We start from the raw sequence: 70843 nt of genomic DNA, 5'->3' as shown, positions 1-70843 counted from the left end.
CGATCCACACAGCAAGTTCTAGATCAGCCAGGGCTAAAATGGAATCCTCTTTAAGAAATTGTAATAATAATTAGGTGGGAAGCAATCCTCCCTGGAGGCTTCCTTACAACGACTCCATTCTGTTACCAGCTATCCCGATACTGTTTTAGGTACCGGGAACACAGCAGTCAATAAAACAGAGAGCCCTGACTTCCTGAAGAAAACTGGCAATTAGTGCAACAAATGAGTAAATTAGACACCGCGTCAGGTTCAGATTAGCGAGCAAGAGACAAACAAAACCTTGGAAGGAACACAGGGTCATACTGGTACAATTTTAAATAAAGTATCCAGAAGAGTCCAACCCTTGGGAGATGCCTGAGCGGTGACCCAAAGTAAACCATTCAGAAGTCTTCAGTGTGTGTGGGGGGAGGGGAGAATGGGTGGAGGGCTTGCAGCAAATGCAAAGGCCCTGGGGTGAGGCCCTGGGTTCAGAAATAACTAGGAAAGGTGAGAAGGAGGGGGATGCTCATGAGCGCTGAGAGAGGAGGGAGGCTGTGGCTAAGCTGGGTTTTTTGAGCCGAGGGTTATTTTTTTTTTCCCTGAGTATGAGTTAGCTGAGGCTGAGGCTTATCTCCAGAGGATGTCAGTAGGCTCTCTTAGCCTGCTGAGTCCCAGGAGAGGCTTGTCCCTTGGAGCAGTCCCTTCTCATGGTACTTGGGCTCAGCCTGTCTGCCTCGCCTCCCACACCCACCCCGTTCTCTCCCTCTCCTAGCTGTTGTCTCACTAGGCCCAGAAAAAGCTCCTGGGCTTACAGACCAAAGTGGGATTCAGCTCTAAAATGAAAGGAGATTTCATAAAGGCCACACGATAGAGTGTGCTCAGGGTCCATGCTGCCTGCTGAAACCCGCTTTTTCCGTGGGCAAAGCCTGTGATCAGTGCTTTCCACAACAGCAATCCCTAAGGACCAGTTCAGCACAGCCAGGCATAAACTGAAATTGTTCAAAAGCCTCCTGCTACCCTTTCTGACGACGGAGACGGGAGCTGAGGGGCATTGGAGAGGCCAGAGGGCAGCCTGCACGGTGGAGCTATGTGCTGACACAGCTCTGAATTCCTCATCTGCCTTAGCTCACTGCACTCATTTTGTGCCTAAGCCCTGGTATGGCCAAAGGCCCAGGAGGAAGCCCGGGACAATGGCACTCAGTTGGTCTCTGACCTCATGGCCCTACCCAGCCTGCCAGATCTCACCATCACCTCACCCCACAAGCTGCCTGGAGGCCCCTATTCAGACCCTGAGGCTATCCCTGAGAGACAGCCTCTGCTATTGGCACCGTCTTGTAAAGTATCACTCATTAGCTTCCAAGGCTCTGAGTTTCTGTGCCCACAGGGAGACTGTGTGAGACCCTGCCTCAACATAAAAACGATTTTATTTTATTTTTTAAATTAAAAGGCCCGGGGTGCAGCTTAGTGGTAGAGCCCTTGCTTAGCACATGCCAGACCTTGGGTTTCATTCCCACACAGCAGCAACGATAATGACCATAGAATCTGTCTGAATTCTGGGCACAAGCTTATTTCTTGCTCCCCAGACAGTAGAGCACGGGAGCGATGTTCACAGCTTTCACGCTGTATTCTATTGTGTCCCTGTTGATGACAAAGTCAGAGACGGATGAGCACAGATTTTGTGCAAATTCTGCCCTCAGTTCTCTCAGGCAGCTGACACCTGAGGGTCTGGGAGTCCTTGAACAGATCACCAGTGGGCGTAGGGCATTAAGCAGCAGAGGGGTTTCTGGGCATCTACTTTGGAATTAGTGATTCCGTGACTATATGACTTTGGACTTGATGTCTCTGGGCCTTAGTGTCTACATTTCTGCTGTGTTAGGAATGGTCTGGTGTCCTGGAGGAAATCAGCATGATGGCAGCAGGGGTGTTCAGAACTCCTTGGGCTTTGGGGTCACATAAAGAAGAATGAGGGGCTAGGTTCAGTCCAGGTACTGGTTCTGATGTGAGTGGCAACTGGCTCTTCCAGATGAACCTTGGTCTCATTCCAGAGCCCCTTCCTTCCCTGTGGGTGACCCTGCTCAGGAACCTGATGGGAAGGACCTTGTTAACCTCACTCTTCCCTCTGCTCCTTCTTAGTCCTATGAGCACCCATTGTGAATACATGAGGGGGTTTGGAGGGGACTCCGGAGTGGCCAGAGACATAAGAACCCTGGCCAGGAGGCTGGGGTAGGTGGACCCTGTGGGCAAACTAGACACTGACATTCTGGGTTTAAGGGTCTGAAACTCCCCTGAGGCACAAATTAGGCAGAAGCTACCTGGTCATAGTATGCCTGCCTGGTCCCAGGGTTTAGATACACCCCTCACCTGAGTTTTGCCCATGGCTATAGAGATTTGAGGTGCTTATGTAGGTAGACCCGAAGGATGCCTAAGATGATGGAATGCCTTGGGTCTTGAAGCACATAGTGACAAGGTCAGGACCAGAGTGCTGTAGTCTGGGTTAAGGGCATCGTGTGGTCAGTGGGTCCAGCACCCTGATGCCATTGCTGGAGGCATTCCGGCCTTCGTGTGTACTGTTGACCCTTCCTCAGAGTGCTAACTTATCAAGCAGTACTGAAGACTCTCCAGGAAGCCAGGTGTCCATAGGGCTGTAGCTGGGATGGTGAAATGGTAGCACTGACCTATGATCCCAGCTGTCCCAGAGGCTAAGACAGAGGATCTGAAGGTCCAGGCAGGCTTAGGGAACTTTGTGAGTCTCTGTCTCAAAATAACAAGTAGTGTAATGGTGAGCACTTGCCTAACATGTGGGAGGCTCTGGACTCGCACACACACGCATACACACATGCATGCACACCCTCATACGTGTAAGAAGGAGAGAAAGGAAGGGGAGAGGATAGCAAGTATCTGTCACACAGGGAATGGTACCTTCATCTAGATGTGCTTGAAGTCTGGCCACCAAGAACTGGAAATGAATGCGAAGGACATCTGGAATCTGCCAGCCACGCGTGGGTCATGACATAAGTAGGTGGCAATACCAGGTCCTGCTGACCCCTGGGGCTTGCCACTTTGGCTCGTCGCTGGACTTCCACCGAAGGTTAGTAGAAATAATGTTGTGCCCCCATTCTAATGCAAGCACCTGCATTCTGCCCTGCAACCCTCTCTAGAGCTTTCTGAGGGAAATGGCCAGCAGTACCAGCAATCCTGTGTGTAGCCAATGACAGTGGCAGTATAACAATCCTAGAATCCATGGAGCTTGCTCTGTGCCAGCTCCTGGGCCACCTGCTTCTCCCTCATGTGGCTTTGCCTCACTATAGCACCGTGAGGCAGGCACTAGTGCAGTGGAGTCTGTCCCACAGAGGAAGATACTGGGTCAGAGGGAGGCTTAGTACAGTCTTACTCATACAGCTTGTGAGTGATGAGGCTTGGATTTGAACCCTAGTCTCCCTGATCCCAGAGCCTAGACTATGCCTTCCTAGTGGGGGTGGATGGCCCTGTGATGTCATAGACCCATCTAATTCTAACACTTGGCAGATGGAGGCACAAGTATCATGGATGTGTCTACTACACTCCAAATTTAAGGCTAACCTGGGCTCTATGAGGCCATCTCAAAAAGCATACAGAAAAAGAAAAAGGGAAAAAGAAGACATATTTGACCCACTTACAGGGTCCCTGCTGAATCTGTCATGGTCCATGAGGGATATCTCATCTGTAGGTCCCATGGCTCTATACTCATATCTTTCCCTCTAGTCAGAATAACGGGTTTCAGGTTTTCCCACTCTGTGTCTGGGCCAGCTTGAAGGAGGGCTTTTTCCATTTCAGGGAGCCTAGATGGTCTTGTAGGGGTTGGGGAGAGGTCAAGATGCTAATAGAAAGAACACTTACAGTCTGGAGAAAAGGGAGGTGGGACTTTGAGTATCCCCAAGGTTGCAAGCCTTCTGGTCCAAGGGTGTGTGACAAGGGCATCCTTGAGAGGAGACTAGGGCTCCCTGGAGTTTCTGTAAGATCCAGGCCATTGTTGTATTTATTAATCACCACAGACAGGATGGGGCCGCACAGCTAGCTGCTCCAGGACTTGGGGAGTGGGAAACAACCAGTTTACAAGGCTGGAACTTAGGTGAGGAAAAGTGTTGCCTGGAGAGACTTGGCTAGGCAGGGAGGACAGAGGAGACCAGTAGAAGCATTGAGGGATGTTACCCAGAGCTCTGTGGTGGTGGGTGCCTGCGGAGGGACAGGGTGTGACCAGGGGAGGGCATGAGGGGTCACTAGATGCCAGGTGAGGTTCTTCACCAAGCCCTGCTGCTGTGCACTGCTCACTGGGCTGGGGTCGTCTGGGTGATGTTTCCTGGGCTCTTTGTCTACAAATCACTTACTGAGTGAGTGGTCAGAGCGCTGACTATTTGCTGGACCACTAGGCAGCATCAAAGTACTGGAGTGATGCAGGGATCCCCGGAGGGCGCTGAATATGTTTTATGGCTGAGGAAACTGATGTTTTGAAGAAGAAGAGGAAGAAGGGACAGGTTTGGGCCCTGAAATCCCATCTACCTTCCTTCCAAATCTGCTCCTTAGCCCAGGACAAGGATGCTCCTATAAATAGGACCCTCGGTTGCTCCTGGGACCAGGTCTCTCTAGCATCCAATTGGCACCCAAGGGATGAGGGCCTGTAAAATCAGCATGTACCCAGTGACTTTACAGCCTATGCCTTCTGAGCTCAAGAGAGCTCAGTTGATTCCCATCCCCTAGGACCATCACAGAGCAGTGGTCCCTCAGAAGGACAGCCCCCACTGAGGGTCAGAACACAGAGGCTCTGAGCTTGCCGTAGTCCCTGGAGTCCTAGTTTGTCTCCCACACAGAGCCTCAGTGATGGTCCCTACAGTAGTGGGCCTAGCCTTTAATTAAAGCAGGGGTTAAACTGATGGCCAAGTAGCCTGCTTTCCCCTGCCCCTCAAGACTGCTAAGGTCAGAGAAGCCTAGACAGCCACCCCAACATGCCCAACTAGACAGTACTCTGAACACCTAGTCCAGATCTATTGCCGTGTGATGTTCCCTGGAGAGACATGAACAAAGAGGTCTATTCACAATGGCAAGGACTCCTACACAGAAGGAAGAAGAACGATCCACCAAGTTCATCTCAGTGAATCAGTTTATTGGGGTCACCTTCAGGAATACGGATGATTCCAGGATGTCTGTATCATTAAATGCATCCCCTCCACGGATGCAATGCTAGATGTGTGAAAGATACATCCGTTTGCAGGCAGCTTCACTTAAAGAAATCTCTGTTTTCTAGCAGTTCTCCCCACTTATACAGGCATTGGAAGGGATCCCGAGAAGGGCCTTACTAAATGTGTAGCTTCCTAGGAACCCCATAGTCTTAAGAGCCTGTCTCCTCAGTCCCAGAGGGAGTGTTTCAATATGGAGCTAATAGCAACATAATGCTGATCCTGCAGCAGGTAGGAGAATAAGGCCATAGGGCAAGGACACAAGGCTGGCTTCTGGTCTTTCTGTCACCACCGGAAGGATTTATATCTCCTCCATCACTGTACCATTGGCCTTTATTCCACTAGTAAGAGTCACTTGAATGATAAAAATTGCTGAAGGAATCAATGCTTTCAATTTCAAATTCAAACCAAACGGCTCCAGAGGTACAGGATGTGACATGTGTCTTATGTCCCTAACTGAATAGAGTCCATGGACGGAGACCTCATCTGATAATCCTACCAGCACAGTAGGTTCCTATCAGGAGGCTTAAGTCCAGAGCCCTTGGGAAGCATATCAAAACAGAGAAGTGAATGGAGTCAAGGTCCCCTCCCAGGACATAATCGCCAACACTTGGGTCTATGAATTCCTAGATTTTCAGTTCACTAATGCAGACATGCTTATAGCTTTTCTTACCATAAACAGGACCCACAGCAACCGCAAATTAGCCTCCGGTCTCTTTTCTCAAGGAGGCAGAGTCATGTCAGGATGAACACAGAGCTCTCTGTTGGTCAGGCCCATGTAGACGTCCATCCTCCTTGAATCCCCGCTGAGGAAGGAGGGCCAGGGTCCAGCTGCAGGGTGGGGTGTGGGGAGTGCTAGGGGCACGTTGGGGCTGAGGCCTATGTCCTTGGAATGATGGCCCCATGTGGGGACCACCTGGAGGATAGCTAGGAGGAGGCAGGGCCCACGGGGTGGAGAGGGGCTGGATAATTGGCCAGATTAACCCGCAGGAGGCCTCCTCGGGAAGCTATTTTTAACTCTGAGAGACTGAAGCCACTTTCCTCCCTCCCTCCCCTTATTGCCCTTTATTTCTGTCCTCCTGGGGCCTGAAGGCCTGGAAGCTTGTCCCTTTAGAGGAAGAGAGAGAGAGGGGAGAGAGGAGTCTCTAGACTGCACCTGTGTGACTTCGCTGGGTCTGCAGGCTGACCTCTCATCACTTATCCTGGGGAATAGAGGAGGGGAAGGGGGAGCGAGCGGGAGGGGCCCGTTGGAAGCCTCTTTGCTCTTTTCTAACCCATGGCTTCCACAGTCTCTTGAGAATATGGAAACATTTCCTAAATTAAAGCAGGGGTTTGGCTCACAGTCAAAAGTCCTAGGGTAGATCAGTGAGGCTCAAAAGACCTGTCTGGAGTCCAGTTCCTCTCAGTATCTCAACTCCTCTTTCCTCAAGGTGTACTTCAGGTGGTGCAAGGTCCACCGCAGCGCTCTGCTACCAGTGAGCAACCCCAGGAAATACACACATGCACATGCTAACACATGCATGCACGCAGACACACACACACACACACACACACACACACACACACACACACGCATGTACACGCATGCACATGAACCTTCTCTACCTATTTAGCAAAAGTACTGGGGTAGGTTCTCGTTCTCTTTGATCTCTGTGATTGCGTTAATCACCAGCCTATAGTGCTCAGTGCTGGCCTGGATCACTTCTTATCAGTTGTCCCTGAGTGGCTGAGCCCCACAGGAAGCAGGTAGGGGTATGAGATAGGACCTGATGGGAAGATGAAGGATCTCAGAGAAGGGTCCTAAATCCAGGCTGTACTTAGATGGTGATGTGTCTTAGCAGATTCACAGTCTGAACAGGAAACCCCTGCCTCTTGTTGCCTATGAGTTTGACCAGAGCATGGCAGAAAGCCCCGGCCTTCAGCCTGGTCCCTAACTGCTGTGTCCTGGATATTAGCAGCTGCTCCTCACCGTCACAGCTCTAGAGGAGCAGGAGTAGGGCCTAGCTCTGCACAGGGAAGCAGTCAGCTAGCTGCTGGCTCTGCTGGCTGATCGATGTCTGCTTCCGGACAGGTGGGAGGGACTGTGAATTTGCTGTCCTATTCTCTGCGTGGTAATGGTTCCTGGAGTTTGTGCCTCAAATCAATGCTTTTGGCTCAATCAGAAGTCCCTGGTTACCTGGGCAGGGGAAGGGCATGTGTGTATGTGATGACATGTAAGATTTCCCTATGGCTGTCCTGGAGACAAGGTCCCTATTCTTGCTTGGCTTCTACCTGTCTAACTGGGGTGGGATTTACCTGCCTCTCACCTCCAGTGAAGGTTGGTGGGCATTTAACTCTACCGTGTGATGCCTGGCAGATACACAGCTGGCACAGGCCATTATAACCATCCCCATTATACTTGTCAGCAGTGTATATCTTGGGACAAATGGTGCTGAAGAGAGAGGCCAGTTTAAGGGCACAGCTCTTGGGCCTGGGCTCTACTCTGTGGCTCACAGCCTGAGTGACAGGTCTCTTTCCACTTGACTGATTGCCTAGACTGTGGACAGGGCTCAGGCAGAATGCCCCCTTGTGTCTCTTGACTTCCCGCCATGGTTCCTACCACAAATGCTTATCCTGATGCCCATGGGCACAGTTCTTTCTGACTCCTTAGATGGGGTATTGATCAGAGGCAGGGTGAGCACTGGAGTAGGAGGCTAGGCTTGTTTCCCAGATGGTCTCACACACACACACACACACACACACACACACACACACACACACACACACACACATACACACACACACAGAGTCCCATGACCATGCAGATTTAAATGTGTCCATGAGCACTGAGTTGAACAGAAGAACTGTTCCTGGGAGGAATTCTCCACCGTCTTCATCACACTTGTTCTGGAGACAAACCCTCATGCCTATGGTGCCTTCCCTGGTCTGCACACAGGACCTGTCTGGTCTCATGGAATTGGTGTGACAATCAGGGAGGTGACCAAGATACCAGACTCCTGGGGGGGGGAAAGGCAAAGCAAGAAAGGGGAGGTAGGGATGGCCTAGGGGTGGTCTTTCCCTGGGGAATCTTGAGATGTCCTGAAGGAAAAGCAGTGGGGGAAGCAACACTCCTGCCTGGACAGGATTAGGCTGGTGGCAGCCAGTATGCCTGGAAGGGAGAATGGAGCAGGTGGAGGGCAGAGGCTAGGCCAACATCTAGGCAAGGCAGAAGAAATCCTATCCTTGGAGAAGGTGTTCTTAAGGAGCATCAGGTGCTGCCAGGCCAACAAAGACACTGAGGAAGGACCTCTTGGTTTCCATAGGAGTTGGTTGTCAGAAAGTCGGCCAGCTGCTGGGCAGAGAGGCCGTCGCTTCAGACTGCTTCTCAGGAGACAGCATCCCGAAGCCTTCAGGCATTTCTCTGGATGGCTTTGCTGTTCTTGCTGTCCTTATGTCAAGGAAGGGTTTCCAAATAAGCTGATGGCTTCCTCTGGCTGCTCCAGCCTGAGGCTCTAAGGGCACACAGGCGTTCGGCTGAGAGAATGGACAGGGTCCCAGTTATAGCCTTGTCCAGGAGGATTCTCTCAGACTGAGGGACAGCCACACAGGCCCCTGGGAATGTATGCATGCATGCACAAGACAACTTATCTCTGTGCTGTGCAAGGCAGGAATCGTTTTTCCTGTCCTTGTAGCCACCCATGCTTTACAGAGAAGGACGTGGGACTTCAGTGAGAAGTGTGTCCTTGGGTCCTGTGCTGGGAGCAGTTGTGTTGAGGCTGGGCACATTCTAGAAAATTCCCTCCCTCAGCTCTGGAGGGAGGCAGGATGTCTTTTCCTGAGATAGGGATGATATGACTCACCCTGTCCACACCTAGAGCCTTGCTTAGAGAGAGTCTCCTGTATGGTTGTCCTCTGACCTCTGTCACTGTATCTTGAGCATGGGTTTGCTCTCCATAGAGAGGTTATGACCATGAGCCTGGTAGAAGACTCCCGATGTCCCAGAAGGAGATGAGATTTTGGTTAAGAAATGAAGTTGGTCCCTGCTTGTAAGCTGGAGGGTGGGATGGGAAGTCTAGAGTGCAGAGCTCTTGAGTGCTTGTGGGAACTGGGGCGGTTTCTCTGGTGGGTCTTTTTTGTTAGGTGACCTTGGACAAGACACTGGTTCTATCTGTGAAATGTGGCTGATGAAAGGGTAGGGGGGAAAACCCCACCCTGGCTTTACGCAGGCCTCTGAGATCCTTGCTCAGAAAAGCAGCCGAGTGTGGCTGTATATGCGGATGTATGCTCCACCCTTGAACTCATTATAGGATCAGCCTAAGATCCTAGACCCAGTGGAGCCCTGTAATGTTTTGTCCATTTTCATGTCTACCAGCATGCTGTGAGCTCTTTAGGATGTCTGGTGGAGGTCCCCGGGTGCAACCTGAATTTGCTCTCCCAGAGAGGGTAGAGAAGACTGTAGGTGCGGGGGTTGGGGTTGGGGGTGGGGGATGGGATTTTTCCTTACTCCTGCCTTTGGCTTCTGTGTTCTGGACACCAGGGCTGGGTAGAGTGGACCAGGGACATCTGAGCCATTTTTCTCCTTGTTCACTCAGGAGAAGGTAGACATCAGGACATCATGTGCCTGTCCAAGGCAGGCCTGGGGCCCTGGGGACCTGGGAATAGAGTCCCTGGGGATGCCCTATTGTAGCCCCTAACAGTGTCTAGACAGGAAGGCATGGCCATCTGAAGGACACACTTGGTTCTGAGACACCTCTCCCTACCACTGTGAAACTAGATAAGCAACTATTCCTGATGAGCCTCAATGTCTTTATCTGTAAAGTGGGTCCATGGATCATATGGCCTCCCAGAGGATCATAATGGCAGCAGAGTAACTCTAGCTAAGTCCTTGGCACAGAGGCCAGGACAGATTGCTTGAACACCCAAGACCCACCAGCCGTTTGACTCAGCCCCCTCCTCAGCTAAGAACTGTACATATGCTCATCTCATTTAACCCTCACCCCAGTGCTATAACTCAGGGAACCTCACAATGTCCATGTGACCACAGGGAATCCAGAGACCCAGTGCTGTTGTACCTGGCACTCAGGGTTGCTCAGTTGAGGTAGGGTAAGCATAACCCGAAGTGGGAGAGTTTTCTGGGGACTCTGGGGTCTGGATGAGGAGTCAGCTCCTGGAGGTGGGCTGGTGGGTTTTGCAGAGCGCTGAAGAAGCTTCCAGAGCCTGGGCATCTGGGTGGCCAGAAAGCCGCGCTTCTTGGCTAGGATCCTGCATCGAGTGTCTCTGCTATTCAAATGCATAATTATATTTCACATTACAGAGAGGCTGGAGACCAGGGGGCTGGGAAGTTTTGTGAAGCTTGTGTTCTGCCTGCAGACCAGCCTTCTTGACCTGGTTCTTCAGTGTTAGGGTTGAGCTGGGGGTCAGCCCTATGATAAAATGGGATTTCCCTGAGGCCAGCTAGGCTGATCTGTCTGCTAGGCTGAAAGGTCCAGGCTCTGCAGGAGGCGAGGCCCAGACAATAGGCTCCAGGAGACTGGGAGAGGAGAGTACCAGGGGTGCCTTCCAGACAAGAGTGGGCAAGGGGAGGGGAGTCACATGGAATCAAATCAGCAGAGAGGCCAGAAGGAGGAGCACAGTAAAAGCAAGAGATGAAAGCTAAATACAACACATGATGGGAAGAAGCGATATGGTGTTTAAAGAGGGTGGGGTGTGCCTGTGACCCTGTGCTTGGTGTGTAAGGGGAAAGAACGCGTGAGCTCAGAAGCGAGCCTGTGTGGATGTGTTGACTGATCCCACCCCGTGCATATGTGACTATGAATGCACCTGTGCACCTTAGCCACCGCGCTCCTCATCACATGCATCTCGTGCAGGTGTCGCCTGAGCTTGCTATCCTGCTGTGTGCAGCCCGTCCAGATTCCCTTGCCTGCCTGTAGTCTGAGTATTTAATATATGCTCGCCATGCACCTGTGTGTGCGCGTGTCCCCAGGAAGATGTGTGTGTATGGGTGTGTGTGTGTGTGTGTGTGTGTGTGCCACGCGCGTGCGCGCGTATGTGTTCGCGCGCGCGCGCTCCAGTGCGCAAGTGGCTGGTGCGTGTGGGGGGCAGCTGGGGCCAAGAGGGGCCACCGGGCCAGGCCAGGGCGGTGGTGGGCGGGATCAGCGGCGCCGCGGCGCAGGGCGGGCGTGCTTTTGGCGGAGAGTTGGAGGAGTTACCGAGAAGGGCTACTGTGGCAGCGGGGCGCGGAGCTGGGTGCGCGCAGAGCTTCTGCCTCCCGCCGCCTCCTCGCCCTCCATTCCTCGTTCCCCGTCTTCCCCCGGCCACGCCGCGACTGCGCTGCCACCGCCTCCCTGAGAACGGTCGCCGGGGGAGGGTGCCCTGTACGATCGAAGCCCGCTGGGAGGTGCAGGACACCCACACCCGGCTCAGGGGAGCGCGCCCGGCCCTGCCCGGGATCAGATAACTGCGGCGGGGGAGGGGGTGGGTCGGCGCTTCTTGTCGCGGGACTGAGCGACAGAAGCCAGCGGCGAGCCCGGAGCGAGCGCCGAGTGGCTGGGGGCGCCGTCTGGGCGTGCGCCCCCGACCTATGGCTGGCTGGTGGCACCCAGCGCCCGGGAGCGACGCGCCCCTCGGCGTGGAGCGCTCCCAGGGGCTGCGCTGAGGCGGCGGCGGCAACGGTGGCAATGCAGCCAGCGCAGCGGCGGCCGGGACCGGGAACGGCCGCGCGGAGCTTGGAGGACGCGGGACGCGCCGCGCCCCGGCCACTGACCGAGGTAAGAGCGCGGCCGCGGGCGCACGGCCCACCCGCTCGGCCCCAGTTCCCCGCAGACAGCTTCCCGCCCCGGGTGAGCGAGGGGTGGTGCAGCAACAGGGAAGGTGAGGCAGAAGAGCTCCCTCCGTTCCTTTTTCTCCTTTCCCGTGGTGAACCACCAGATGAAATGCTGACAGAGAGCTTTTCTTCCCCTGCCATGTTTCGGGCTACAGCCACCCAGGGAACTTTGCTCCGGGCTAACGTCTTTCCCGGGGTGTATATGTGTGTTTCGGGGGCGGGAGGGGCGGCTCTCGGAAACTTTGAGGAGCGCTTGATTACCCTCGGCCGGCTGGATTGAGGGGGCTCGTAAGGCAGCGGGCGGAGCCACTTTTGCGCGCGGCATCGGTCCTAGGCGTGACCTTACCCGAGAGACCTGTGATCAAGATGGGGTACAGAGTGAGTGCACAGGTTCGGCTAGCGACCTGAGAATGCTCCCTGCTAAGACCTGGGATCTTTGGAGACATTTCTTTCCCATCGCCTGTGCTGTAATGGAGTCAAAATATTCTGGAGGTGGTTCTTAACCATCCATCTAGCCTGCAAGTCCAGGGCACCTTTTGCTTCTTAAATTTGGTCTTGAGAAACCCCAAAAGGGGCTCAGTGCAAAGAGTCTCTCCTAGACGCACAAGTCTATTCTGGTGTTCTGTGGGGGAACTGCACCCTTTGGAAGAGGCAGCTGGGATGGCGAGCCTAGGAAGAGCTTTGTGGGGAGAGCGGGAGAGCTGAGGCCCTACACACCCAACACCGGGTCACCTGTCCCTGTCTTAATTTGTGCACATGTCCTATGACTACCTTAGAGCTCACAAAAAAGTGTCGTTTGGTGAAGGCCTCCAGTTCTAGGAGGTTCTGCCGCCCTACTGCATAGACCTGGTGGGATTGGGGCTGCCCCTCTGGCCATTCCCAGAGTGTGATACTGTCATTGGCCCTTTCTAGTTTCTTCCTTACTACCTGTACCCAAGCCTGAAGCTGGCAGTAATGATCTAGGGACCTCCTGGCCTTGGCATCCACCTCCTGAGCACTGGCTTCAGCTCCCTGGATTGCCTAGGTGCCCACATGCTCACAGAAATCAGCTGCCGCCTCCTCCAAGGTGGAAACCCACAAGGCTTAGGCTCCCAGCCTTTACACACTCTTTGAGAGATAAGCAAAAGCCCGCCCTGGCTGCTGTCCCACCTGTCTAGACTCACTCCAGCCTGGCACTGCACCAGGTGCCTGATTTGGGACCCCTTCACTAAAATCTGCTCATGAACAGGAGAGAGCCAGGGAGGGGAGGCAGATCTGAGTACCAGGCTTCTCCTTGAATATTCCTTCCTTCCTCTGTATCCCTTTAGGGCCTGTAGGGGAACCCCAAAGAGACTTCTCAGTTCTTCTGAAATCATCAGTTGTGTTTAAGGGGTCCCTCCAATTGGTCAGGAGACACAGGGTCTTTGTCATAGCAGGTGACCCTGGATAGGCTGAGCCACTTGTGAAAATAAATGCATGGCTGTGGGCATATGGCCCACCAGACCAGCCTCAGCATTGTGGGAACAGGGGTGGGGGGAAGGTTCAGACATCCTTAGGGACAAGGTAGGTAGAGCTGGTGTTGCTGGACCATCTTCTCCATTGAGATACTGCTATATGCATACAGAAAGTGCCTTGTAAATACAGTGTTCACACAGGACTGACATTTGTGTACTTCAAGCCCTAATTGTTCCCATCTGTCTTGGGTTGGGTGGGCACAATGGCGTGATGGATTTGTCCTCTATCACTGAGCTCTCTAGGCAAGGTCCCCTGTAGATGTGTGTCTAGTGGAGGGAGGTTTAGGAGGCTGTGCTGTGTTGGGAGAGGTATCTGCGGCAGGTGCTTCCAGAGCCATGCAACATGTTAGGTCAAAACAGAAGGCTTGCCTCATTTTCCTCAAATCAGAAGGCTTTTATGCAGACTCCTGTGTTTCTCTCTGCTCTGCCCTAGGCAGGACTGGGCAGTACTAAGTGGCCCTCTAACAGTGAACTAACATGGCTGCAATAACAGTAACAACACTGGCCACAGTGGCACCTCTAGGTTCTGCGACACTGGGGCCAGTACAGCCGGCAGACAGTTTCCTCTGGCTCAGTCAGGCCTCTGGTGCCTGGGGCCATAGTTGGTATGACCAGTCATGGCACCCAAAGGCTTTGGCACAAAGCTATTGTGGAAGTGACTGCGTCATCAGTCTCAGCCATCTCTGTGGTCCTTGCCAGCCCCTGGGCAGGGTCTGCTAATATACTGTGAGCTTTGCTCAATAGTCGCTCTCAATTCCCTAATCCTAACTCCTGCTCTGGGCAAGACCCTTCCTGCAACAGATGCAGCTGGGCCTGGTGGCTGGGCTGTGTCCAGGGCTGTGCTGTGAGTGAAACATGGGCACAGTTACCCCTCCCCTGTGGACTGTCATTGGAGTCCTGCCAGGGACTGACACTGATGAGAGGCAGACAAGGGGGCAGCTCATGGGCAGCAGGAGGGGGAAGCTAAGCCTACATCTCGGGAGGGTTGCCGGGGAGCAGAGGGTAAGGGGGCAGACAGCAGGGAAAAACGGTAGATAAAGCAAGAACGAAGGGAGCTGTCTGGGACTGGGTTCAAGCATGGCTGCTGATGCTTCAGAGGGGCTGTGGTGACAAAGGGGCTTTTCCAGAGGAACTGGCCCCAGGAAGGAGTTGAGGGCCCAGAGCTGGGCCAGCTAATTTAATTTGTTAATGGCCTGCCAGTGCAGAGGCTTGTATTCTCTCCACTATATGGATGGGAACAGAGGCCAGGAGGTGTTGGAGCTTCTGTGGTAGCCTGTGTGCTTCTGACCCAGAGCTTAGGGCCCTCCCAGGGACAGGCTGCACCTTTCCGTTGCTCACAGATACATTTACTGAGGGCAGTATCTACCCTCGGGGAAGTTTCCACTAAGCCCTAGGGCCTGCCTGCCTCCCTATCTCCCAGGAAGTTACTTCTTTGGGACCTGATGAAGCCTGGCATGAGGTTAGTGTTCCATAAATGTTCCCTGCGGCTTCAGTGGCAGCCGTCTTGTGATGAGGCCAGAGCTGTAGTGGGTGTGAGCTCTGGAGTGTCCCGCATACAGAAACAGTAAGGAACCGTTCCATAAGTCAGTTTCACTGTGTAGGGAAGATTTGGTTTGAGTTGCAAATGTGGGGTGTTTGAGAGGTTGGTGGGGCAAGAAACACATAGGTGCTCCTTCAGTTGCTGGGACTGAAGCCTGGAAGCCCTGGGACACCCAGGATGGAGAAGGGGAAGAGAGCCTTTAAACATGCCTATAAGGGTATTGTAGGCTTGGCAAGACTGGGAGTCTCCAGAGGGGACCCCATGATGGAGAAGTCCATGTGGACTTCTGGTGCCCAAGCCTTGGGGATCACAGTGTAGCCCAGTCACCCTTTAGCTGCAAGGCAAACTGGTTAGGGAGAGGTGGCCTTCCGTGGAGGTGGCCTCGGATGCTGGCCTCCTACTCTGAGCTGTTCCCTGTGCCCATTCTCACCCAGAGATGTCCTAAAGCTCACGTGTTCCTGCTTGACTGCTGAGGTGACAACAACAGAGGCAGTGTGAGGCTGTGGGGACCTCAGAGATCCTGGCCCCGCACCCTCATTAGCCTTCGGGCCTATCGTACCAAACAGGGCTTCGTGGGCCTGGCCAGCAGGCATAGGGATGGGTGCCTTTCTCAGCTGCCCCAGGAGCAACTTTGCTCTTGCTGGGTATCAGCTGTTTCTTGAGGGTGGGTGTGGCCTTGTGGGTCTGGCTTGGAAGCCCCCTAATGTCCCCTACAAGCTTTGGGCAGCTGAAGGGTCTCCTCTATTCCTCACCTGTGGCCCCGTCTCTTGGAAGAACTCAGACTTGGAGATGGTTAGAGGATAAACAGTAAAAGGTATGGAGTGGCAGACCATTGTGGCTCAGGTACCTACTGTGTGCTTGACTGGCTCTGGGTGGCAGCATTTCAGTGGCCTCACTCACTGTGTGCACTTGCTTCTGCTTCTTTCCCGGCCCTCTTTGCCATGATTTGAACATGGCAGGCCTGGGCTCCATCAGGGCCTATGCCTGCACCATTCCCTCATCTGGACCACTCCTTCCCAGGTCTGCACATGATCCTTTCCTTTCCACACTCAATGTGCTGCCCAATGCCACTTCTTTCCTGTAGCCCGTCCCCACAATTCCTCATGGCAGCAAAGCTATGCCTCTTCCCCTCTGTACCACTGTTTTCTCACCGTAGAACCCAGTGCCATCTGCCCCTAGTGTTTTCATTTTCTATTTTCTTCATTGTCTTGGGCTATAAGCCCACAGCTGTGCCCATCGGGCCAATGGCAATAGGCAGCGGACAGCAGGTGCTCAGTACATACAGTGGGTGGGTGTGCGGTCTCAGCTGTCTACTGCCTTCCAGGCTGCGCTCATCTTGTCGTGGTGGCAACTGTGCGCATCTGCAGGTGAGGCTACAGAGTCTCTGGAGGTGCCAGTGTAGTTCCTGTGTTGGCCTGGGGGCCAGGGGTGTGCTTTGAACCCTTGACCTGACAGCCTGCAGCTGAGCAGGAAGAGTAGAGTCTGGACCAGTCTGGATCAGTCTGAACCAGTCTGGACCAGTCTGGAGCAGTCTGGAGCAGTCTGGCTGGAGCTTTTCTGTTCACACTGTCTCCTGTTTGAGCCTGGCTGCCCCCAGCTCAGGATAGCCCCACCCCAGCTGCACGGGAGTAGTGAGTCTTATTGTAAGTGTGAGCACACGGAGGCCGGCCTAGGTGACTTTTGGGTCCTCGCCATTCTCCTAGGCAGTGGGTTTTGCTACCTGCTTTCCTAATTCTGCCTGGCCTTGAGAGGTGGCATGGGGCACCCTGACTCTCACTGGCCACTGGAGTTTGGGCTGTGCTTCTTACTCTCCCATTCCAGTCCCTTGAACATGACCTCCATGTTTTATACATGTTCTAGTTCTTCAGATTTGCAGTCAACAACTTAGGCTTGTCCCCTGTGGTGAAGAAAAACATGACATTTTCTTGTGGTCAGTGCGTGGCCTTCCTCTTCTTTCCTGGATATCTCCATGGCTTCTGGTGACTGGGTAGAAGGGGCTTGGGGTCCTGTCTTCTGAGGCTCACCTGGAGACAAAGGAGGGACCAAGTCAAGGTTGAACCGGAGCCTTGGGCAATTCTCCTTTCTGGTGGGGGTGACATGACCTTGTGGGAGTGGGTCCCCTGAGGCCAGAGAAGGGTCTCATAGTCCTTTAGAAGTGAGTTTGGTATCTCTGTCCTCTGCCCTCTTTTGAGCTGTGTGGAGACTTGGTGATGGGGTGGGGGTGGGGTGAATGGAAGCTGGGGTGTTGGGCTATGTGTGCCAGCGAGTCTGAGAGGGCAGTAGAGAGGCCTAGAGAAGCCATGGGACCCAGGCCAGAGGCATGCCCTCACCCCTGCCTACCTCCCCCTCTTTCCAGCTGCAGCTCAGGCCCCCCTAAGCTGGCTGCTCCAGCCCTGCAATTCTTCAGCACTTAAAGCAAAAATAAATCACTGCCAGCAGCTGGCGTTCTGGGTGGCAGCCGCTGCACCACCCCCCTGCCCCGACCTCTGCCTCTGGGCTTCTGGTTCCAGGCCAAGGCCAGCCTTCCACTCAGGCTTATGAGAGGATGTGGAAGCCTGCGGGGGCTTGGCCTGGCCTGGTGAGGTCACATGGAAGGCAGAGAAGCATTGTTGGCCCCTGAGGCTCTAGAGTCTCCAGCAGGAGGGGGAGGTTCCATTTCAACTTGGTAGAAATTGACCTGGGAGGGCTGGAGCAAGCTCAGGGTGACCTGGTCACCTGGAGGTGACTCCTCCTTTGTACTAGTGTCTGGCCCAGCTCTGGGCATTTCTTTTTCTTCTCTTCCATCCTTTCCCTTCTCTGAGAATCCTAGAGGTCTTGACTTGTCAAGTGCTATGACGCAGGCCCCGAGGATGTCAAATTTTAGCATCATTTATACTTTCAACAAATAGCTTTGGGCGCACGCACGTGCTATGCCCTGTGCTGAGAGGCTGGGGCCATGGATGCACACAAGCCCTCCCTTGTGGAGGGCCCCATGGGGCTGATATCTCTCAGGGTTGGGGAAGATAAAATAGACAAGCAAGAGAAGGAGTCATGGACTTGGTCATATTCCTTTGTTAATTATTACAGTCTTTAATTATGGGAGTGTTGCATGGTACAATTAAATAGTAAGAGTAGAAAATGAGTCCCTACTCAGTTCTGCACTCCCCCTCCCCCCATGCTCCTTGTTCTCTGGGTGACTGTCTTTCTCAGTGCTTTGTAAATGTAGCTGTTCTCTCCATTCCTCTCCCCTTCCCCCACCCATGCATCCCTTGGTTCCCTGCTTCAGGATCCTGGCCATGTGGTGCCCAGTGCCCACTGAGCCCAGGGCTCCATTCCTGTCTCCGAGATGAGGGCTGAGTCACCGAGTCTGCGGATCCCAGTCGTGGAGCCTTTGAACTTGCAGAGCCATTGAGTTCACACATCATGGGTTCTTTGTGAAGTTTTACCAGTCTGAGGCAGGGAACCTGGAATTGCAAAATTGGAACAGCTTAACCCCAAGAGAGGTTCTAGATCCTTCCTGAGACCCCAGGGAGTTTAGACCCTGCCATTCCCAGAATTCGGGTTCAAAGAGTGTAGGGGTACCTGGGGGCTGTGTGTTTTAATCTCCTCCAAGAGCTCAGCTCCCTCCCAAATCTGTCAGTGCTGTGGAACGTAGGGCTAGCTAACTCCCTCAGGACAGAGAAAGTCTTGCTTGGATCTGAAGGGGGAAGTGCCCACCTCTTTTTCTTAAAGTGGGGAAGTCCCTGCTTCACTGACTGCCTTTTCTTGACCTTCTAGAGGAAGGGCCACTGGGTCCTTCTTCAGACATGGTTAGTCCCCTGCCTGGGGGAAGGCTGCCGCTACTATCAACCCTGCCTCTGTGTGGCCCCTCACTTGCTTAGTCCCCTGACATTCCCGAATCCTAGTTTGATGTGAAAGAAGATGCTGTTTAGATATTGTGTGATGCCCTGATTCCAGGGGGAGGTGATAATGATCACGAATGTTCTTATGTGCCAAGCCTCAGTATTCCCTCTTGTGAAATGGGTACCAATGCTTCCCTTTTCTCAAGACATCATCATTTCCTGCCCTTTGTACTTGGCTCTGTGGTCAGGGCAGGATAGGGCGGCTTCCTCTCCTCTGACACCCCCTCCATTTTGCAGCCGGAGGTTTGGCCATGCCAACACCTCACCTGCTGGGTCTCAAGCTGTCGGCAACACCTGTTTGGTCAAAGCAGCCAGGACTTTCCCTGGGCCCTAGGAAACCTGAGGACCACTGGGTGTGTCCCCAGGAGCCCTTGTGGTGGTCCCACAGTGGCCCAGGCCCCCAGCTCACATGACAGAACATACCCACCATCCCCTCTCTTTGCTTTACTGACTGTGAGCTGGACTGGGCCTAGGCAGCTCAGCTGTAACCAGTTGGGGTCCTGAGCTTAACCTTGTAGCAAATGCTTGGACCCACACTACCAGGTTCTGTCCTCTCCTGACCCATTTGCCTCCTACTGGTCTTCGGCCTAGCTGCAGCTGGGCCAAAACACCCTAAGTAGGTAGAGGTTGTTAGGGAATAGATTTAGGAAACAGGGGGATGGTGGTGATCGGGAATACTGGGAACCTTTGCATGAACCTGTGCCCCAGAGTCTGCCTCTACAAAATGGAAACCCTAGAGCAAGGAAGGCAACCACGTCCACATACCTTCTCTTCTGTCTGGGTCAGGGGTGAGGCCCAGGAGAAGGTAGAAGTGAACAGTAGGCAGCACAAGCCCCAAATGGGTCCTGGTGCTGCCGTGTTGGGGGTTGATATGGTGTGACCTGAAAGCTGGGCTTCAACCTGCATTGAATTTCAGAAGTGTCTTTCAGGTTTTTAGAATATGTGTGATAAGATGTCTTGGGAAGGGAACCCAAGCCTGCATATGAAATCCACGTGTTTTTTTTCCAACTCTAACTTATATACAGAGTCTGAACATGAATAGATTATTTTTAATAATTTTGTGCAAGCTAAGTTTTTATGATATGGAATTTTCTGTTATTAGAATTTCTCTCTCTCTCTCTCTCTCTCTCTCTCCTTAGTTAGGGATGGACTCTAGGGTCTCATGCATGGTACATAAGTCCTCTTGCCGTTGATCTATACCTCCAACACCAGAAAAATACAATCTTAAAACACACACACAAAAAAAACAGGTTAATAAGATGGACCAGCTCAAAAGGCACTTACCATGTAAGCCTCAACCCCCAGAACCCATTTAAAGATGGAAGAACAAAGTGGTGACTGAAACTTGTCCTTTGTCCTCTACAAGTGTGCCCTGGTACACACGTGCATGTGCACACCACAGCTGTCACCACCACCATTTACAAGGAAAGAAAAGATGTACTTTGGGGCAGTATCCTTTGGAAACACATGGCATTAGGGTTCTGTTTTGGTTTTTGCTATTTCCCATGTATGAGTCTTTGGCAGATGGCTCTGACGCTCTGTCCAGTCTCCTTTTGGGAGCACAGAGACAGGAGTGGTCCTCTCTTTCTGGAGTGGTTTTGAGCAATCTGAATTCGTACATAGCCTGGGCACATGGAAGGGTGGGCCCCGTGTACAATTTTTTTTAATTTTTAATTTTATGTGCACTGGTATTTTGCCTGCATGTATGTCTGTGTGAGAGTGTCAGATTCTCTGAATTTGGAGCCACAGACAGCTGTAAGCTTCCATGTGGGTGCTGGGAATTGAATCTGAGTCCTTTGGAATAGCAGCCAGTGCTCCTAACTGCTGAGCCATCTCTCCAGCCCTGAAATCTTACTTTCTGTGGCAAGATGGTTTTGAGATTTGCCTGGTATTTCAGGCAAGAGACTGAATTTATACTTAGTTAACTTCCTCATTCTGATGTATATGATGTATTAACTTTCTAGGTCTCCATCCAGCCCTGGCTGTCACTGTGCCCTCTAAATAGCAGGTTCTGGTAATGATTCAGTTAGGTCGAAGGGAATAATTCTTTGCGATTTTGAGAGCCCACCTGGTGTCACACTATTGAGGGACCACCTCAGCAGAGCTTGTGCATGCCACAGCCACTTGATGCTTTATTTGACAACACAACTTTTGACAGCAAGGGCTTTCATTTCCCTTGGTTTAGACATCATCCAGGCTGGCATCTTCCTGTGGCTTACAACTGTCTGTAACTTCAGTTCCGAGGGATCTGATGCCCTCTTCTAACCTCCAAGGGTACCAGCTCTATACGTGTGGTACATAGAGACACATGCAGGCAAAACACTCATACATGTGAAATAAAAAAAAACCATATATATATATATATATATATATATATATATATATATATTACTGCCGCCAGACATGGTAGTGCACACCTTTAATCCCTATACTCAAGAGACAGAAACAGATGGATGTCTGTGATTTGAAGGCTAACCTGGTCTATTAGGAGTTCTAGGCCAGGGCTGCACAGTGAGACCCTGCTTTAAATTAAAACATCAAATCTTATTTTTTAAAAAGTTGAAATGAATCTTGGCTTGAGATCAGAGCAGAATTTTCAATCATTCCTGAAATGACCCTAAATATACTTGTGCCATTTTGTACCCTGTATTTATGCATGAAGGCATTCTCACCACTGACATTTATAAAATCAAAATATCTATCAACTCTGAAAAATGTTGTAGATACTCCATGACCTAGAGTCTCCAACATTCAGCTAGGATTTAATTATTTATGTAAAATCAAGTATGTCCATCTCATTAGTATGCAAATTTGCTTTAATCTTTATTAAATGATGAAACTGCACATATTCAAAAGAGTTGCTTAAAATAAATTTCTTCATGATTTACAACTAATAAGTGCTTAGCCCATCTGGTATACCTCTATACCAGGATCACATGGAAATGTCTTGGGTAAAAGTAACCCCAGGTGGGAAAGGTTGAAGAAGCCCTGCCCACAAGCAGTGAGTCTCAGCCCATGGCATTCCAGGGCATCATAAATCTGTAAACAAATTCTTGAAAAGCCTGCTGTGCCCATCTTCCATAACTAGAGTCTAGGAGCACAGCTGTTAAGGCCAATTGGCTCCCAGAATGTGGAGCATTTGAAGAAGTCAGTGACAGCCCTGTGAAAGTAGTTATCGGAGGTACTCTGAGAAACTCGGAAATGCCTTGACCTCAACCATGGCCCTGCCCCAGGATCCCAGACCAAAAGGGCCCAAGAAATGATCTTTCTGACCTCCAACCTGATCCAGAGCAAGGACGAAGCTGACTGGACCGGCCCACATTCAGAAGTTGGAACCACAGGGGGATGAAAAGCCTCCGATCACACAGGCTGAGTATGATGCCTGGCAGTGTCTCCTCTCTCTGAAGCCTCAGTTTCTCTGCCTATGAAAAGGTCCCCTACCCTCTAGAATTTTAAAACAGCTCTAAGGTGTGGTCAAGCACTCCTCTGGAACTATCAGTGTGACAGGGAGATTTTGCCCTATTTTTCAGAGTACAGAATTGAGGCTTAGAGAGATGCCGCTGCTAGCTTCGAGTCACACAGAAAGGGGGCAGCCCCCACTTAAATCTGGTCCAGTGCAGCTTATGGTGCTCGTGGCCAGTTCTACTACTCCCAGCCAAACGGGATGTCTAACGTCCTGGGAGAAGACCTCGGGCCAGGCACCTCCCACCAGCCCACAGCTTTCTTCAGGCTTCTCTTCAGACACGGAGACCTCTCTTCATGGCTTTTGGATGTTGACTGACATCTGGACTGACCATCTGCCTCCCCAGCCTCATCCCTAGCCTGTCTAGGACACTGAGCTTAATGCGATAATCAAATGAGATAACATCTGGAAGCAGTGAACGCACAGGGCCCGGCACCAGCAGATCTAGTAACAGTCATTTCATGGTTCTATTTAGATGCCAACTCTCAGGGAGATGTCATACCACTTCTCAAGAAACACTGGCACCATGTGCATGCCAAAGTCTCCCCAAATATCCTGATAATAGCCTGGAAGGACCAAGACACTGACATCATCAATTCAGCACATCCCTCCCCCACCCCGCCCCCCCCGCCCCGGGACATGCCTGGTGGCAGGCAAGCAAATGTTTGGGCCACAAGTCCAGTGACAATGGGCTTTGGAGAAAACCAGGTGCTATGAGTATCAATCTTGGGCACTGGGCACACAGAATGAAGGAGGCAGGTTGGTCACCGCACAGCCTCACTGCACTTTGGTTTTGGAATCTGCAAAGGAGTATCAGCTCCCTGTCCTTTGAGTCAGCTGTGATGACCCAGAAGGACAAGAAGAGAGACATGGTGGCAGGAACTAACCATCTGACTTATTGACCAACCAGTGGGATAGGATGAAGATCCAAGAACGCCCTCCCCAGAGAGCTAACTCTCAGCATGAGCCACAGGAAGATGCCAGCCTGGATGATGTCTAAACCAAGGGAAATGAAAGCCCTTGCTGTCAAAAGTTGTGTTGTCAAATAAAGCATCAAGTGGCTGTGGCATGCACAAGCTCTGCTGAGGTGGTCCCTCAATAGTGTGACACCAGGTGGGCTCTCAAAATCGCAAAGAATTATTCCCTTCGACCTAACTGAATCATTACCAGAACCTGCTATTTAGAGGGCACAGTGACAGCCAGGGCTGGATGGAGACCTAGAAAGTTAATACATCAGAATGAGGAAGTTAACTAAGTATAAATTCAGTCTCTTGCCTGAAATACCAGGCAAATCTCAAAACCATCTTGCCACAGAAAGTAAGATTTCTTCTGAAGGCAGCTGCAGTGTACTCCTATACATAAAAATAAAGAATTCTTAAAAAAAAAAAAAAGCCAGGCGGTAGTGGAGCATGCCTTTAATCCCAGCACTTGGGAGGCAGAGGCAGGTCAGTCTCTAAATTCGAGGCCAGCCTGGTCTACAGAGTGAGTTCCAGGACAGCCAGGGCGATACAGAGAAACCCTGTCTCGAAAAACAAACAAACAAAAAAACCCACCACCACCACCAACAACAACCCCTCCCCCCCAAAAAAAAATTCTGTGACTGAAAGTAGATTAAGGAAGAGCTTGTTTTAGTTTCCATTTGTAGAGGGCGAGAGTCCACAACAGTGGGAAGGGCACAATGTGGCCATACAGCAGGAAGCTGTGTGAGAGAGAACCAGAAGTAGGGTGAAATTGTAAACCCTGCAAGCCCGCTCCAGTATGTTCTTCAGCAAGGCTCCACCTACTAAAAGCTCCATAACCTTTCCAAACAGTGCCACCAACTGGGAGCCTCGTGTTCAAACGTGAACCGATGGAGCCATTTCTCACTCAAACCACCATACATCAAAGATATGATAATTATATGCTGAGACATATCATAAGAAAATACCTAAAGTCTTTGTTCTCTACTGTGTTTCTGTAAGAGGACACTGTGTGTGCATTAGAAGCGCTGAAGCTCAGAACATACATCTGAGGCAAGGTGCTTCGAGCAGTGTTTTGTTGGTGCTGTGTGGCTTGGGGCCAAGGCGGCATGGGATGTTCAGAACCAAGGCTGCAGTGATTGTGCAATGGATCATGGGAGTGCACTGCATGAATACCTACGATTCATGACATGCTGACTTTGAATTGAGTTTCGATCATTGCATGTTCAAAATACTTACTATTGCCATTTTTTGGGACCCTACATTGAGTTACCATATAAGGTCACAATGTACAGTTTAAGAATCTAGTAGTTAGGAGACAACTGAGTTGTTGGTCATCCATCCATCCATCCATCCACCCATCTATCTTTCCATCCATCCACCCATCTACCCACCCCCACTCCTTAATCATATACATACATGCATACATGCACAAACATACACACACATATATATATACCTGACTTCCATTCATCTACCCATTCATCTATCTACTCCCACTCCTTACCCCCACATACATACATACATACATACATACATACAAACGAACAAACTTACACATCTGACCCCCATCCACCCATCCATCTACCCACCCCCACTCCTTACGTACATACATTCATAATGCACATACACGTATACACCTGACCCCCATCTATCCACCCATTCATCTACTCTCACTCTTTAACCATATACATACATACATACGTACACACCCAACCCTCATCCATCCATCCATCCATCCATCCATCCATCCATCCATCCATCCATCTACCTGTCCGTCCATCCATCCATCCATCCATGCACCCACAGATCTATCCATTCCTCCATCTGGCTTTAAGAATCCCAGGTCCTGTGGAGAAGCGGCTATTTCCACAGATTCCTGTGACCCAGTGAAAGCCTCCCAGATGTTGGTACTGACCACAAGAGGCTCGTAGGTGAGCATCTTGGGTCCTAGCTTCACAAGGGCTGTGGGAGCATCTGTGTTCCCAGGGGAGGGTCTAGCCTAGGAGGGCCCTTAGAGTACCCTTGAAAGCCAAAGAGATTATTAGTTGACTGCTACCCAAGTCCCCTGGGACTTCAGGAGAACAAGAGCCAAAGGATACAAAGCCCCTGTACACAATTTCAGTCTGCTGTGGGGCTGCTGCCAGCCACACAAAGACTTCTGCACCTGCCAGGATGCATCCTGAACTCTCACTCCCCAACCCATTACTGAATCTGTCAATCATTTCTAATTTAGCCCCTGGTGCTTGTCCCCACCCTCTAGATCCTGGGCCCAAGCCTTCCCAGTAAAGCCTTAGATTTTGTGGATGGTTTGATTTTCCAAGAATATCAAAAGAGAACTCACTGGCCTATGCCACAGCCGCTCATTTGATCTTCTCAGCCCTTTCCTATAGATGGATTCTCACTCTCTTGTCCACGGGTCCTCGTCCGCTCCGGCTATCTGAATCTATTGCTATATCCAGGGCTCTCTTTTGCCACTGGACTCTCTCTAGACTTTTTAGGAATGAGTCTTTCCAGGGGTGACCATTCACCTAACACCTAGGACACTGGGTGACAAACAGTCCTGCTCCACAGAACTTGTGTGTCAAGGGGAGAATGACCATGTGAGCAGAGACCATTAAATCAGGGAAATGAGCTGAAGGATGTCAGAGTGAAGAGGGTGCGGCAGAGTGATTGATGTTGCCAGTAAAGAGAAAGCAGGCACAAAGTAGGAGGGCCATTCTCTGTTGGGTTACAGACTGGGTCATCATCCTTGCATGTGTGCCAGCATGTGTGCACTGGGTAGTGCCAGCTCCACTGGCCTGGGCTCCGCAGGGAAGGCTGGTTTGGCTGCTGTAATGGGAAGCCAAGGAAATGACAGACGGACCAATGCCCCACAGGGCTTTTCTCTCTGGGCTCCACCTTCAGCTGCAGCTGTTTTGAGGGAGTACAGCTTAGCCAGTCCCTACCCTCTTTCAGTTTGTTAGGCGTGAGGACTGACAGAAGCCTCCTCCCGCAGGACACCGCAATAGCCTGGCTCTGGAGGGACTCCAAGCCACCTGTCTCTCATCAGCTTTGGGGTGCTGATGTGTGGGGTGGGAGGATGGTCACAGAGCCATGCCTTCCTCACAACCCAAGTAGCCTCAAACAGGGGATGCTAGATCAGCGAGCTCAGAAGGTGGGGCCTTAGCTAGGCAGTGAAGACAGGGCGGGCTCCTTACGTGGCAGACACTATGCAGCGCGCACCGATGTAGATGAACCCAGGCGGAGGGCCTGAGGGCCGGGTGGTGTAGGGTAGGGTCAGTGCTATGACCACACATCAGTGTATCTGAACTTAGGCTGGGAGGGAGGGGTCCTGTATGCACAGATAGCTACAGGAGGAGAAGACAGTATGGACAGTGCCTAGGAATCCAAGGCACAAGGGTCCCAGTGGAATGCCACCCTCTGGGCTCTTTGATCCGATGTAAGTTCTGCCCCACCAGGGTAGCACACTACTTGGACAGAACTGTTCCCCGGGCCTATAACACCAAGTCCACGTGTCTCTGGCGTCTCTTGTGTCTTCTTTGTAAGTCTGCACCTCTTGTTCTCCATGTCCAGGCTTTCCAGCCACCTCTACCCCAGCCATATCCTGGTCTTCTGGGCTCAGAAGCCTACAGAGTGGGAGCTTGAACTGTCTAGAACATCAGTTCTTAACCTATGGATTGCGACCCCTTTGTGGGGGTAGGTCAGAGACCCTTTCACAAGAGGCCTAAGATCATAGAAAGTCTGAGCTGGGTGGTGGTGCATACCTTTAATCTTAGCACTTGGGAGGCAGAGGCAGAGGCAGAGGCAGGCAGATCTCTGTGACTTTCAGGCTAGACTGATTTACAGAGTGAGTTCCAGGACAGCCAAGGCTACACAGACAAACCCTGTCTTGAAAAACAAAACAAACAAAACAAAAAAAGAAAGAAAATAAACAAACAAGACTGTTGGGGAATAGAATTTACATTATGATTTTTAAAAGTAGCCAAATTATAGTTATGAAGTAGCAACCAAAATAATTTTATGAGGGTTGTGGTGGGGCCACACCACGAGGAACTGCATTAAGGGGTTGCAGCCTTAGGAAGGCTGAGAACCATGGCTCTAGAAGTTCATGTGTGCTGACATACTGCATCTCCATCACAACCCTGCAAGACACTAGTCCTTCAGTTCTCTAGTCCTTTGCGTATGAGGCCACAGGCTCACAGAGGCTTGAAGGACTCTCTGAGGCCTCTGGTACTCTCTTGAGCCACGATTGAAGGGTCCAGCCCTCAGAGCCCACGTTCAGGGCTCACAAAGTGTTCCTATGGTTGGCTACACCCCAGGACTAGCCTTGCATAACTCTCTCCATTCTTGGCATCTCCCTGAATATGACCTGTTTCATATACTCTCTCCTGGAACTCAGGCTCTTCCCGGATGTCACCTTGTTTTTCATGGGCCCTTCCCACTCCCTTAACCTCGGTGGCTTCTCCTTTGGTCAAGTTCTTCTCTTTGCTCCCATGTTCTTGCTATGGGCCCAGCACTGTCTGCTGGTCATTAATCCAGCTCAAGGACTGTAGTGCCCTGTGGGGTGTGATGGGATCTGGTGGGCACAGGCTGGGAGGAGCTCTACCTTGTCATTTCACAGCTGACTGCTGGGTATTGTTCTGTTCAGGGCATTGGGCCCAAATCCCCGAGTCCTTCAGTTCTCACTTCACAGATGAGGCCACAGTGGTCAGGGGTGTACAGGGCTTTACTTTCTGGGTCTCTCTCTACTCTTTTTGACTCTCAGAGATGGTTCACTGAAACCTATGACCCCTGCAATGTGGTTTCTCTAAGCTCAGAGCCATCGTCAGTGTGGGCACTGCTAGTGGCTAGTAACAGCCATTGCTGTCCTGCTTACTGCATTGGGGTAGAGAAGGGGCTGAGGTCCAGGCCATTAGTCTATTCCAGACCTCCAGTATTTGCAGGCCGGTTCCCTGTAACCCAGTTTCCTTGTCTGTAAATGTCTAAAAGTTCAGTATCTCCCTCACACTGCTCCTTCCTTCCTTCCTTCCTTCCTTCCTTCCTTCCTTCCTTCCTTCCTTCCTTCCTTCCTTCCTTCCTTCCTTCCTTCCCTCCCTCCCTCCCTCCCTCCCTCCCTCCCTCCCTTCCCCCTTCCTCCCTCCCTCCCTCTCTCTCTCCCCCTCCTTCCCTCCCTCCCTCCCTCCCCCCTCTCTGTCTGTCTGTCTGTCTGTCTGTCTGTCTGTCTGTCTGTAACAGCCTTGGCTGTCCTGGAGCTCACTCAGTAGACCAAGCTGACCTCACTCACAGAGATCCATCTGCCTCTGCCTCGGGAGTGCTAGGAAAGGCATGTGCCTGGCTCACACTGCTCTTTTAAGGCTTCAGTGTATTTGGTATCTGGGGACAAGGCTCTGGATTACTGTTTTGCAAATCTTCAGGGAGGCCCTGGTGTGCCTTCACATTGTTGGTGACTAAGAAGTCCACAGAGGAGTCCACACCAGAAGCTTGGCTGGAAGCTAAGTGTGGGAAGAAGACAGTAGGCAGACCTCGGGCATTCTGGGAGGGATGGCCCTGCAAGAGCAGGAGGCATGTGCTACAGGAGCAGGCGTCGTCAAGGGGGAACTCTCAGAAAATGTCCATCTGTTTCTCCAGAAACTTTTTACACCCTGTTAGGCCTACAGCAAAGTATGTAGGCAGAAATGATGGCAGTTGGCATAAAGATGGCGATATTTCTCTTTGCCAGGCTCAACACTAACCTCCTTATGAACCTGGAGGTCCTCACTACAATCATGCCCAATTGCGGCTTGGGGAAACTGAGGCAGGAGAGGTATAGCGAGCGACCTGCCAGAGATCTTTCTATGGCCAAGCAGCAGAGTGTGGAGTAAAAGCTGTGAACTAACCCAGAGAGCATTTGAGGTTTGGTGTGGGTTGGGGAGTGGTTGGAACCTCTCCACGAGGTGGCAGAGTCATCTCCACAGTGTGCTCTGCCCTCCCTTGCTGTGTGGAACAGAAACAGCTAGGTTGTGGGCCTAAGTAGCCAGTCCCAGATGTCCACTGCTATACCTGGGCCTCTGCCAGGTCTGGCTTGTAGCTACTCTAGAACTGTGGGAGGTAGACAGGAGCTGAGGTCATTCAGAGGTGCCCACTATAGTGATGGGGACTGCAAAACTCAGACTCCTTGTCTGTCAGAGTCCTGGGAGAAATCTTCAGCAGACAGGAAGACAGGCTGAGAGAGGGGTGACTGGGGACCTAAAGTTACACAGCCAAGGTATTCCAGGGTTGATCTCCAAAATGTGCTGCCAGCTCTGTGAACAGTGTGCGTGATGGTCAGTCCTCATGGCTACCTCAGCCCTCAAAGACAGAGTTGGTGCCTCACAAACAAGGTGATTGTGGCCCAGTAAGAGTGGCCTGGCATTCCCATGCATCTCCACAGAGGCCCTCAGGGTGCTCTAGGGAGCATGTGGGGGCCTCGGTCCACCCTCTAAGCTAATGCTGCTGTGCAGGTCCCATGCTAGCCTGGGTGAGGAAGGGGCCTGTCTTTGAGAATGGTAACTGTGATTACCGCCTGAAGTTGCTGCTCTGACTTGGGGGTCCCGTATACTTTTGTCCAGGGTCTGGTAGTCACAGCTAGCTAAGCTGGCCTCCAGGGCTGGTGGATGGGGTATACAGAGGCACAGAGGTGGGCACCCTCCCTGGGTGTGGCTTGGGCAGCAGTGGCGCTGACCACCTTGAACTATTCTCATATCCCTGGCATAGCTCCTTTGACGCAGCAATCAGGTGCTTTGGAGACTTTAGCCCTGGGGTCACAGTTGGGGGGGGTGTTATCCAGAGCCTGCGTGGGAAGCACACTGTTCATCAAAGTCACGTGTCTACTTCCTCTCCTACCTGTGTGACCTCACGCCAAATCTCTAGCTCTCGGAGCCTCAGTTTCCTGGTCTTTAAAGTGTCCTAATGGCACCAACCCCTCAGAACTGAGCTAGAGAGGCTAAAGGACAGGACCTTAATGCCACTGGCTCTAAAGCCACACGCTCTGACACTTACAGTCTGTCTAGCTCTGAGTGAGTCCTTTGGCATCTCTGAATAGCAGTTTCCTCTCCTATCAAGGGAGGAAAGCTTCTGACTCTCCCCTGCAGGCCGTGCTCTGCACGCAGGGGAGCAGTCTGGGGGCATTTCAATTACTGTGCTGAAGATTGCAGCCATGGGCTCTTGAGCAGTGGCTACCTCAGAAACCCCACTTCCTCAGACTGGAGAAGAGGCATTTCCCAGCTGTCGCTGGCAGACTGGAGGTTACAGCTGCCACTGTCTGCTGGGAGTGGCTCCCCGGAGGTCTTGTCCTGAGCACTCTTATCTGATGGAACATAAACAGCACGCAAGGTTTTCAAGCAAGGCTGGGGAAGTGTCTGCCTCCCTGCCAGCCTCCTCGCCCAGCAGAGAGGCAGCTGAGGCTAGAAGCTGGGGGCAGACAGGAGATGGAAGCTCTCGTGAATAAATCACCACATGATCTGGGCTAATGCACTGGCTGTGGACTGCATGTGCAATTAGTGCGTTAATTGTCAGAGCTGGTGACTTTTGTGCAGGCACGGCCCAGCATGCCTGTGTTTACAGAGTGCCAAGTGCCTTCTGGGGCTCAGTAACCCTGAGAGCATGCCCCCTTCTCTTCCAGTAGCATTACCCTAGGACACTTAACCCCTGTTGGCTATACCCGAGTGGACTTTCCAAGGACTCTATACCTAGGGACTCAGCTAGGTCCACTTGGTCTGGGGCTGCTGGGATGAACCCCCACCCCCAATTCCCTTTTTTTTTTCACGAAGCCTCTTTTTGTGCTCAGTGCTTGGATTCCCCCCCCCTTTTTTCTTTTGAATCAAAGCTGTCCCAGACTAGCCAGATACTGCCCGTTGCCAAGGTGACCACACCATCTCTCTCCCACCCTGCAGCATCGCTTGGGTTGGGTCTGTGCATCTGCCCTACTGCCTAGTCCTGAACAAGGTGTGTGTGTTCACGACCATGTGTACACACAAGAGCAGACATAGAGTCCCGGTGTGCATGGCACCTCCAGCGTGAGCAGATCTGCTCATGCACATGCACATGCGAAAACAGACAGATTGCACGCATGTTGACAGCTGCACACAGATATGTTGACCTCTATATGAGGCAAGAGCTGTTGGCTGTGCCAAGTGTTTCCCAGGCTCCATCCTACAGTCTCTCTAGCACCACAGCTGCCTGCATGCACAGCTGTGGGGCGAGTGCACCAGCTTGTGGCAGCCCACAGTACTTACTATTAGGCCAGATCATAGCCCTTGACACCTCTATGGTACCCTGGAGGTCCCCCTAGGGTCTCCCTGGGCCTAGTGTCTGGTGCCCCCTTGGGGCCACTGACTATGCTGCCACCCTGGCTCAAATTCCCTGTGTATGCTTCCCAGCCATCTTCTGAATAAGTTTCCCCGCTTCCAAGCCCTTGGCCTGATCTTGGGGAATGTTCTAGAAGAGCATGCACCATGCCTCAGGCCATGTGACAGTGAAGATGCTACATATATCAATGGTAGTGTATGCCGTCTGCTGTGCACTCAAAGATGCCCTAGGCACTTAGCACAGAGCAATGTCATTAATGCTCCAATTGCTGTGGTTGAGAGGCAGTTTGCTTAGGTCCATTTTAAAGATGTGAACATTGGCTGGAGAGATGGCTCAGCTGGTAAAGAGCACTGGCTGTTCTTCCAGAGGTCCTGAGTTCAATTCCCAGCAACCATATGGTGGCTCACAACCATCTGTAATGGGATCTGACGCTTTCTTCTGGCATGCACCATATATGCACATGGAAGACTCAGACAAAAATTTTTTTTTAAAAGAAAAGATCTGAAACCCAAGACAAAGGTTCATCACATATACTGTGCCTTTGAGGTGAAAGTGAGTGGCCTAGAGCAGGCTACAACCAGGAGCTGATGTAGAAAGGCCCTGCCGCCACCCCCCGCCCCCAGCCTAGCATCTTCCCTGAAAGGTGCAGCAGGTGGCAGGAGGGCAGGCAGGAGCAGCCTTATTCACTTGAGAGCCTCACCAGCTGCTCCAGAGGGTGTCCCATGGCTTCACCCAGATGCACAGCCCAGGTATGAACTGACCAGCCTGCTTAGAGCCAGGCGCCTTGGAATGGAGATTTCCCTTTCCCAAGGCTGTTGAGAGGCCAGAACAAAGCTCTCACTCCCCCTGAGCCAAGCAGGAGAGTTTCCTTGGGGCTTTCAGGGCAGAGACCTGCTAGTGAAGCCCATGTGCCCTTCAGATTGACCACTTTCTTGAAGTCTAGGCTTATGGGCTGGGTCAGCAGGAGGGAAACACCAGGACCTGAGGCACCAACTCAGGCACTTGGCAGCTCCTGCCTCCACGTGGCATCAGTTAGTTCCCTAACTGAGAGGCACACAGTCTGAGAAGGCTTCCTGTAGGAAGTGGTGCTAAGCCAAGCCTGTGGCACGGATTTCTGCCAGTGACTCTGGGTCTCTGTCCTTGCAGTTCTTGAGTCCCGGATCCCGACCCCTGCTATGCCAAGGCTGTGGGCACGGTGCTTGCCTCCTAAGCCTCAGGTTCTGTAAAAGGGTGGTGGCATGTGTCATCCTCTGATACACTCTGAAAAGATGGCAGCGTGGTCAGTGGCCCTAAGGGGGCACCAGATCCTAGGCCCAGGGAGACCCTAGGAGGACCACTAGGGTGTCATAGCTGTCAAGGGCTGTGATCTGGCCTAATGGCCAGCACTGTGGGCTGCCACAAGCTGATGTAGTCACCACCCCACTGTGTATGCAGGCAGCTGTGGTGCTGGAAGGGCTGCAGAGAGCTTAGTATTGAGGTTGGTGACAGGTAGAGCGGGAACAGCTTGAGGGAACCCACTTTTCACCTTTGAAGGGTGGGGTTCCCAAGTCTCATCTTTAACGGCAGTCATCTAGAGCAGTAGATGACGGCAGTCATCATGGCACTAGACAAAGTAACGCCGAGGGGACAGGTGCTTGTGACAGCCCTTCCTTACCTTCTGTGGATCTCCCCACTTTCATGTTCTTTCCAGCCCCACCCCACCCCCCACCCCCAGCCTGGGAAGGACTTCGGGGGTGGAGATGAGCAAGCTAAACTCCAATTGTGGATTTGATCTGGGAGACTGAGAGTGGTTCATGTGTCCAAAGGCAGGGCACCAAGTTGCCCTCCCAATGGGCCCCTAACTTCCTGCCCCACCCCACCCCTTCTCATACTATGCACTGTGCAGTCCATCCTGGTCTCAGAGCCTTTGTTTGCTTTAGCATCTGCCTGGATGGAACCTCACTTCTTGTCTCTTAATTCTGGCTCTCTGCACCATGTGTGGCTATATAGCTCCTTCTGCGCCGTGCCTTCTGCACTGGTGGCCTTATTCTGAAATCTCTCTCTCTCTCTCTCTCTCTCTCTCTCTCTCTCTCTCTCTCTCTCTCTCTCCCTCCCTCCGTGCCCTCCCCCCTCTTTCAGAAGCATCAAGAGGACAGAGTCTTTCCCTATTCATGATACACTATGCATAGGTCCAGTGCTTGTTTTCAGGGTCAACAGGGGAAGAGATGAGCCAACAGGGGACAGACGTGGGTCCTAGGCTGTCCTGTGGGCTCACAGATTGGCGTTGGTCCCTACCCTTGCCTTTAGCAGTGTGCTGAACTGTTCGCAGGCTGGGTGCATTTGCCGTCCACGTATTCAGCAGGATGCTTTTGTTACAAAGGCCGCTGGGAGCTCTGAGCTCCCTGAGCTTACTGAAATGGTATCGACTGGTGTGGGTAGGATCCTGCTGCTGCCTGGTGCTGCCTCAGCCAGCAGTGCTGGGGCAGGGGAGGAGCTCTGGGAAGGACTACTCAGTCCCCCACAGCCAGAGCCACACACTTTACTGTCCTTTGGACCCAGAGCTTGGAAGCAGAGCAGTCGAGATAGATCCTGACAGGAAGTGGTTAGGTGAATTAGTTACTTTTCTTGAGGCTGTGACAAATGCCCATTAAAGGCAACTTCAAGGGGGAAGGACTCATTCTGGCTCACATTTGGAAAGTCTCCATCATGGTGGAGACTGTGGCAGGGGTGAGACAAGCGGTTACATGGGGTCTTCAGTCAGGAAGCACAGAGAGAATGCAGGTCCTCAGCTCTTTCCCCTTTCACTTAACCCAGGACTCCAGCCGTTTGGCTGACCCTGCCTGTCTTCAGCATGGGTCTTCCCTCTTCAGTTAAACGTTTCTAGAAACATCCTCATAGACACACCCAGAGGTGTGTTTCCATGGTGATTCTAAAACAGCAACGTTGACAAGATTAACCACCACACCAGGTCGCCTTTTTTTGTGTGTGTGGAAGGATTAAAGTGGGGACAAACTTTGGGGTTGGCGGGCATGCTTAAATCGAAAGTTCTCATTTCTCTTGGCTTCTTGGAAGGCCAGCTGGCGGTATGGAAGAAGAGTCCTAGCAATTCTAGACACGGGTGAGGGTGTTCTAGGGACTAGGCAGATGTGTCTGAAAGGTACTCGACTGGAGAGCTGAAGATGAGAGTACCTGTGAAAATGGACAGCCAGACAGGTGGACAGCCAGACAGATTCTCCAAGGCTGGACAGAGGTCATGGAAAGAATGGCATGAAAAGAATCCAGCTGTTCTCTTAAATGCAGCACCCAAGAGCATTATTGCCACAGGACAGAACCTACCTTCCCAACAGGCCTCACGTTGGAGCTTCTCAGGGGAGTCAGGCTCAGGCCTCATCCTCAGAGGAGGCCCTGGCCTGGCAGGGTAGCCTGGAAAAGCTAGGCTAGCCTGGTCCTAGTGACAGAGGGGAGTCCAGGAGATGGGGGAATGAAGGTGGGTACTGAAGGACCTGTAGGCGTTAGAGAGAGGCTAGAGAAGGTAGGGGACCTAGCAGCTGTTCCAAGAGTCACTTAGGCCAGGGTTTAACTGCTTCAGTACATGAAGAAGGGGAAGCCAGAAAGCTCCGTGTCACCGAGCAAGACGGCCCCTCCTGGAGCCACTGCCTTCTCATCCTGTCAGCCTTTGTGATCTTGCCTTCTCCTCCATCTCTCCAGCACGTTCATCTTTAGCATACTACCTTTCAGATTTCCTGGGACACACCATGCCACTGCCCAGCCTCCTGGCCTCTGCTGGCACGTCCAGTTCTGGGTATCTCTGTGTCTCGTTTTTTTCTGTCAATGCTGCTTGGCCACCCACCAGGGACTTTCTGGTGTACCAAGCAGAAGCAAAGCCCAGGGTACAAGGCCTGAGAGACATGCAGGGTGCTTTGGAATGGAAACCTTGGAGGACTGAAAGGAGGAGGCATCTCTGAGCTTGAAGGATTCACTGAGCTCTGACCAGCAGAGATGGGCATTGTACTGGGAAGAGCCTCTTGGAGACTGTGTCATGTGACTCATGAGACACTGAAAGTCCTGTGAGCCCCACTGGTATCTGGGCTCTAATTCTGTGCACTCTATTGAACACATGAGCCCTTTCTTTACAAAGAATATTTAACATTTGTTTTTTTTTTAATTTGTACATATTTATGATATATTTTCATTTTATTCACTCACCACCACTACCTCCCTCTCAAGTTCTTGTGTTCTAAGTGTTTATTATTATTATTATTAATCATCCCCAGTCCAGTTAGTTGCTTCTATGCACACTGGAGATAGACAACCTACCAGCACACATATCTTCAAAAAGTGACACTCCCTCCCTCAGCAGCTGTATGAGACAGTCAGGCTGTGCCTCAAAGACATTTTATGGCTCTCCTCTGCATCTTTTGGCTCTTACATGTTTTCTGCCTCCTCTGGGACAAGGTTTCCTGACCTTGGATGGGGAAGTTCATACAGACATCCCATCCAACTGAGTGCTCACGGCTACTTATTGTCTTAGGTACTTTTCTGCTGCTGGGAAGAGATATTGTGACCAAGGCAAATTAGAGAAGAAAGACTTTATTGGGCTTACAGTTTCAGAGGGTGAATCTATAACCATCAAGGCCGGGAGTATGGCAGCAGACAGGCAGGCATGACACTGGAGCAGTAGATGAGTGCCTATATCTTGAGATAAAACGAGGAGGCAGAGAGAGAGTGGGAGAGGGGTAGGGAGAGGGAGAAGGAGGGGGAAAGAGGGGTTAGGGGAGAGAGAGAGGACAGCCAGCCAGAGGGAATCATTTGAAATCTCAAAGCCTGTACCCAGTGACACACCTCTTCCAACAAGGCCACACCTCCTAATCCTTCCCAAAGAGTTCTATCAACTGAGACCAAGTATTCAAACATAAGCCTATAAAAGCTATTCTAATTCAAACCATAACATTCTCCTCCCTGGCCTCCATAGGCTTTTGACTATATCATAATGCAACATGCATTGAGTCCACCCTCAAAAGTCCCCATAGTCTTTCACAGTGTAAAAGCACAAAGTCCAAAGTCTCTTCTGAGACTTAAGGTAATCTCCCAATTGTAATCCCTGTAAAATAAAAAAGCAAATTACATACTTGCAGCATACAATAGCACAGAATATACATTAGCATTCTGAGGGGGAGGGAGAAGGGCGTAGTGAGGAAATACCGGACTGTTTAATAACTCCTGTCTTCTGGGAGCAGAATTGTCCACTTATACAGGGCACCTCTGCTTAAACTCTTTCAAAAGATATTATCTACTTTAACTAGCTTACAAACCCAAGGATTTTTCTAAGGCTGCTTCTTTAGTTTTGACTCACCCACGCCCTATGTCCAGTCTGCCAACCCCACTTAACCTGGAGGATTGTCCCCTCTGTGATTTCTTGTTACCTAGGTTTATCCCCTTCGGGTGTGTTGGAGGGGCAGAGGGTTTTCTCTGGGCAGTGCCACGTGTTGACCTACTTACTAAGAACCCATTGAAGCCTCAGCAAGCAGGCACTGTTAGGGTTTTTCACTTGAGTTGTGAGATTGTGTTTCCAGATAGCTTTTTGCTTTCTTCAGTTCCTTATCCCCCACCCCCATATCTGAACCTTTCTACTCCCATCGTCCCTGCTCTGTTCTGTCCTTTTGCTGTGTTTTACGATCTCTGCTCCCGTAATGTGCTACTTCCCTGTCCCAGGCTTGCTTCTGTTTTGTTGTTGTTTGTTCGTTTGCTTTTTAGGATTTTTTTGTTTTGTTTTGTTTTGTTTACCTTCACATTAACATTAACGTCAAGTGAAACATATATAGAACCAAGAGATTTGAAACCAGGGCCAACATGCGAGGGAGAACATGTGGTGTTTACCTTTCTCGGTCTGATGAACTCACTAGTATAAATTTTCAAGTACCACTCATTTCTCTTTCACTATTTCTCTTTATTCTCAAGACTTTCATACATGTATACAATGAGACATGATCATATCCACCTCTATTCCTCTCCACCGCCCTCTCTATCTCAGCAACCCCCTCTGTCAACGTCATGCCCTTTCTTTGATATATAATTTACAAAGTCCGTTTTGTGCTGCTCCTATGTTCATGGGTGTAGGGAGCTTGGGAGGCCAGCCAGGAGCCACATCCTCAGAAAGGAGTAGTTCTTTCTCCTTCAGCTGCTCTCCACTGCCAATAGCCCCTCAGTCTAGGGTGGGGCCTGGAGGCCATTTCCTCCATCAGTGCCAGAGTTTTGCTTTGATTGTATGTGGGTAGCCACAGTCTCTGTGAATTCGCATGGCATGTTCTCTGAAGCTTGCTGTATGGGGATGATATGGGTGCCCTGTTTAGGGCTGACCACTCTGTCTTTTATTCTTGCTACTGTGACCAGCCACTCATCTCTGCAGTGACCGTTGTTCACTGCATACTGAAGCATCTCTGACCAAGACTGAGAGCAGCCCTGGTCTGGGGGTAGAAACATAAATAGAAATTTGACAGCATGGCCATTTAGCAGAATAACAATATCAGGTTCTCCCCTAGGGTCTGTGACGTCCTGAGCTATGGACTTTTGATCAGGGTTTCAGTTCCAGGCATGAAGTTCCCTCCTGTGGAGCAAGCCACAGATCCCATCAGAAAGCGGTTAGTTACAGCGGTGCCATCCGCGCACCTGTAGGCACATCTTGCTGGGAAGGTTGGTATTCCATCAAACAGGGCCAGTGCTGGGTAAGACCATTGATAGCTTTCCCTCCCATACCTGCACAACACCTTAGAGCCCCATGAAAGCTGGCCAGCAGGGAGGAATTTTCCTGGTCAGTTTAAAATTGGTTTCTGTTGGTGTACTTTTTTGGGCTATCTTATTGGGATCTGTTATCTACCACCCTTCCAACCCCCACCCCCAACACTAGGTTGGAGAGAAAGAAGGTTAGAGAGGAAAGGGAGGCATAGACATCTTTAAACTACTTCCTGCTGGTTTGGGACATTGGGTTACATGGGGCAAATCCAGTCTCTGTCATCAGATTATCCTCAACCAATACTACTGCAGAACAACAAACCAGCAATAGCCAAAGCAGCTCAGGGACCACAGCAGCAGGGGCGGCAGCAGGGGCAGCAGTTGGAGCGGCAGCCTGCACAGGCCCTCTCGGGGTTCTTACATTTACACCCTCTCAAGAGTCCCCAGAATTTCAAAGATAAACTATCTGCAGCTGGCAAAACTCATGCCCCTCCCAGAGCAATCACAGTTGGTGGCTGTGGACAGTCTGAAGCAGCCCCATATTCCATACCTGGGACAAAACTAAAAACACATTCCCATAATATAACTGGGTTTTTAAAGAAACCGAACCTCTCACTACAGGTTTCTTTATGTCCTGCAGCCAAAGGGTGTGGCTTCTTCAGCAACAGGGTCTTACAGTGTAGTTATGGAGGTAGCCAAGAGCCACGGCAATAGCATGTGGGTTTGTTTGTTTTGAGATAGTATCGAACTATGTAGCCCTTGGCTAGCCTGGAACTGTAGACCAGGCTGGCCTCAAAGTCACAGAGATCTGCCTGCCTTTGCTGAGATTAAAGTTGGGGACCATGGTCCCCAGCTAGCCTGTGTTGTTTTGAAGACCCATGGGGCCTCCCTGACCACTAATTCCTAGGGAGGTATCCTATGTCTTGCACATTTCCACCCATGAAGGGTAATTCCATTTGAACTTTTTAAAAAAGTTGTTTTGAAGTTAGCTTACTAACTAGTAGGTTTGCATGAGGCTATTTCATATATCCTTAGTTAGGATTAACCCTCCCTCTCCTCTCTCTTCCACCCCCATCCTGACTTAACCCTTCAATCCCCAGCAATACCCTCTTTCATTTCACGTGTGTTCTACTGCCCCTCTGATTATAATGATTTTCAGTCCGGTTGTGAGCCGGTAGGCTTTTGTGTGGTTATTCATGCATCTTCCTCTCTGGCCCTGGTTTTCTCCATCCCCCTATGCCCCCCTTAAACCTTTCAGTCTCTAGCCTCTGGCTCTTCACTTTCCTCCTCCTATAATCTCCTGCCCCCTTCCTTAATCTGCTCCCCCCCAAGGGCTCCTTCCCAGTTCCAAGATTCCACTCGGGCTTCACATTAAACACAGCACAGAAAGATTTAAGTTCCACATATGAGAGAAGTTACCTCATCCGGTATAATTTCTCACAGTTTCATCCACTTACCTGAAACTATCATGGTTTCGTCTTTCTTGACAACTAAGCAATAGTCCATTGTGCACATGTAACATGCTTTTCTTATTCACCGACCTGTCGATGGACAGGATTCTGTTTCCTGGCTATTGTGAACAGAGCAGCATTGAATATGGTCCTGCAAGCATCTCTGTGGTAGGATAGAGAGGCCTTTGGGTGTGTGCCTAGGAAGGCAGAGCTGGGTCATAGGGCAGTTTTATTTCCTGTTTTCTGAGATACCTCCAGAATGATTCTGTAAGCGTTTGCACTAGCTTCCTCCAGTCAGGTAGTGAAAACCGACAGGAAAAGGTTCTCCCTTCACCGCATCCATGACAGGGTTGTTGTCATTTATATTCCTGATGATGGCCATTCTGGCTGCTGTGAGATGGAATCTTAAAGTGCTTTTAATTTGCATTTCCCCCCTCCCCCGCTGGCTAGCTAAGTTGAGTGCATTTCTTATTCTTTTGAAAAAAAATATTTTGTTCAGTTCATTGGCCCTTTTGGGGAGGAGGTGGGTTGTTGTTTTAAGAAAGAGTCTCTCTGTGTAGTCTTGGCTGTCCTGGATCTACTAGTAGACCAGACTAACCTCAAATTCACAGAGATTCCCCCCTCCTCTGCCTCCGAGTGCTGGGATTAAAAAAAAAAAAAAAGACCACCACACCTGGCTAGCCTATTTTTCTCATTGGGTTGTTTCTTTTCTTAATAGTTTTTTTTTTTGGTTTTTGTTTTGTTTTGTTTTGTTTTGTTTTGTTTTGTTGAGTTGTCTGCTCTAGACACAAATCCTCTGCATCTAGAGAGGCAGGCAAGTCTCTATGAGTTTGGGGCCAGCCTGTTCTACATCGGGGGTTCTAGGCTAGCCAGAGATGCCTAGACAGACCCTGTCTCAAAATCAAAACAAAATTAAATGTATAGCTGGACAACATTTTCTTCCATCCTGTGGCTTGCGTCTCTGCTTGGCTGACAGTTTCTTTCTTGCTACAGAAGCTTTGTAGCTTCAAGAGATCCAATTTGCTGATTGCTGATCTCAATGTCTGTGCAGAAAGTCCTCACCTGTAGGTAAAGAGCATGTCCTGACGTCCCCTCTGGCAGTTTCAGGCTATCAGGCCTTACCTTGAGGGCGATGATCCATTTGAAGTTGAGTTTTGTTCAGTGTGGAAGATGAGGATCAAGTTCAGGTTTCACGAGTTGAAATCCAGCTGTCCCAGCACAGTTTGTTGATGATGCCTTTTCTCCAATGTGCATTTATATCTTTGTCAAAAACGAGGTGGCTGTAGTCATGTGCACTTATATCTGGGTCCTTAATTCTAGTGCGCTGATCTCTGTGTTTCTGTGCCAGCACCACGACGTTTTTATTACTATGGCTCTGTAGTGTAGTTTGATCACATATTGTGACACCTCACATGGTCTTTGCTTTTCTTTGGCCATCCGGGGTTTTTGTGCCTCTGTGTAAACTTTTGAATCGTGTTTTTTTATGTCTGTGAAGAATGGTGTGGAAATTTCTATTTGGATCACACTGAATCGGTAGGTTGCTTTTGGTGGGGCAGTCGTTTTCCCAGTATTTCTTTCAACCCATAAGCATGGAAGGTCTCTCTTCTCATGTCTTTCTGAATTTATTCCTTTGTATTTTCATCGTAGAGTTCTTTCCTGTCCATTGGCATGCAGGATCTTTTCGTGCTGATTTTGTATCCTGCTCCTTTGCTGAACACATTTATTAGTGCTCAGAGTTTTTTTCACGGACCCTATAGGATCTGTTGTGTATATAATACATCTGCGAACGGGGATACTTGCACTTCTTTTCTGTTTATGTCTTTTACATTCTCCTCTTGTTGCTCTAGCTGAGACTTCAAGCACTATACTGAGCAACAGTGGCCATCTTGTCTTGCTCCTGATCTTAGTCAGGACACTTCACATTTTTCTCCGTTTAGTGTGACGTTGGCATATGTATATCATGTATCCTTCATTAAATTAAGGTGTGCTGCTTCTACCTCCAGCCTCTCTGTGACTTTTATCATGAAGGGATGTTGGATTTTGCCAAAGTTCCTTTGTTGTTTTATGTCTATTGAGATGATCCTGTGATTTCTGTTATTTGATCCATTTATGTGACGAATCACAATTATTGATTTTTTTTTGTATGTTGAACTATTCCTGCATTCCTGAGATAAACCCAACAAGGCCATGGTACTGTTGTAAAGATTAAAAGCAATTATTTTATGTATATGGATGTTTTGCCTGGATGTGGGCACCAAACTTGTGCCCAGTGCCCACAGAGTCCCAAGGAGGGCACTGGATCTCCTGTGGGTATTCCTGTGGGTAGATCCCATGGGATCTCCATGTGGGTACTGGGAATTAAACCCCAGTCCTCTGGAAAAGCAGTGAGTGTTCTTAGCTGGAGAGCCATCTCTGCAGCCCCATGAACGATTTTTTTATGTGATTCTGAATTTGGTTTATACTCAAGTATTGTATTGAGGATTTTTGCATCTATGTTCACCAGGGAGATTTTTCTGTAATTTTCATTTTGTCTCTATCTGGTTTTGGCATCAGAGTAATACTGGCTTCATAAAAAGAGTTTGGAAGCTTTCTTTCCTTTTCTATTTTATGAAATCGTTTGAGCAGTATTGCTATTAGGTCTTATTTAGAGTTCTGGTAGGGTTTTGCAGTGACTCCATCTGTCTCTGGGCTTCTTTTAGTTGGAAGACTTTTTATTCTGCCTTAATCACGTTGCTGGTTATAGATCCATTTAGATTATTTACTTCATCTTGGTTTAATTTTGGTATGTCAGATGCATCTAGAAATGAATCCATTTCTAAAAGTTTTCCAATTCGGCAGAATATACATTTTTAAGTACATCTTCATGATTCTCTTAATTTCATTGATGTTTATTGTAATCTTTAATGTTATTAATTTGGATTTTTTTTTTACTCCTCTTGGTTAATTTGGCTAAGGATGTGTCAATTTGTTTATTTTCTCAAAGAACCAGCTGTTGTTTCATCAACTCTTTTTGAAAATGCATCCTTCTTATTTATTTATAAGTCTGTGTGTATGTCTGTGCACATCTGTGGGTACCCATGGAGGCCAATAAAGGGGCTAAGGTCTTCCTGAGGTTCATGAAGTCAACTGTCCCAGGTGGGTGCTGGGGTTTGTACTGCGTCTTCTGAAAGTCTTTAGTCTTCAATTTGCTAATTCTTTGTTTAATGAATTTGTGAATTTCTGTTCTGACGTTGTTAATTTTTCTCACCTAGTGTTAGGGGTTTAGTTTACTCTTGCTCTTCCAAGGCCTTAAGATGGAATATTAATGTATTTGAGATCTTTCCAACTTTTGATGTAGGCACACATTGCTAACTGAAAACCCTCCTCCTAAGACTGACTTCCTAAGAACTCCGTGTTTTCATTTTCATTCTATTCTAGGAATCTATGATTTTCTTCTTGATTTCTCCAGTGACCTGTCCATCATTCACTGGTGTGCTCTTCAGCTTCCACAAGTTCATGTGCTTTCTGGGGTCACCATTGCCGGTGACACCTAGCTTTAACCCATTGCGGTCAGGTTTAGGATACAGATGACATCTCAGTCTTCCTGGATTGGGGACTCGCTTTGTGTTCTAATTTGTGGTCAGTTTCAGAGAAGACCCCATGGGCTATTGAGAAGAATGTATACTGTTTTTTTTAAAAAAAGATTTACTTATTATATGTGAGTACACTGTAGCTGACTTCAGACACACCAGAAGAGGGCATCAGATCTCATTACAGATGGTTGTGAGCCACCATGTGGTTGCTGGGATTTGAACTCAGGACCTTCAGAAGAGCAGTCAATGCTCCTCCCCACTGAGCCAGATCACCAGCCCAGAATGTATACTTTTAATTGCTTGTGTGGAACGACCTGCCAGCTGATGAAAGTGGAGTATTAAAGTCACCCACAGCCACAGTGTTGGGGTTAGTTTATGGCTTTATGTTTGTTTTATGAAACTGGATGCACCTGTATTTGGGGTGTGTGTGTGTGTGTGTGTGATTGAAATGTCTTCTTGATGGGTTTTTTCCCGGTGAGTGTGAAGTGTTCCTCTTTATCTCCTCCGACTATGTTGGTTTGAAATCTGTTTGAAATCAGATAATAGGATGGTCTTGCTTTCTTGTTTCTAGTTCCATTTGTTTGGAATTCCTTTTTCTTTTTTTCTTTTTTTAAAGATTTATTTATTATATGTGAGTACACTGTTGCAATCTTCAGACACCAGAAGAGGGCATCAGATCTCATTACAGATGGTTGTGAGCCACCATGTGGTTGCTGGGATTTGAACTCAGGACCTTAGGAAGTGCAGTCAGTGCTCTTAACCACTGAGCCATCTCTCCAGCCCTGGAATTCCTTTTTCCCACCCTTTTACCCTGAGGTGGTGAGGTATGTTTCTTGGAGGCAGAAAAGAGATGGGTCACATTTCCTAATTCAGTCTGCTAGTCTGTGTCTTTTTCGGGGAGGGAGGGTGTCTTTTTATTTAAGAGTTTATTTATTTTATGTATGTGAGTACACTGTCACTGTCTTTGGACACAGCAGAAGAGGATATTGGACCCCATTACAAATGGTTGTGAGTCACCATGTGGTTTCTGGGAATTGAACTGGACCTCTGGAAGAACAGTCGGTGCTGAGCCACCTCTCCAGCTCCAAGGGCCGGTGTTTTGAGAAAGGATTTCTCTGTGCACAGCCTTGGCTGTCCTGGAACTCACTCTGTGGACCAGATTGGCCTCAAACTCAGAGATCTCCTGGCCTTTGCCTCCTGAGTGATGGGATTAAAGGCATCCTCCACCACCGCCTGTGTCTTTTTATTGGGGAATTGAGTCCATTACTACTGAGAGTTATTATGGAAAGGACTAATTCCTGTCCTTTTGTGGTGTTTTCTTAGATCTTTGATCACATGTCCTAGCTCTGTTTATTTATTCTCCGTAGCCTTTTGGACGTGTTTATCCTTCTTTTCAGACTAAAGTTTTCCTTCCAGTGGCCTCGGCAGTACTGACTTAGAGAAAATAAATTCCTTAAATCTGGCTTATTATAGAATGTTTTAATTTCTTAATTTTAACAGGTATATGTTATGGCTATAATTTATAGTATAGATTGGCAGTTGTGGTCTTTCAAAGCATTTAGTACACCCTTCAAGGCTCCTCTGGTCTTACTATTTCCAAAATAATCAGGTATTATCCCGATGGACGTGCCTTCATGAGTGATCCGTCTCTCATGCAGCTTTCAATACCTTCCACTTGTCTTTATCTTTAGTGTTAGTCATAATATGGTGTGGGGGAGTTTCTTTTCCCATCCCAACCCTTTGCTGTCCAGAAGGTTTCTTGGAACCTGGCTGGCACCTCTACTTGGGAAATTTTCTTCTTTGGCTTTATTGACAATATTTTCTATACCTTTGGTGCTGATGTCTTCCACTATGCCCATCACTGGAAGATTTGATCTTCCCGGGGCGTCCCAGAGGCCTCTCGTATTCTGTCTGTGTTTTTCTTTTTTTATCAGAGATCTTTACAAATGGTTCAGTCTTTCCTCTTCTCTTGCAGCCTTGGTGTTCTGTTTCCCGTGATCCACTCTGCTGCTGAGGCTCGCTCCTCAGCTTTTAATTTGGCTTATTGAGTTTTCATTTCTGACATAATTTCAGGGTTTTTTTTTCCTTCAGTGATTCTATCTCTCTATTGAATTCGATTTTTATATCTTGGATTGACTTCCTTCTTTCATCCAGCCCTTTGCATTTGTTCTCCTGGAATACACTCATGTCATCGTTGGGTTGTTGCATTATAATTATAATTATTTTAAAAAATTCTTTGACTGGAAGTTCTTCCAGGTTTTTCTTATTCGGAGTCACTATGGGCTTAGTGATCTCTGAGAGAGGTGTCTCTGTTTTCTTACGTTCTGTGAGTTCTGTCCTGGGGCTGGCCCATCTGTTAGTTTGTTGGTTGAGTTCTTTTTCTCTCCTGTATTTTGTATGAACGCAAGTCTCCCCTTTTCTTTCTGTGCTGGCATTTGCAATGTTCAGGAGATGGCTAAAGTCACAGTAGGGTTCAGGTGCCATTTCCTTCTGCAGGTCTGGTGTTTAGGGTCAGAGATTCTGTCACCAGTCCCCCTCTGAGGGTCAGGTCTTGTCCTGTGTTAGCTCAGGCCTCCTGCTTGGGTCTGCAGCTTTCACTGAGCCACAGAATTCCCTGTGTATCTATGACCTTGTCCTCAGTCAGATCTGGTCCTTTCCTGGGCCTGTACCATCTCGTGAAGAGAATGCCACACATGGAACTTCCTGTAAGTCCCTCGTCTTTCTTTACAGCTGAGTAATATTCCACTGTTTTTATACACATCTTCCTTATCCACCCAGCAGTTAATGGATCATTATCATTTGCTCTTTTTCTTAGTATGATAGGTTGGATAAGCAGCACACCAAAAGCTTGTGAAGATTTATTTATAATTATTTTTAGTGTGTGTGTTTGTTTGTGTGTATGTGTATGTATGTGTGTGTGTGTGTTTGTATATTATGTGTGTGTCTGTGTGTGTGTGTATGTGTGTATGTGGGTATGTGGGTATGTATGTATGTGTGTATCAATGTTCTGAATCCCCTGGAGCTGGAGATTGTGAGCCACCCAACATAGGTGCCGGAAATTGAACTTGAAATCCTCTTAACTGCTGAACCATTTCTCCAGCTCTGTTGGACATTTATTTTTGGTGGTGGTGGTGGTGGTGGTGGTGGTGGTGGTGGTGGTGGTGGGGCGTTTGGAGACAGGGTTTCTCTGTATAGCCCTGGCTGTCCTGGAACTCATTCTGTAGACTAGGCTGGCCTTGAACTCAGATATTTGCCTGCCTCTGCCCTCCTCTGCTGTTCCTCCAGTGGCTGGGGTTAAAGGCATGCGCCATTGCTGCCCAGCCAATAAACATTTTTATGTTGGCAAATTCTTCAGGCTTCTTCTCTCTCTAAAGTCCTTGCTCCTATGTTCCCATATGAGGTGCTCAGGAAATGTCGGAGACTTAGATTAGTTGAAAAGAGACACCAAGTAAGTTAGACTTTGGCAGGCCTTTGTCCCTTGGGCCCCTCGCTTGGGGTTCATACCCATCCGGCCATCTGATCCTCCTTCCTGTGGTAGGGGTTGGCCCGTGAGCTTTCTGGTCTGTGATGGGCAGAGAGACTGGGCAGATTTTCCTGTAGGCAATCCCCATGGGCTGACTCACTGAGAGCCGGTCCCAGCCCCATGAGACTGATGCTATTATTAGTCTTGTTCCGGAGGTATGAAAACTGAGTTCAGAGAAGTGATGTGCCTTGCCCAAGGCTACACAGGAAGGGGCACACATTCAGTCGACTTGGCTGAAACTGTTAAAACGTTCAGGTTCTATCGTGGCTCTGGAGATCTGCATATCTCTTGAGATGGAGCCCACGCTCGTCAGTGTGGCATGCAGGCTTCTCTGGCCTCCATCTCTTTCATCTATTAGTGTAACCTTGGAGCGGAGCCCATTTTCTTTGGAACTCTCCATGCATATTCACCGTCCCTGCAATTAGGATGGCAACAGTGTGCTCCTTCAGACTTTCTCAGCCCTAGGTTCCGTAGTGTGCTGAGATGCTGGGTCAGAAAGCCCCTGGCTTTGCTGGCAGGCTCATGGACGTTCAGAGGTGGAAGAGCTTGCCAAGGCCCACAGTGGGCAGCAGAGCTGGATTCTGCTTTCAGATCATGGGGACTCTCAGGGTCACAGGCATCCCTTGCACCCTCACCCTTGCTGCTATTTTGCCATCTCAGTCTGGATGGTCCCTATGCCTGTGTACTTCTCCCAGGCTTAATGACATTCATCTGGGATGCTCTGAGTTCTCCACCATAGCCCAGATTACCCTCACCCCCATCCCTCCAGGCTCCCAGGACTCTGGTGTGGCTCTAATCTAGCTGCTTGGCCTTCTTCCTTGCTGGTAAGCCATCCAATGAAATCTGAGGTCCACCTTGTCTTCCTTAAGTGACCAGTTCTGAGCTAGCATTGATCAGGCCCAGAAAAGGTGGAACAGCCGCAGGGGCAGAGACCTGCCTCCTTGGGACACACAGCAAGCTGGAATAGAACCCAGAGGCCCACGAAACCCAAATACTGGCCAGGTGTCCCTTACCCTAGGATGAGGCCTTGTAATTGTTGATATCCTGGCAGAGGGTATTCAGAAGTCCCTGTCCTTTGATGCTCCCAGGGGCCTGGAGCCAAGGACACTCTGTCCCCCCCTCCATCCCCAAAGGATGTTCTCAAGATAAAAATATCCTAGAAACATTCCCTGGCATCTGGTGCCCGTTGTCTACCCTGGTGGGGCCACAACAGAGCCCTGGCTTTAACCTCAGGCTCACAGGGTACTGTTCACTCCTCCTGGCCACCCAGCATAGCCAGTCGCTGGGGTTAGTGTCCCACTCATCTCTAGGCTTATCCAGTCAGAGCTTGAGGGGTACTCTCTGGGGCTCAGATACCCTGGCAGTGGGGAGCAAGAGGGCTGAGTCTACCCTGGGGAGATGCTGGGTGTCTTTTAAGGGATATCCAGACAAGTACCTGGGACCTCCTTTCTGTTCTCAGCTGTTCAGGTGGGGACACATCTGGGGTGTCACATCTGAGCCAACTCTCTTCAACACTGGCGAGGACCCTGACTTGCCACGCAGCCACTGCGTGCCAAGAGTGGGAGCTAGGATTCTGTTTATCACATGATACTTGCTGAGGTGTGTGGAGTCTGACGTCAGGGAAGGGCCCCTCCAGATCACTGTTTGCCTATCATGCTCCCGTTTACTCCTAGTTGGGCCAGGCCCTGTTCCCCGCCTTGTGCCTGACTCTCACTTCCTGGTGGCATGCTTAGTTCCATGGGAATATTGGCTGGAGACTGGCAGTGTCACCTGAACCTCAGGAAGTACCTGCCTGCTCCAGAGCCTTGCCTCCCAGGCTTAGCATGACAAGAGGCCTGGGCCAGCTGAGCCTTGCCCTCACTGGCTGGCAACTGTTTGGGGCCCAACCCTCAAATCTAGAGAGCCTTGCTCTGTGCTCCCAGCTTTCTAATTTGGGATGGTGACTGCTCCTGGGAATGCATTCCTGGTGAACTGAGGGGCCAGTTTATTGGTAGGTTGCTATAGCTGCTGCAGGGTAGGGTGAGGTAGGGGCCCTGGACAATGTTTCCATAAACCTGAGGCCACCACCCCCTGGTTTGGTGACCTCGGGCAAGTCACTTCTTTGTAACAAGCCTCGGTTTCCTTATATAGAGAGGAACAATCAGGAGAACTGGAATTGTGAGTCTGGGGCAAGCCCTAGTAGGGAGTCAGCTTGAGAGAACCTGGGACCAGCCAGGTGACCAACAGGAAGTGGGGGGAACAAACTATCCACAGTTCTCAGCCCTGACTCTTCTCCTGAACCTTCTTTAGCTTCTATTGTCCTGTGGCAGTCATCTCCTCCATATAGAGTTCTGATGTGGGTAACTGGGATATGGCCTAACCCCATAGTCTTAATTTCCTGTTATGTCCAGGGGGAGGAACTGTCCTTCAAGGCTGGGCTGTAATGAGCAGAGCTCATAGATCCAAGCACAGTTTGGACTCACTCACAGTTCACAGGTAGGATGTCCCTGCCATGGACATTCCCAGTTGTGTGACATTTGTTCCAGCCTCTTGAGTCTTGGTTTCTTAGGCTAGAAGGGCCAAGAGGCAGACACTGGGTGTAAGGCATCAGTGAAGGTGGAGAAGCTTATAGACAGGGGAAGTGACCCCCCAGGGCCACACGGCTTGTAAGTGGAAGATCCCCCGATTAGAATATAACTCTGTGTCTCCAAAACTACCATTGTCGCTTGCCCCAGAGGCTTAGAATGTGGGGGTGACTCACCAATCATTTCTTCAATCCCAGCCAGAAAAGCCAGTGTGACAAAGCAGACTTGGGCGTCCCCCGTGAATTCTGCCTGGGAGGTGGAGAAGGTGACAACATCTCAAAGTCCTGGCCTCAGAGGCTCTCAGAGCCCTTTGCATCATCTTCTCCCCAAGCCCACTTGGCAGATAGGTTGGCAGGCAGGGGTCCCTTTGACAGATGGAAAACGGATTCTGGACACTGTAGGGTGGGTGTGCACCGAGGCAAGCTCCTGTCTGCCCCTTTGAAATGGTCCCTGTGCTCCGATTCACTTTCCTATCTGTTCATCTGTGCCACTCATCCAACCCCGCCCTCCTGTACTCATTCATTCACTCGCCCACACACCGACCACGAAAATGCCATCCATCACACTCTCCACAGATGCCTGGGGGTGGCATTGGGGAAGCCTGGCAGGAGTGGCTTGAACACAAGCATAGCACCCCAAGCCTCTTCATGACCCTGGAGACATTGCCGTTTCTCTGAAAAGGGAAGGGTAGCCATTCCAGTCCTGTGCCCCCCTCCCCCTCCATGAGGATTCTGAAAGATGATGTGTGTGAGGTGCCTACCCGGGCCTGGTGTGCGCCATGGCTCTCTCGATCATCAGGGGAGGTTTTCTTGTTCTGCCCTGTTCCAGTGGTGGTGTCCTGGTGTCCTGGTTTGAGCTGCCGTGCTGTGAAGGCATCTGGGGTGAGAGTTATGACTTCTGGGCCATCTGAGGAGACTATCAGCATCTACGGTAACTCTGCTCAGCTCACTGTAGGTCTAGGAGCAACTGGAGGCCCCATCCTTACCAGTGGGATCAAGCGCTAGCTGCAGCTGTTTGGTTATTCGTGAAGACGGCAGCTGCAGCTCGGCTCTAGAGACAGCTCCAGGTGTGGTCGAGGTCCTGATGCGTACTTGGACAGCTCACCATCCATGGATGGAGTCTTGATGGTACCTCCTCTCACTCCTCGATGGTGTCTTCTCCCTACTTAGCCAGCTGTTGGTATCCATCCAGTAGCCCCAGACACCCTGTCTGTCTGACATGCATCCTCTCACCCCCACCTCCCACGCTCACCTGATTTCTACCCCTCACCCTGCAGACCCTCCCCACCTTACCCCACCCACACACCCATCCATCCATTCATCTGACCACCAGAACACCTATTGATCTCATCATCCGCTCTAACTTGTTAGCTGCCCAGCCCTTTCATTCATTACTCACTTCCTTTACCCATTCATCTGCTCAGCCACCCAGCCACCCCCAAACCACCCAGTATCTGGTCACTCCTCTCCAGACGCCCACACATCTGTCAGCCCAGTTTATCCCTCCATCTGCTTGACCACCCACTTGTGCATATATCTGTCTCCTCATTCATGGCTCTATCCCTCCTCATCCTTCCAGTCTGAGCTTTTGCCTTCGCCTTTGCATATTGAGCAGGAACGTTTCTCAGGTTCTCTGTGTCAGGGCCCACTCTAGCCTCTCTGGCCTCGGAGGCTGACGGGAGGTGGCGCCAGGCCGAGAGCAACTCTAGGAATGTACAGGCAGCTTCTGGCCCTAATGGGTAGAAACTGGGACAAGAGAATCCAGGTCTTCATAGAATGAAGGGTGGGAGAGGAGAGAGGCTGAGGCACACCTTGGGGAAGAGGTTCTTTATTTTCTTCTTTGCTGGTGTGAGCATCCCGGGGGGGGGGGGATGGAAATTGGGGCTCACCGAGGCTTTGCGGAAGAGAGACACTAGAGGAGAGGGCAAGAGACAAGTTACCAGCCCAGAAAGCTTCATGGGAGTCAAGCTGAGGAAATCCCAGAGAGGAGTGAGCATGGAAGGCGAGGCAGAGAAGGAACCGATAGAGGGAGTATGGGAGGATATGCTATTGATAGGGTTACTGCACGGGGCAGGCAGGTGACTGGAGATAGAACAAGCTGGGGAACTAACTGGCTGGGGATTCCCAGCTGAGGGTCCAGCCAAGGTGACACATGGAACATGTGCTTCCCATGCCTGGAGTGGGGAGTGGAGCCATTTACCCACTTACCCTCAGTGGTTTTGGGTCCCAGCCTGCCCCGTGCCTGGGCAGAGTGTGGTCTAATGACCAGAGAGCGTTTTAGGCAAAGAGACATTGATGTGGCTGCTAGAATCAGGGCAAGGACTCTTGGAGTGGTGAGGGCTAGGGGAAGGGAGAGCAGCACTCACCCACCCACCCCCTTGCCTATCTCCCCCAAGCCTAGCACAGGCCTCGAAGCAGAAGTCCAGCGTGTGCACTGATCTTGAATGTTTACAGGGGATCGGGGAAAAGATTGTCTGAAGATTTGACCAGGAAATCTGGCTTGGAAAAAGGGGCCAGAGAATCACCTTCTCAGATCTAAAGAAGGAAATGTCAGCTGACCCGATTACTTCTCATTCCCCGAACACCCATACTGAGCTCTTACCAACCCGATGGACCTCCTTACTAGGCTTTGTGGCCCTAGCTCTGGCCAGGCCATCCCTGTAAGTGCCCCTCTCTGTTGCCTGCTACCACAGGTTTACCTTCTAGGCAGGACCTGGTACAAGCGAGAACATTGTGTCTCCTGCCTGCCTGGTCTCTCATGTCCCTTGTGATGAAGGTGGCAGGGAGCCTCTCGTGCTAAGACAGATAGGTAGGGACTACATTAGCTGCTCCGGGTACAGTGGGCAAAAGCTCTGTGGTTGATTATTGAAAATGGCCACAGGCACTCATGGAAGGAAAAGGCCCCAGCCAACCCCATGTTTGCCTTCTCTGTACATGCGACCTCCAAGGAGTCTTTTGATGTGGGGGCTTGATTAGCCAAACTCTGTCCCTTAAAATTCTGCTGTTGTCTGCCAGCTTGGGGGCAGTTTGTATTGTATGTTTTATTACCAAATGGGATTGTGGGGTCTGGAGAACTGGTAGGGAATATGGTGTCACCGAGTCTGCCCTCAGGACCTGAGGTAATTGATGTTGTTTTCATCTAGGCTCTCCAGAACAGAAACTCCACTCCCTAGCTCTGTGTGGCCCTTGACAAGTGACTCAATCCCCTGAGCTTCAGTTTCCTCCCTGGAAAAGGGGGTTAACCGTCATGGTCATTACGGGGATTAAATCAATGAGCATGGGAGACTTTCAGATGAGCACCTGTCAGGTAGCAGCACTTGATAGATTTTGACCCTTTCCTCACTCTGGAGGAGCCTAAGGGAGATGGCTCACCTGGTGTTCCTCTTCTAGGGCCCACATCTTCGCAGTCAGCATCTTGCTGACATTTAGAAATATGGGCCCAAGCCTTGTCCCAGTTCCTCCCGGATATTAGCGAAACCTGAGGTGCCCAGAGTCTTGGAGACTGGCATGGGATGTCCTGCTCCATCCGGAGGTACCTCCCAGTGACTCCCAGGCTCCACCCTAGGTTAGGTGGCAGCTCTTTTTGCTCAAAGCTCCAGTCCTGGCCCCAGCCAGTGCTCCAGGCTTACTGGATGCTGAGGGGCTGTGCCTGAAGATGCCAGGACAAGAAGCTGATCTGTCTCTGTAGGTCCAGGACAGGTCATTTCCTCCTGTGGAGTGTGTGCCCACTGTGCCTGGATTTGTTTTGAGTGCCATCCAGTTGCGATTCTCCTTGTCTAGTTCAGGTACTGTACTCCATGGAGTTACTTGTTCCCTCCTGGCAATGCCCAGAGCTCCCACTGGCCAGCCTGGGCCTTGCTAACATGGTTCTTGCTGTTGGCTTAAGCATTGCTTTCTCCTTTAGCCTCAGCTTCCCCACCTATGAAAAAGGGGTGCTGGACTCTTTTCTTACTTAGACCTCTTCAAATGAAACAAATCCTCATTCCTTTTCTTCCCAAGTCTCTGCACAGACCATTGAGCAACAGCCTGCCAGCCTGCCAGCCTGCCTGCCTGCCTGCCCCTGGCTGAGACTCTGCCCTCTGGTTCTTGGAGATCTTTTAGCACCTTCTTGCACAAGCCTTTGTGTGTGGGTCTCCTTCTGACACTAGGTCTGTCTGTGATGCTAGTTTCTGCTTCTGGGTCTTTCTTTCGGGTCTGTCTTCATTACGCCCCAAGTGAGGGGCTTCCATGCCCTAGTGCTCTGTCTGCTTCTGTAGCTCATGCATATTCTCTTGGCTCAAGGTGTGGATCGGGTGTAAACTTCGAGTTGATTTTCTCTGGTGTGGGTGGAATATCAACAGAAGTGGGCGTTCTCAGATCTGTGACAATGCCTAGGTGGTTCTAGGAATGGCTGCAGTACACCGGTTAGCCAGAAGCAAGGCTGCTTTCCTGGAGCAGGGTTCTAGACTGGGATCCCCAGTCTTTGATTCTTGTGATTCTGTTCCCTGCAGGCCAGCTGCTGCTCATAGCTCGAGCCAGAGCCACCATGACCCGCTGGACGTCCCTCAAGGCCTCTAGGCCACACAAGCCTGGCTCCTGGGATCTGGCAGCTTTCCCCCGGCGTCTGAGTACCCCAACCTTGGCCACCTTCCCCTGGAAGGCTCAGGAACACGGGGCTGAGATGTCTTCTCAGAATGGTCCCCGGGTTCCCCAGCCCCGTCAACCCTCTGCCTCCTGGCCTAGACAGAAACAGCATCCACCATTACAGCCCCGAGCCTCAGCTAAACAAGCCCATGGTGAGGTGGTAGATGGAAACAGCTGTAGGGGAGGAAGTGAAGACAGGTGGCCCTATAGGGCCTGAGGTTCTGTGGTAGGATACCTTGCATTAGACATGAGGGTTGGATCTCGACTCTCCTGTTGAAGCCCGTATGTCTTGGTTGGGAGTACTTTACCCTTTAAAAACTCTCCATGGCCATTAAAGGATGTCTTGAGGCTCTTGGCTGTGTTTTGCCCCACGCCTGACAAACTCTTTCTGTGGCTCTCAAGCTTCATAGCTATGTCTGTGTCTGCCAGGCAGTAGCACTATGGCTCATGACATAGACCCTGGGAATCCTTCCTGAGCTGTCTGGTCTACTGGTCTCCACCCATGCCTCTGTCGGTGGCAGAGTGTGCAGGCCATGTCCCTCTGAACCTCTGATGTAGATGTGGCCAGGGATTGTGCTGTCCAGATGGGCTTGAATTCCAGCATTGTTATCTCTGCTTATAGACATTGGGCAAGTGTCTTCCTGTTCTGAGCTCTGAAAAAATGGGGCAGAGCTCCTCAAGGGTCCAAGGGCAGGAAGGTTTGATAGTATCTGGCCTGCCCCAGGTGCCCAGCTACCCTGGGATCTTCTTCTGGGATCTCTGTCTTCCTAGTGATGTCAGGTGATCGAGGGCTTTGAGGTTTTACTGGGCTCTAAATTGATGTGTCGTTGGGTAGGTCTTGAGGTGTATGGCACCGTGTGATGGGAAGATACAGCATGTTCAGATCATCAGTGTTCTGCTACGTCCGTGGTGGATACTCACTTTCAGCTCAGCCCAGCTGAGACAGGCTAGAGTCTATGGGGCTAGGCATGCTGTGGTCCCTGGTTTAGCTTAGCACCAGCCCTTGTGGAGCAATGGGGAGTGTGCAAAGCCTGGGCCTGAGAAATGAGTTTGTTCTGGCCACTGCACCATTCCTCCAGCCTCCTCTGGGAGGACTGTGTGCTAGGCTGGCCTGGAGTTATGTAGGAGGTCAAAAGTGGTCATGGAAGCAAGTAACATGTGTGGGGGCTGTGGTCCTGTGGTCCACAGCAGAGATGGGAGAAGATGTCTGTTCTACCCTAGGGCTACCTTTTATATCATGTGACCCCATGATAGAAACGAAACGGGTGTAGCCTACGGGTGATTAGTGGATGCTCTGGGCTTCTAGAGGACAAGCAGAATGAACACGGAATGTCAGACATACCGAGGCCTGGAGCCTGGCAGACCTGCTTAGACCTGGGATAGGGCAGTGGGTGACATAAATGGCTTGATGTGAGGGAGCTGACCAGTGTCACAGCTGTTATGACTGTTGCTGTTGCTATTCCACTTGAGGGTCTGTGTTGGAGTGTGCAGTGTGTGGGTCAGGATTATGTGTGTGTTACTTCTAGGGCATGAGGAGGCCTGTGGTGACATCATGAGAGCAGAGCCTGATGCACAGCAGCGTGGCTGTGGGAGGGGGTGTGTGTGGAGCCTGTGTGTGTGTGAGAGAGTCAGGGGTGTAGCATGTGTGTGTGTGTGTGTGTGTAGCAGGTGTGGGGGGCGAGGGAGTGAGAGGGTGTGTGTGTAGATATCAGGGGTGGGCTGGGGAGAGTGTGAGGGGGTGTGGAGGGGAGAGCATGTGTGTGTGGGGTGTGTGTGTGTGTATTCGGCTGGGCAACAGGCCATGGGCCTGCCTGGCCTGCCTGTACAGACCTTGCTGCTCCTGGGGTCACTGACTGTGAGTAGAAGAGGGATGGGATTTAATTTGGTGCCTTTCAGGCTTCTGGTGCCTGTCGCAGGGGACTGGGAGGAAGGCAGATGAATTGAGCTGGTGAGATGGCCCCTGCCTTGGTCCAGGCTGGAGGTGACCAGGGTTTAGGCTATGAGGGTAAGGGAAATATGAATATATAGTGAAAGCAAGGCCCTTTGGTACTGGAGCTAGAAGAGCTGAGAGGAAGCCAAGGTTTCTGGCTGGAGCTTCTGGGAGCCCAGGGAGACTGTTTTCCAAACTGTGAAGGTGGATTGAGAAGCAGGCTTCAAGTGGGAGGGAAGACGGGGGATCTGTGGTGACTAAACGGAGGCTGTGTCTGTCAGTTACTGTCACGGCCCTGGATGCCTGCCCAGACAGACCTATTCTCCTTTCTTTTGCAGAAGTGCCCCCGCCTGGAGTCAGCCTGGGGGCAGGCCAGGGTCCACCAGACCCCGGGATGACCGCAGCCAGTCGGGCCAACCCCTACAGCATTGTATCATCAGAGGAGGACGGGCTGCACCTGGTTACCATGTCAGGCGCCAACGGTTTTGGCAATGGCAAGGTGCATACACGGCGCCGGTGCCGCAACCGCTTCGTCAAGAAGAACGGTCAGTGCAACATTGAATTCGCCAACATGGACGAGAAGTCACAACGCTACCTGGCTGACATGTTTACCACGTGTGTGGACATCCGCTGGCGCTACATGCTGCTCATCTTCTCTCTGGCCTTTCTTGCCTCCTGGTTGCTGTTTGGCATCATCTTCTGGGTCATTGCTGTCGCCCACGGGGACCTGGAGCCAGCCGAGGGCCGTGGCCGTACACCCTGTGTACTGCAGGTCCACGGCTTCATGGCAGCCTTTCTCTTCTCCATTGAGACACAGACCACCATTGGCTACGGGCTACGTTGTGTGACTGAAGAGTGCCCGGTGGCTGTCTTCATGGTGGTGGCGCAGTCCATTGTGGGCTGCATCATTGACTCCTTCATGATTGGTGCCATCATGGCCAAGATGGCACGGCCCAAGAAGCGTGCACAGACTCTGCTTTTCAGCCATAATGCCGTGGTGGCTCTGCGTGACGGCAAGCTCTGCCTCATGTGGCGCGTGGGCAACCTGCGTAAGAGTCACATCGTGGAGGCCCATGTGCGAGCCCAGCTCATCAAGCCCAGGGTCACAGAGGAGGGTGAGTACATCCCACTGGACCAGATTGACATTGATGTCGGCTTTGACAAGGGCCTAGACCGTATCTTCCTGGTATCACCCATCACCATCTTGCACGAGATTGATGAGGCCAGCCCACTGTTTGGCATTAGCCGTCAGGACCTCGAGACAGACGACTTTGAGATTGTGGTCATCCTGGAGGGCATGGTAGAGGCCACAGCCATGACCACACAGGCTCGCAGTTCCTACTTGGCTAATGAGATCCTGTGGGGCCACCGCTTTGAGCCAGTGCTCTTCGAAGAGAAGAACCAGTACAAGATTGACTATTCACACTTCCACAAGACCTACGAGGTGCCGTCTACTCCCCGCTGCAGCGCCAAGGACCTGGTGGAGAACAAGTTTCTCCTGCCTAGCGCCAACTCTTTCTGCTATGAGAATGAGCTGGCCTTCCTGAGCAGAGATGAGGAGGACGAGGTGGCTACCGACCGGGATGGCCGCAGCCCTCAGCCAGAGCATGACTTTGACAGACTGCAGGCCAGCAGCGCTGCCCTTGAACGGCCCTACAGACGGGAGTCGGAGATTTGAATGCCCTTGGCTTAGATGCGGCACCACCCTGACCACAATAGGTCCCATGTCCCTTGGGGACCTGCGTTTGAGCAGAGCAGGCCGAAAGCCTCGGGTCACAGACTCAGTAGCATCTTAGTCTTTTTCATGTTTTTTCGCAATAGCTTGGGAAAGTTTGCGGGAGCGTGGATGGCCAAAATGACCGGCTCACGGCCTCAGAGGCTGATGTATACCCATGGGCAAGGAGGTGACTTCTTGGGGTAGGGTTGCTCAGGAGTTAGGGACTCTGCTGGAGGCTTTAGGAGCAGGTCCCCAGCCCTGGTGGAAGGAGGCTGTGTATGTACACTTCATTGGTTTTTAACTTGGGCAAGACTGTTTACAAACAAAAACAAACAAACAAACAATAAAAAAAACCCACCCCACAAAACACAAGAAAACACAAAACACAGGTGGTTCAATTTTTAAAATTCCTGGTGTGGGGACAGTTGGAATTCTACTCAGCGCTGCCAGGCAAGCAGCTGGACAGAGAACCCTGAGGGCTCTCAGAGGTCTGTTTTCTCCCTCACGTGGGCCAGGGCCTTAAGCAAGTTGTCATGCTTAAGGATGAATCAGGCTGCTTGTGACCATGTTAACGATTCTAATAAAGTGTCTGGATGTCTCTTGGGGGTGGGGCCCACTAGGGTGAATCTGGCTTGCTCTTCTGTTTGATGTTGTTGTACCTCAGCTGCCTCAGGGCTGGGTTTAGACACCCCTTCCCCCACCCCCACTCCGTACTCCCATTGTGCTTCTCTTCCTATTTAGTCCCAGGTCTCCACCCCTTGCAGCGAGGGGGCGTAGGAAACACCAGAGTGGGTGCTTCTTAGAAAAGGACACTCAGGAAATTAGTATGGGGTCTGGGTCCCACATCCCCAGGAAGTGGGTCGGACCCACGTCCCCCGCTGGACTCACAGCTTGAGTTGTGCCTTAGAGACTCTGGTTGTCTGGCTTCCGTCATTGCTGGTTTTCTCAGACTTGTTTAATCTTTCCCTACTGCCCTAAGTCCACTCATGAAGCTCCCCAGGCCCTTCTGAGATTGCAGAGGCTGCTCGCTCATAGCCCTGACCCTGCCTGCTTTTGTCCCACACTGCTGGGGCAGGATGATGAAGCCCTGCTGGTCCCAGCCAGTCATCTCCTGCTGGAAGGCAGAGTCTAGGGGAGAAGAGAAACCCCCCACCCCCACCCCCACCCCTATCCCACACCAGCCCCCTGCCACCATAGAGATAGACCAGAGAAATGTCATAAAACAAAGAATTCCTGTTTTAGCCTATGGTGGAACTTCTCCTTCCTGAGGCCCAAGCCGTGGAGTCTTCCCGTAGTGCCCCGTCAGGGAGACCTGAGATAGGCTGGCTCCCAGGCACCTTGCTTCAGATTCCATGCTAATTTCTAATCTAGGAGATTCCCCTAGAACCCGCTGCAGAGGCATGGGCTCCTCTGTGGTCCTGGCCCGACCTCTGCCCCCAAATCTCACTGACTGTTCTAGCCTTGGCCTCGGGGCCTAAGGGTGCATTCAGCCTGGGTGTGCTTGCCTGCCACTCACCTCTCTAGCTAGTTGTCGGGTCTAGGGAGGGGTAGAGGGTGGGTCCCGGCCACTGGGTGCCACTGTGGGAGCACCTGTTGTTCTTTCTGAATAGGTGGGCCTGTATCCAGAGCAGGGTCTAGGGGCTCCTGCTCTCTGCTCATCTCAGTGGCCTGAAGCATTCAGAACTCTAGGCAGCCCCATCCTCCTCCCTGCCAGAATGGTCCAGTCCCTGGGCCCTGCTGGAGAGCAGCTCAAACTGCCTTTCATCTCTGCCAAAGGCAGGCAGATGCTGTATTTTCAAATTCTCCTGCCCTCTTTTTCCCTCTTTCCCTGTATTTATTTATTGCTTGTGCTAAAGACCAAACTAGCCGCTCCCTTTAGTGCACCCAATGGAGGAAGCCACTGACGGGGGAGCCGTGTGCCTGTGCCAGGCAGGAAAGCTTGGCCCCTGGGAAGTGTGTGAGAAAGAAAACCAGGGTGTGTGTGCACGCATGTGCAGACGTGCTCACACGATCTTCTCCCTGTGTGGGAAACTTGGTATGCAGGTATATGGTATACACAGGTGTTTGTATACAGGTAGCCTATGTCTGACCACAGGTATGTGTGTGCTTGTTTGTTTTTTTGGGGGGGGGGGGTAAGGTGGGTTTCATGCTCACCAACCTGAACTGGTCAGGCTGGATGCTGGCCACAGACGTGATCACAGTCCAACTTGAGTCCCTGCCCTGCCCTGGTTATGCAGGCTGTACGACACAGTGTGCATCAGTCTGAGGAGTCTGATGGTAAGTAAGCCTCTGCAGCAGATCCTGTCGGAGGCCATGGAGGCATCTGTGTGTGTGTGTGTGTGTGTGTGTATGTGTGTGTGTGTGTGTGAACATGTGTGAGGGTGTGGAGGTCCCAGGGTGTGTGTATGTGAATGTCAGTGGCTTGGGTGCTGTGTGGAGAGAGAGAGAGAGAGAGAGAGAGAGAGAGAGAGAGAGAGAGAGAGAGAGAGAGAGAGAGAGAGCTGCACAGGATGAAGCAGCTGCCCTGAGCCCATCTGGTGCTGTGCACCTGGTCCTTGTCCAGCCGAGGGCCTGGGGGCAGAAGAACACACCATAGGGAGGCCCTTGTATGGGTATCTGCCCTATGTGAGGTCATAGAATGTTAAATCTATTTTAAACGGTGAAACTGGAGAATTTTCATGTTATTTTCAATAATAGTGGTATCTAAAGATGTAGGCAACAAGACTAGACCACATTAAATGCATTTTGATCTCTTTGAATGCTACTGTGTTGAGATGTGCGTCTCACTGGCCTCTGCCTGCCTCTCCTGCCTGCTGAGCATTTACACTTCCTGGGGCCCCTGCAGCTGGACCATGTACAGGGCTTCCTGGGGCTTGTCCTCAGGGGCAGAGAAGGACATGGTGGCAGCAGCACTGAGAGCAGGAGCATGGCCTCTCTCAGATCGAGGGGCAGTCATTCAGTCTTTTCCATGGACACTCCCCACCGCTCCACACACTGCCTCTGCCTCATTCTTGGGCTCTTCCTGCCTTGCTGTCTTTCCTTCTACACAGAAGCACCAAGCATCATCCATTCCCACAGGCAAGCCCAGGGCACTCCCAGAGCTCCTTCCGATCTGAGATGGGCAACTTTGTTTCCTCTTCAAGAGGGGAAGAGAAGGGCTGGGGGCTAAAAAGGAGCCCTTCCCCAGCACAAGTCAAACTGATGACCCAACGTGGCAGGGTGGGGTTGGAGCTGAGACAAAAGCTGTCGGTGGGACCAGTTATCAGTTTGTTTTCTGGAAATTGCTTCCATTGTTCCAAAGGTTCAGACGCTGGGATCTCCATGGCCAAAGCCTGTGCAGAGGGAACCTCTTCCTTTATCCAAACTGCTTCAGAGAGTGGATAGATCTCGAATCCACTGCCTCAGCACAGGACTCTGAGGCCCTGCATTTTGCAGATGTACAGGATTCCAGATGGGCAGAGAAGGAGAGATGTGCTCTCTAGCCCCTGGGATAGTGGTCTAGGGGAATTTCAGCTGTACTTCCCTACAGCAGGGTCTGGGGTGGGGTGGACCGGGTTCTGGAGCTTCTCACTCTGTCTAGTAAGGCCCAGAGCCCTGGAGTTCTGCTGGGACCCTTCCACCAGAATCTAAGCCAGTTGGGGCCAGAATGTTGTAACCTTATTCTTTGTACACAAGCCTCCCCTACAGTACTGACCGGCAAGTCTAGGCCCTGCCTGTGGGTTGGTCCTGGCTGCTACACACTGCTCGCATTTTGGGTCCCCTTGAGCTTGCCGTTTCTTGGCATCCCTTCTCCTGGCTGTGCTGATGCCCTAAAGGGCCTTAGGTCAGATTTCAGGCCACTTGACTGCCAGGGGACTCATCCACTTGCAGGCTCACCATCAGTGAGATTACTAATGGCCAGCTTGCAGAGATCCTGAAAGAACCATCACTTAGCATTAAGTACTTTGGTTTAGCCTGGGGCTCTGGACCCTGTGCTCTGTATACTTGAGGGCAAGTACAACAGCTGTACCTGAGGGGTGTGGTCAAGGGACAAGTCACTTTCCTGCCCTCTCAGGAATAAAATGGGTCACCTTGGGATTTGTATTCAGACAGGCTAAACTGAAGTAGCTGGCACTTGGTCATGACTGGGGACAGAGTGCCCACTAAATTGAAGTGTCTTGCCTGGAAGTCTGTTGATATTAGCCATGCCCTGACAGACCAATCAGAAGGCATCAGTTCTCTGTGTTAGAGAAAAGTGCTTCAAGAGGATTAGAACTTGAACAAGATCATTGGAAGGCAGTTATTTGAGATGGGATCTAGCTAAGCCTCAGGCCCAAGCCATCTCCACGTTAGGGCAATCAACCCAAGACACTCCACACTCTGCCTACTGCTGGCAAGGGCAGTAGCCAAAGTCCTTGTCAGCTGAGGTACCGCCTGGTGAGCTCTCTGCCCTGGAATCACCCTGTTTACTGTGGCGGAGACCCTGGGACTTGAGAAATCTGTGCCTGGGTGTTTCCTTCGCATGAGAAGACACACTAGAGTCTTCCACTTATTTCTGAGCAGTGATGGGAATTCCAAGGACACACCCTACTCCACAGTAATACACCGTCCATCCAGTCCCAATACGGTCTCCTCCCAACTTCCTGCCCCACCGAGTGTAAAGTCTCAATTGATCCTTGCTACCTGGTCCTGTGTGACCCCTGCTTCCTCCCCCTGTTCAGTTTCCCCTCTTCCTTTTCCTGCCCACCGGCCCCAGGCTTCCTACCTTTCTTTAGATTTTTAGACCCTTGCATGAATAGCTTTTCTGACTTCCTTTTAAAGCATTTTAAAATTACATGATTAATTGTGTGTGTGTGTGTGTGTGTGTGTGTGTGTGTGTGTGTGTGTCTAGGTCAAAGGACAACTTGAGAGTCAGTTCTCTCCTTCTTCCATCAGGACAGTTCGGGTTGGCAGGGTTGGCAGTCAGTGCCTTGGCTGGCCCCCTTCTCTCATCTTGGCAGATGAATGAAGGTCCTTCTCCTGTTCCTGAGCAGATATGATAGACATCTGGGTCTCCCTCTCTAGCCATGCCATCTTTATCTGTGTTACTGTGTTAAGGGGAGACTGGAACGCCCCTTCTTTAGCGTTTTCTTAGTCTAGAAAGTGACTCAGAAGGAATCTTGAGGATGACTTTTTAGCCTTTGAGAGAATAGCAGCAGGGTAGGCAAGCTGTAGATTCCAGAAGTTTCCAGGAGAAGGAAGCTGGAGGAGGGCAAGACAAAAAGCCGTGCCCTGTGAGCTAGCTTGAGGGTAGCATATTCAGTAGCAGACAGAGGTCGGCCAGCAACAGTGGCACGGATGCATGCTGGGAAAGAGGCTGGGGAAAGGCTTCCCAGAGAAAGCCCTGGGTGTCAGAAAAAGCACACCCAGGTTTTGGCCAGTATCTGAAAGAAAGAGATAGAAAAGAAGGAAGAATAAAAGTCACAGTTTTCTGAATAACTCTAAAAGCTGAGCAGGTTCTACAGCACTTCAGGACGGAAGAGCTTCGAGTTTACTCTAAGGGAGGGGCTTCGGGGAAGGACCCGAACATGATCTCATTAAGGGGATAATTAGTCGGTCTCTTCCCTTAGGTGTCTTCAGGTGAATCAGATTTCCTGAGGTGTGGCTGGGTGGACTCCTGCCCAGGTGGTTGACAAGCCCATCTGGATTGGCTCCCGAGGGAGAAGACTGTAGCACATAATATTTGGAGAGGCTTACATTGCCTGGTCTCTACTAGGCCAGAGGTAGGGCTTAGATTCTATTATTTTGATCAGGAGGAAGTAGTTTTGCCTTAATGGGCCTCAACAAAATCCAAATATGTCCACCTTTTTGTATGGTAAATTTAAACCCTAAAAGGTGCCAAAGCTGATGTTTCTCTTTCTAGAGCTACTGGGGAAGTGGGACATGGGTCCTAAAGTAGAGACCAGGAAGTGGAGTACATCCTCAATGGCTTCAGAGGTTGTTAATCCCTCTAATGCCTGGGCTTGTTCATTGTCTGCCCTAGGGCTATTAAGTTGGTCAGGGTGAGCATTCATCTCTTGGTCTTCTTCAGTCCCTAGGGCCAGAAGTGGGTACAGTATATACACCTCTATGTGTATGCGAATGGATGGAGCATGAGGCCTGCAGGCTTCCCATCTATAGAGGGGGCTCTGCACAAGAGGAGCCCTCTTGTGTCCCAACCTAGACAAACCCTGGCCATCAGCCACCTAGAGAAGGGAAGGGCCTTGCCCGAGGTGGGATCAGAGGGCTGAGTTGGCATGGAGTGGGCAGGCTTTGTGCTAGGTGGAATTTGGACTTAGGAAGCCCCTGTGCTCTCTCTTGACCTATTCTCCTCCTTAGAGAATGCAGGAAGGGCTCGTTCTAGGCTGGTGAGAGTTCAGAAACCCAGGCTGTGGCTCTGTCCGCTAGTCTACCTGTCACTCTTTCCATACAAGGAGAGAAGCCATCCTTCCTACAAGTGTTTGTGAGCTGCCACTCTCTCCGGGGAAATCAGCCAGGCTCAGCCTTTGCTGTCCAGCGATTTCCACTCATGAGATTGAGGAGGTAGATGCTGAGTTAGGGTCCTAGTCTAAGTCCCCTAGAAGTGAGGATTCTGATTAATGGAGTACCATCCAAGGAAAAGCAAGAGCAACACAGTATAGCAGGAAGGCACTAGGTGAGGAGTGGTGGCGGGCGGCAGCAGCCAGCAGCAGTTCAGCTTTACAGCTGCTTTAGAGTACAGAGGCCAGCAGGAGCAGTCCCGCCTCCGAGGGCACTGGGGTTTGTAACTTTCAGGGACAGCCTCTGGCTATAGCTACCCCAAGAGTTCTGTTTCTGAGCATGGTGGATCCTGTCCACTGAAGGTGAGTTTTCCGAGAAGGTTAACTGAGGGCGGGTGCTCCTTTGAGAAGGGGCCATGGCCAGAGCACAGCCCAGAGCAGTGCACTAGTGTGATCCAAGGTTAGGGTGTTGGGGCACAAACTGGGAGGTCTAACTAGCTAGAAGAACCAAGGTAGGCCTCTTCAGGGAAGTGACAATTCCTCTGAGGTCTGAGCTGATGTTTGCAAGATGCATGGGAAGGGGGTTTCTAGGACAAACTCTGCACAAACAAAAGCTATAGGAAAGTAAAGGGAAGCAAGATTGCTTGGGGAGGCCACAAAGAGCCCAGAGGGCCCCCAAAGGACTCCATGGATGCCACGTAAGACTCCACAAAGACCACTCAGGTTCCTGAGGGCGCTACATGAGCCTCCATCAATACGATGTAGGACACAGGATGCCATGCAGATCATGCGGGGCCCAGCCTTCATCCCCACCACTCTCTTCAGCCCTTCACACAACACAGTTGCTTTGCCCGCTCTAGAATGTCATCTTCCTTGAGCAGGAACTTATGTTTTTGCTGGGCCTCAGCACTCTGAAGAGCAAGCTCCCTTTACTTAGAAGGAGCCCAATAACAGATACAAAAGAACCACTAGGAGGTGGACTGTTCTTAGCTGGATGGGAGGTGAGCACCCAGGATGCAGGCAGGGAGGGTGAGACCCTTAGAGAGCCAAGAGGCTTTGTGAAGCTGGCTCTAGAGGTACAGGGGAGCAGGCTGCATCGTAAATGCTAGATCCAGTTTAGGAACTCACTGCTGAATGCTTTAAAAAGGTCCTGGGCCCCGTTTCTTTCTTTCTCTTTTTCTCTTTCTTTTTCTCTTTCTCGTTCTCTTTTTCTTTCTTTTTTCTTTACCTTTCTTTCTTTCTTTCTTTTTTCTTTTTTTGAATAACACTTTGAAGGACATTACATCAAAAAGAGTACCCAGGCTTCCATGTTATTGGAACACAATTTCAGCATCTGATGAATCCATTTCTGGTGAGCTGTGTTTCTTGCTAACAGCTGGCCAGCAGGGTCTGCCACACTGGCCTCTGCTTTCCTTAGTGGCAAACACGACCTCTCTTCTGAAGCATTCCAAGGACTCCCAGGGAATCCATGTGCTTTTTGCTCTGTGGGTGACAGAACTGTAAGGGACCACAGCTGTGTCAGTGCCCATGTCTGCCGCCCCAACTCAGTAAATGAGTTCTCTGCCTCAATTTTCATCTCTGTGAAATGGGGCTATAATCAACACACAGCATGTGAGGATGCCATGAGTGACCTGCCTTGACCCAGAGGTACTGCTGGCAACAGTGCCCGGCACCCACAGGACTTTCGTTAAGCACGAGCTCCCATATCCCTGGCAGGGTGGCATCAGGCTGGTGCCCAATGAGTTTGATGTGCAGAAAGAAGGCAAACTGAGCTGAACTTCTCGGAGCCAGGACCAAACTCAGAGGTAGAAGACAGGGGCTGGCCTGGGATTTGAAATAGCCCAGCCCATGGGTTCTGAAGGACCTGCTGCTGAATGATGTGAGAGCTGGGTGGATGAGGACAAGTCTTGTCTGAATGATGGCATCTGGACATTTAAAGATGTCCAAAAATGGCACAGCCACCTTGGAAGTTAGTCTGACAGCCCCCTCCTCCCCCCTCCTCTTTCCCCTTCTCCCCGCCTTTCTTTTTTCTATCCTTTCCCTCACCCATCTGAGGTGGAACTCAAGGCCTGCACCTCGTAAACACAAGCCCTACCACTAAGCCATATCCACATCTGACCTCCCTTCCCTCCCTCCCTTCCTTCTGGCTCTTTCTATATCCTTTTGTTTCCTAATTTGCTTATAGTTGTCTACTTTGATTTCCAATAAAAATTCCATTTCAAAATCAACATCACACTTACATATATGATCTTGTTCTTCTCAAAAAACCAATCTGCTGGGCAGTGGTGGCAAACGGCTTTAATCCTAGCACTTGGGAGGCAGAGGCAGGCAGATTTCTGAGTTCGAGGCTAGCCTGGTCTACAGAGTGAGTTCCAGGACAGCCAGGCTACACAGAGAAATCCTGTCTCAAAAAACAAACAAACAAACAAACAAACAAAACACAAACAAACAAAAACAAAACAAAACCCAATCCAATGTTTAAGTTTTTCTATTTAATGTCATAATGAAAATCTTCACAAATTAAATGATGTGGTGACATCAGTCAGGAGTGTGAAGTAGTCTAGGAAATGGCCACAGTCGGGCAACAGTGTGAGTTCAAAGACTGTGCACCTTGTCTCGCAGAAAAGAGTTTCTTTCTTCTTCTTCTTCTTCTTCTTCTTCTTCTTCTTCTTCTTCTTCTTCTTCTTCTTCTTCTTCTTCTTCTTCTTCTTCTTCTCTTTTCCTCCTCCTCCTCAATCAAACAAATGCCCTTGCCCAAGGACAGTTCTAAATTGACTGCAATTTCCCCACAACTGATTATATTTACAAACAACCATCCATGAGCATATATCCTCAAGATAAAGATAACACAACGAATTTATAAATGGAGATGCACGACACAAGTTTTGAAAGCGCACTGAGCCACATCCTGAGTCCAATTTATTTTTAAATTTCAACTGAGCTCTCACTGGTGTGCGTGAGTTATTTGATGCCTGCTAATGTGGGTCTGTGGGATTTCTTAGTGCATCTTGGCACAGCGTCAGGAGAACTGTAGCGGCGTGTTACTACAGGGCACGTCTCAGCCTGATGACCTTTATCAAGCTCAGCTAGGAGGTGGCTGTCTTCAGGTTCAAAAGGATTTGCACTGATGTGGATCCTGATGTCACATAGGATGCACTTCAAGTAGAATGCTTTGCTCATATATATAAAATATATTTAATACATAAATTATATAAATGACATCTTGATGAGTTTCTCAGGCGGGCTTTCAACCTCTGGAGTCTCACTGACGTCAGAGGCTCCACACTTAGCCTTCTGCTACACTCCACGGATCAAAGCCATGCTCTCCCACCTGAGGACCACAGCACTCTGTGAGCAGCAGGCTGCCCTAGTTCCGAGTCCACATCCCTGCAGAGGCTCCTCTGTGCAGTATCCCGGTCCTGCCACTCCTGACAGGTGAGGCCAGCAGCTGTGTCCTCAAATGATACTGACCCCATTTCCAGCTTCAGGGGCACTCAGAGGCACTAAGGCATCCTCCCCGTGGCTCTCTCAGCTACATGGGGTGACAGTGGCCAACAGAACCTTCTGCTTGCTCAGCAGAGAGTGAATGTAGCAAAAATGCCAGAGATCTGGCAGTTTCTTAATAAACTCAGACATAGGCTGTCTTCTCAGATCAACTCAGCCATGTTTTTTTTTTTTTTTTTTTTTTTGAGAGAAATGGCAGTATGCGCACGCACAAGCTTGGATGGGTGTTTGTGGCAACTTTATTTTGACTAGTTTTGGAGGCAAGCTGAGCCCCTCGCCTAATGCGTGAGCACTGGGCATATGAACAATGATCCTTACCCATCCTTGACCTAAGACAGCATCTCTGGCTCACACAAACAGCAGATTTACAAGAGAAAATCCATTTGAGCAATTCTGTCGAGCTAGGGATGAAACCTGATTGATACTTGCTTTTTGGACAGATAATGATGAATTGTCTAAAATGACAGAACTTGTACTGCAGGTGTGGGTAAGTGAATCCTAGGACAGTCATTCCCTGGAGGTGTGTGGGTCTGTGAAGGCAGTGGAGGCAGAGGGATATTTCTACAGGCTTTGGGGCAAAGGATGCTTCTCTCCCCTGGCATGAGAAAGGACCATCTTCCTTCACGTTAAAGGAGTTTGTGGCCTGTGAGTATAGGGACAGGCAAGGCACAGTATTGTCCTCCACAATGACAGCTTCTCAATGTTTTCAGCTTGGAGAATCAGTGTGTCAGGTTGATGTATGCATTTTTACACTGATATGTCCTTAACTCCTTCCTGGATAACCAGCCCTTGACCCATTCCACAATGGAATCTTATGAGTAACATGGAAAAAATCAGTACCATAGGATGCTCTTGAAGCAGTGAAGTGGAATGAGAAAAGCCAGACCTAGTGTGTGTCTTGCTGTATTCCATTGTATGACCATCAAGTGACATTCTGAAGAACACACAGACTCAGGCTCAGAGCACACATTCAGGGAATGTGTAGGCTGGGGCATGCAGGACTCTGTTTGTGGAGAAGGAGACATGGACGTGGGCAGAAAGTGCCATGTCTCTATATGCTTCAAAGAACAGAAAGCATCACAACACTGAGTATTTGCATATGGCGTCTGATTTTTTTTAAGGGGCAAAGAAAAAAGTAACCAACATAATTTGTGCATAGAGACACCTGTGTGGGGATTTCAGACAGTAGAACAGGTGTGAGATGGAGCAGGTGTGAAGGAGGAGCAGGTGTGAAGGTGGAATAGGTGTGAAGGTGGAGCAGGTGTGAAGGAGGAGCAGGTGTGAAGGAGGAGCAGGTGTGAAGGTGGAGCAGGTGTGAAGGTGGAACAGGTGTGAAGGTGGAGCAGGTGTGAAGGTGGAGCAGGTGTGAAGGTAGAGCAGGTGTGAAGGAGGAGCAGGTGTGAAGGTGGAGCAGGTGTGAAGGTGGAACAGGTGTGAAGGAGGAACAGGTGTGAAGGTAGAGCAGGTGTGAAGGAGGAGCAGGTGTGAAGGTGGAGCAGGTGTGAAGGTGGAGCAGAGGCAGAGACTGAGACAAAGGTGTGGATGGACTGAATGAGGGGTGTCAAAGACCTCATTAAGATGCTGAGGGTGGCAGCTGAAGCCTGTGATATCAGCACTTAGAAGGCTGAGGCAGGGGAATTTTGCTGTGAGTTTCAGATTATCTGGACCAAATAATGAGGTTCTGTCTAAAAGAAAACAAAAGAAATAAAGATGCACAGTGGGGTTCAGTAAAGAGGTTGATGAGGGAGCAGTGAGCACTGTGTGTCAGGGTCTGCTGCTCAGTGGCGGGGGTCACTGAAGCATTTGGGGGAGGAGATGGTCTGGGCTCATAGCAGCTACCTGTCTGGTGAAGACCCCATCCCCACCTTTCAGATACATTTACCAGAAGTGTGAAAACCTTACAGTGTCTGGAAGCTGGGGAGGATGGTGTCATGGTCGTAGGGATGGTTATTGATTAGACAGACAGACAGTGAGAGATTGCCAGAAAGGACAGGCAGACAGACGTGTTGGAGAGAGTAAAACCCATGTCTTGATGGTTTTCTCAGTCTCCTTGGATTTATGTTGCTTGAGTTTCCTCTTCAGAACTGCAGTGTGTTCCTCAGAAGGCCCCCTGATCAAACACCCATCTCTACCATTCCCTTCACCAGTACCTGTCCCAGGTACCCTCTGGACCCTCCAGGACTAGACACAGCACCCCCTCAGGTGGCCTGTGTGCAAACCCAGTCAGCAGAGTGCCTGAAGCTTGCATGTACTTGTCTGGAGTGAGAAGTAGGGATGGTAGTGGCACACTGTGTGAGGACTTACAAGGGCTCCAAACTCACCAGTGATGCTTTGTGTATTCCCATGAAGATGATGACCAAAGTGGTCTCTCCTCCCCCTTTGCAGCTATTTCTCTTAAAGACTGTTGGTTTCTAAGTGTTGAACTTGGCCATGAGGGAGACACTGACATTCCTACCTCAGCATCTATGGAAATGCCCTTGGCTGAAATGACACATTTGGATGGACGGAGGGTTCTACATTTTGTTACTGTGTGGGGAGATTAACCAGCGAGAGGCTGGGCATTTGCCATTTATAAGAAGCATTTAGAATAGAAGCTCTTAGATCCTGAGCCTCCCCCTACTTAAATTACTTTCCTGGGCAAGTCACACCATGCAGGTGGCATGTGTGGGCCTGGCTGGAGAAGGCTCTACCTGCACATCTGTCTGTGGGACTTACACAGGGGTAGCAGTGTCTCAGCAGGAAGGGCTGGAAAAGTCAGGACTGTACTTTATCATTCAAGGATAACAAATGACATCAGTTCTAGACGAGCACAGAGTAAGTGGTCCTAAAGCTGTACGGTGTCTGTCTGTCTGTCTGTCTGTCTGTCTCTATGAGTGTGTGCACACACGTGTGTGTTCCTTTGCTTTTCCACTTGTGCATCTGTGTGTTTATTTCTCTGGATGTTTATACGTCCGAGTTTTCCAATTTGGAAGCTTCCCGTCCTCAGCAGGGAAATCCTGGAGCCTGCTAAGATCACATATTAAATAAAATGCATCGGAAGTCCAAAGCTGTAGTGTTGACTTATGTTTGGATGGTGGTTCACGGTGTTCTCAGCCTTCACAGAGCATTCTCTGTGAGGACT

General features: G+C 50.5%; 1 protein-coding gene across 1 annotated transcript; it reads left to right on the top strand.

Moving 5' to 3' along the window:
* The first annotated feature begins 11334 nt into the window (after positions 1–11334).
* Kcnj12 (potassium inwardly rectifying channel subfamily J member 12) lies at positions 11335–59869 on the top strand. The gene is made up of 2 exons (XM_021177732.3): positions 11335–11935; positions 56364–59869. The coding sequence occupies exon 2, from the start codon at positions 56420–56422 to the stop codon at positions 57701–57703; it is 1284 nt and encodes a 427-aa protein (XP_021033391.1). The 5' UTR covers positions 11335–11935; positions 56364–56419; the 3' UTR covers positions 57704–59869.
* Positions 59870–70843: the final 10974 nt, after the last annotated feature.

Source organism: Mus caroli, unplaced genomic scaffold, assembly GCF_978045245.1.
Source record: "Mus caroli unplaced genomic scaffold, Mus_caroli_1 scaffold_13, whole genome shotgun sequence".
Classification (NCBI taxonomy): Eukaryota; Metazoa; Chordata; class Mammalia; order Rodentia; family Muridae; genus Mus; species Mus caroli.
Note: the sequence above shows the minus strand (reverse complement) of the source record. Positions and strands in the feature narration are given on the sequence as shown.

Excerpts from the sequence above, each read along its gene's own strand:
- Kcnj12 (XM_021177732.3), top strand. The coding sequence starts at position 56,420 with ATGACCGCAGCCAGTCGGGCCAACCCCTACAGCATTGTATCATCAGAG.